Source organism: Sinohyriopsis cumingii, chromosome 8 (assembly GCF_028554795.1).
Source record: "Sinohyriopsis cumingii isolate HCF-2022 chromosome 8, ASM2855479v2, whole genome shotgun sequence".
NCBI classification, from domain to species: Eukaryota; Metazoa; Mollusca; class Bivalvia; order Unionida; family Unionidae; genus Sinohyriopsis; species Sinohyriopsis cumingii.
Genome location: NC_142968.1, coordinates 23792876 through 23864964, shown reverse-complemented (window position 1 = coordinate 23864964; position 72089 = coordinate 23792876). Strand labels below are relative to the sequence as shown.

General features: G+C 37.2%; 1 protein-coding gene across 1 annotated transcript; it reads right to left on the bottom strand.

The window, feature by feature from the left end:
- Nucleotides 1–29176: 29176 nt before the first annotated feature.
- LOC149793146 (uncharacterized) lies at nt 29177–58936 on the bottom strand. Its single transcript, XM_089967069.1, has 7 exons — nt 58879–58936; nt 58521–58708; nt 37668–37742; nt 36930–37262; nt 35732–35948; nt 30932–30958; nt 29177–29559 (listed from the first exon to the last, which is right to left on the bottom strand). The coding sequence occupies exons 2-7, from the start codon at nt 58660–58662 to the stop codon at nt 29523–29525; spliced, it is 831 nt and encodes a 276-aa protein (XP_089823195.1). The 5' UTR covers nt 58663–58708; nt 58879–58936; the 3' UTR covers nt 29177–29522.
- Between the last annotated feature and the right edge of the window lie 13153 nt (nt 58937–72089).

Sequence of the window (72089 nt, the reverse complement as noted above, 5' to 3'; positions counted from 1 at the left end):
ACATACATACATACATACAGACATACAGACATACATACTTACATACAAACATACATACATACATGCATACACACACACACACATACATACATACATACATACATGCATACATACATACAGACAGACTGACATAGTTACATATACATACATGCATACATGCATACATACATACATACAGACATACAGACATACATACAAACATACATACATACATGCATACACACACACACACACACATACATACATACATGCATACATACATACATACATACATACATACATAGCACTAAGCTCACATTCAGAGAATATATTTTTAGAAGACAAAGAAGGTAAAGAGAGACCACGGACAGATAAGAACTAGATGTATCAATAGACAAAATAGATGAATTGATACAGATTACATGAAGGGCTAGTGGTACAAACTGGTTATTTTTGTTAAAGTCCAGCATATGATAACTGAACGTCGGTCCAACTATGACGGTGTGATATGTGACTCGTTTCACTGTTGCTCTGAATGTCTGTCAGCTGTATCAATCCTACCCCAATCCCCCTTTTTGAATTAATAGTTTATGAATACTTGCATCTAGGTCCTGAACTTAAATGAGTCCTCACTCGCAATAAGTGATTCAACTTACAATTCCTTTTTTATTCTCTGTAATAGACATTTTATTTCCATGGCAACAGGCTTCTCTCTCTCTCTCTATATATATATATATAATTACGTGTTTAGGCTCGAATAAACAGTAACATAGAAAGACTGAAAACAACAGGCTTTTTAAAGTTTAACAAATAATTTAATTCCCTGGAAAAATTATGTAAAAATGCAAGAAAGGAGACGAACTTACGGTTTCAAGAATCAAATTCAAAAATAATCCATTAATAATCCACGAATTAAATTGCAAAAGTCCTAGTAATAAATGTTTTAATAATTTCAAGCTCGAACCCTGATGGAAAATCCAAGATGGATAACGATGACTTATGATGTAGTCAGTACTGTGCTTATCTACAGTTCCTTGTAGAAATACAAATAATGGCACTCCGGTGTTGGAAATCGAAATTAAATTTGTAAGCAATGTCTTTCCAAATTTTCTATGTATACACTCCTCAAAATATTTCCAGAATTTTTATTTCTTTTAATCTTTTTGAAGTCCATCTAATCTGAAGAAAATTATAACTCAAAATCTGGATATTACAACATAACTTGACATCAATGTAAAAACCCCAAAACTGAGAAATCGCATCTCTATTAAAACTAACAAATGCTCAGTAATGGAAAAACCGGAATTGCGATCGTGTTTATGTCATATACACCAAAAATGACCCTGACGAAAACCAGTCATTTTAAAATAAAATAGAACTTGTTTACGAAGATTGCTGCAATTTCTGAAACAAGGTCGAGATTTAGATCAACACCTGGTGTCTACGAAAGAATGATTCAGGTCAACTGATTTTCTGGAAAAATATCATCTCCAGTGAATTAAATTAAAATAAATATGAACTAAATCAGATATATGTAACAATATATATAATTCCCTGAAGTCGCAGTGTCACCTGACGCGCGTCAACAAATATGGAAGTCGATGTAACCATGTGTTTTTCTTGTGATGTAATTATTGCCTTATTCTTCATGATTCTTCGTCTATCCTTCTCCTTAGTTCTTTATAGTCACGCACAATATATGTATTGCTTATAGATTTCTCATTGTATATAAAAAATATTACAAGAAGTAATCAAAAAAATCAATATGATGGAGTATCATGACGATAAGGGGTTCCTTTAATGGGCAATTCTTAAAATTCCCATTATTTGTCGTGTTTGTGAGATTGTATGTTATGTTGCAAGATCTACTAACTAAATATATGATAACTCGTATCATTCTAATCAGAACCGCTATTAAAAGATCTCGCTAAAGTTGCCTCTTTGGCTCAGGATGAAGCTGATTGTCTTGTAAATTTGCATCACCACCTCCGGCTCACGTATCAGATACTCGATGTGATTTGCGCATTTGTTTTTAAGCTTCAGTAATAACAATAATAATGATAATAATAATAATAACAATTATAATAGTGTTTTGGGCAAGCTCTGTTCTAAATAAATATCCATTTCATAGCTATGTCAGTAAGAAACATATGGTACATTATGTGATAAAAGTATTAGGTTCGACAAGTGCAATTAAAAATACAAATTATTTTTTAAAGCCCCCCCCCCTTTACTACAATTGAAAAACTTGTGATTTTTCTGCTTTTTATCATTATGATTTAATTATAGGTTTCAGATAACACTGTAAGTGAATCAGTATCTCGGACGTCATCACTTCATGACAGTACTGACAGCCCAGACCAATATCCAATATCCAAATATCCAATACGAAATGTTAAAAGAAGAAGAGGTATTAGAAGAAGTGAGTCAAGTAGAAGAGCAGCAGAGGGGGCGAATCCGACAACTTTTTAGACAAATTTCGATTAAGGCCTCAAAACGACAAATAGAGCCTTCCTTCGAAATCTCACTTTTCGAACAAAAAAAAAATAAAGTCTCCGTTTGGCAAATGGAGCCTTAGCGTTTTTTGCTCGAAAACGCTATATTTCGCCACAACATCTCGTTGGTGTTTTCCCGTGGTAATCATCGGGCGTCCCGCGTCGATGTCTTCGCCCCCTCTGCTGCTAAGTGGTTATTTACAATGAAAATTATTTACAACTAACCGAATATTTGGTCAAGTCCGATACGATATCGTGTGCGAGGATCATGTAAATTTATCGTTACGAATCCATGTGGGGTCGACTGAGCATGACTAAAAAAGTTTCGAAAAACATTAAAGTCCATGTCACCGCCGCACCATGTCTGCCAAATATTTCGTAGCGTGTGTGTATCAACGCCGTTGAACACAGCAAGAATATTACAGTTGTCTCTAATTACTTTTGGAATCTGAGTGTATCGTTGAGTGACATATATCACGTCAGTGTTTTTATGCCTGCCTCTGGAAAATATCCTAGCTGGGTTTTTTTGATTGTCTAACATAACATCATCGTACACGACTAGATTGTTAACGTCGCCATCAATATCATCAATACCCGGTGCATCATTGATATCTGTAATAAACTCAATAACATTTTTTTTAGCGATCGCTGATGCATTCTCGTTGAAATCTTTCAACACCTCGTAGCATCGTTGATCATCTACGCTAGGAGCAACCAAATACAACTTATCCCACTTCATCCATCTCATTATTAAATTGAGTAACAATTGCGTCTTGCCGGATCCAGATGGTCCGATGATAATCATCCGGATCGAGTTTGGTAACGCTGCAACATGCTTAACTGGTTCTCTTGTTTTAGTCGCCGAAAAATCAATTATATTCATATCTCTATACATAAATTATGGATCTATATTGTGTGAAGTGTAGAGTGCGTACTGGCACAAATGATATGACAACCGTTACAACAAGAAATAATAGATCGGCGCTTACTGGTAAGTGTGTACAATGCGGTACAAAGAAATTTAGATTTATTTCTGCTAGACCCGGGGGTGTTTTAAAAAAAAGCGAGGAGGTGACATCGCAGCCAAATTGGCAAAACTCCCCGGAACACCGTGGGCAAAGTATCCAGGAGAAAAGCACCTTCCAGGATATAGCTACTGTGGCCCCGGAACACGATTAGATATCAGACTCGATGATCAAAATCAGCCCAAACCCGGTGAGTATCCAATAAACGCTATCGATAAGGCGTGTCATGCTCATGATGTTGCTTACTACAAAAGTAGCGATCTGCAACAGCGTCATATCGCGGATGTAAAATTAATTCACGCGCTAAATGCTATTCCTGATAAATCCTTCAAAGAAAAATTAGCCTCATGGTTGGTAAAATCGGCTATGAAAGGTAAATTAATGATTGGAAGCGGAGCTTCTCGCGCTGGTAATTGAAAACGATAGCGTTTATAATAACAACATGGATTCCATCTATTATTCTCCGAGAGGATACTGGAAGGGGAAGGCCGCAATTGGTAAGCTTGCAAGCGCTGCAAAGGTAACAAAGACCACTGCAGCTAATTGGTTATCCAAACAGGCTATATGGCAAATCTATCTACCACCGCCTAAACAAATCAACTTCTCGCGCTTTGATGTCAGCGTACCTAATGAAGTTCATCAGGCTGATATACTATTTCTGCCGCATGACAACGGTTACAAATACGCGCTAACCGTAGTTGATGTTGCGAGTCGATACAAACAAGCGGAGCCGTTAAAAACAAAGTCAGCAACTGAAGTAGCCGCTGCGTTTGAAAGAATTTATCGAAGAGGCCCTCTGCGCTGGCCAAATCTATTACAAGTTGATCCCGGTAGTGAATTTCGCGGCGCTGTTTTATCAACGCTAAAACATCATAGCGTCGCGGTACGACGAGGTCATACTGCGCTACATCGTGATCAGGCAATTGTTGAACGATTCAATCGGACTCTCGCTGAACGGTTATTTGGATATCAATACGCGAAGGAATTCATCCAAGAAAAACGATCTCGTGAATGGGTCAAAAGGTTGCCAGGTGTAATTGCAGCGTTAAATAACGAGATTACCCGAGCAATCAACATGAAGCCCAGCGACGCGATTAAATACGAGTATATACCCGGAAAATCAAAAATAGATAGCGTTTCCAAGCCGATTCTCGGCGATGTCACTGTTAGATATCTATATGAACCAGGAGAGCTTGAAGGCGGTAAAAAAAGAGCTACTGATCCTATTTGGAGTGTTACCACACATAACATATCAACGATAACACGATCAACTGGTAGACCACCGATCTATAGACTGGATTCAACTGCTCCTCAGCGTGGATTTACACGCGAGCAACTACAAGTGATACCTGACGATACTCAATTACCCCCGCGTGGTCTTAACTAGCGCCGTTGCGTCTATTGCACTCAAGACAGGTCAACCTCACATTGTTTTTGACATGACCGAGACTGTTATCGATTCTGTCCACGGTAAATTGGCGAGTGTCTTTATCCGAATAACGCCAACTCATTATACAATTGCAACTCGCGCAGTGATTATTCTGTTGTTGTCGTAGCGAGATTATTAATTCGGCATCAATATCAAAACGCCGCTGTTTTTTTTTATCCTGTTGGCGGTAACCCGAGAGTTTTCTATCAATGACGCTTGCATCGATGGTGACTTTGTCGCCGGCTTCGTCAGTGACTCCGTCAATAACAATTCTTCGAAGCTGATTTATCCTCCGTACTCGGGACACTGCAAGATAGACTAGATTTGACCATTCGATGCGATTATCAACCATCCAAACAATTGTGTCCGTGATAGTCAGTCCCTGCGAGGAATGTATTGTCGTTGCGTATCCTAGCGTCCACGGGGATTTATCAGCACGTAGCGCGTCCTCGACGACACCGATATCAACGAGCACAATATCATTCAGCACGAGAATTTGTTTTTCTGTCCCTGACGCTGTCAGGCCTGGAATTTCAACTTCAATGTTCTGCCGCCGTGTGTCCGCGGGTCTATAACATAACGGCACTGGACGCGTTGGAAACTTTTCCTTATGCAACGTAAACAACTTCCGCTGAAGTGTGTCTCTGACTATCTTTCTACTCGCTACAATCAAATCGTTTGGTCTCCATGTTTCCCAGAATTCATTTAACGGCGTTTCCGGAATCACCTCGCGGATTATTTCACACTGAATTCTATCCGGCTGTAATCTGATTAATTTTTTAACCCCGCGCAGTTGTTCATCAAGTGCTCGGTAATCAGTATCGGTTTCTTCATAATAGTCCACAAAACCCTTTAACCAATCATGTGGACCCTCGCCGACAAATGGTGGTGGTTGGCCATGGTCGCCACACATGATCACCGCTGTATTCGCGAGCAGCAACCAATCAAGAAACATTTGTAAAACATCTAACGAAACAGTACATATCTCATCCCAAATGATAACCCCAGGAATAAATTTTTCACCCATTCGATCAGGAGTCCACTCACCGCCGCTGTATCGAAAAAAGCTGTGATAAGTAACGGCGTCAACATTTCGTTGTTTTATTTCTCGCGCTAGTCTATGGGTCGGTGTAAGCACGATTATACTTGCCCGCGTTCGAAATAATTCAATTGCCCGAGTCGTCTTTCCTGACCCGCCACAGCCGCTTAAATAAACTGTTTTATATCTACAAATTGGATCAGAACACGGTGGTGCATTAGACCATTCTGATAATTTATCACAGCGTAAGTAATTGTTTTCAACGGTGACATCTGCTGACGGGGAATAATCGCGTCGTATTTCATTTTTAATTCTCCATGTACCCCAACTCTCGTCCGGACTAGTAAACTCGGCTAAGTTTCCCTTATACGCTACGTCTATATAAAACGAATCAACGGCTACTCTAACCGCGGTGTCGGGAAATCTATTTATCATCGAGAATAAATTGATAGCGGCGTAACCCAGCATAGACGCCCTCAAATGTGGATATGCCGGGCTGTCTCCATCGCTGTAAGTAACAACTGTGCCCAACCTTGTTCCATTGGACAAGAAAGCTGTTTTGCAGTTCACGTATCTATTTTTGGCCACTGCGTCCTTGATTACGAAATCATATTCTGCGTCATCTATAATCAGCCGTGAGCAATATCGTTTGTAGTCGTGGTTTTTTCCACCTTGTGTGAACTTACCAATTATTCTTCTACCGAGATCTTTTGCCTCGCGGTTTCGTTGGTTAAATATCCTCCTGGACCATTCGATGATATATTCCTCGTCGGCATCAATGTTTTTTCTGGACTCGTCAATTATGCTATCTAGACGCTCCGGTTCTGGTAACCAGACTTCAGTCTGTGCCCGGTATGATATAATCGCGTCACTGACAATCAACGAAACTAGCATGCTACAATCAATCATATACCGTAGCAGCGCTATTGGCAGCCACTTCTTTTCAGCCATGTGTCTACCGATCCAAATATAACAACAGCGATGGAGTCCTGCCGCGAATTCAAATGATACTATGCGAGCGAATCCGGTTAAATCAAAATCAGGCAGTGGTCCATTAATAGCAACACGAGTCATTTCATGTCTGGGGTGTCCAAATCGTCTAAAGTACTTAGCGGCGGATCCATACCCGAGAAAACTCGCTGGATAACAGGCAACCATATCAACCGAGATCATAGCGTCGCGGTTGTATTCAGTGTTCCATAGTCCACCGTGATAGTATTCCAAACAACTGGATTGTATATCCGGCAGAAATTCCTTGCGCGTTGGTCTCCACGCATTTTTCCTTGCTGCAACATGAGCTACAACCGATGGAATCGTAAAACAATTTGTTAGCAGTTGTTCATCATGCTCCTCAAATTCCATGGCGGTTTGTTTCATCTTGTTGTGAAACGCTTCAGTGCGATATAATTCACCGTTTGGTCTTACAAACTGATCAAAGGTATCCGCATCGTTTTCAGCGCTGCGAAGTAACCACACTGATACAGGGTCGTTTTTACACAAGTAGGCAATAGCATCAAATAGTTTCCTCTCCGCGAGAAAACCGTTCTCTCCCAGGAATTCTTCGGGTATATACTTTACTGTTCTATCCCGTGGAAATATTGTGATCGCGGGCGTCCATGCGTGTTCGTTATGATCAATAATTTTGATTGGGGCCCCATTTGATTTGTACTTTGATTCGTATAATACTTCGCCGGTTATCGTTGTAACGGTTATTGGAAATCTCAGCGATGTTTCTAATCTCGCTATGTCGCTGATGGTTGCTCCACGCTCTTTTACGGTTAGTTCCCACTGGTTGATTTTGCTACGTCGTAAATCAGTCAATTTGTTTCCTTGACACGCATTTGTAAAATGCTCTATTACTCGTTCTGCTACACAATTTATCCCCGTTGACTGTTTCATTGGTTTCAGTTTTCCGATATCAGGTTTCTTATTTAACGGGTATATTCCATAAACAACTGCTGTTTCAGGATACGCTCGTTCATAGTATGGTCTGTCAATTCCGGTTAACAGCCCCGGCTTGGAGTCGCGGCTGACAGTGACTGTTTTCTTGTCGCTGAGAACTGGTTCAAATTTATCACGTATGATCCAATTACCTGATTCCACCCGGACAATGAATTTTACTCTGAAGAAATACCTTTTACCGTCAAGTTGTGATATTATCGTTGCTGCGCGGTTGTCGTTCATGGTAGCATCAACAACGCCATCAATTCGAAATGTTGACCAACTATGAGATGCGCCATCACGCTTGAATTCATCGATACAATCGCGTATTTTACTCAACAGGGTTCTATCGTTTATTAACGCTTTTGGTGTGTCCTTGAGGACTCTATCAAGATTGAACTTAATATTTTTCCAGGGCTTAATTGCTGCTAATCTCTCGAACTCATCCATATAATTAAAACAAGTATTTAAATGAAAGAATATAGTATAATGAATCACTGCAAATGGTTGATGATTGGGTCGACAACCCCGTGCAATAAATCATGTAGAGGTGAATTCTGCGGGTATCATTTACAAAGCGTTCGTAATGGTTCTCTTGGCCCCCTCCCGTGCTTGGTTTGTCACGTCGGTGTAAGAGGAAAATCGCAGTTGTGTATCAATTGTGGCGGAAAGCGATACAGGGAACTAAAACGCTATTATGACAAGCGAATTAAAAACGCCGTCATTGACCCCACCGCAGACTTCGTCATCAAAACCCCCCAGGACTACGTTGAAAGATTTATAATTAAACCAAATAATAAATTAGACAAGTAGTATTATTATACAAATGGACCAAGAATTTCAGCCGCATCCTGTGCTCGTCAATTACGAGGCATCTCGCGACGGCATTGTTAGAAACCGCAAACTGAAGAAGCCGGTTGGTACCGTAAGTAATCAGGGGTATCTGATGTTTGGTGCCGGAAAGAAGAAGTACCATGTTCACAGGGTGGTATTTGAAGCATTTAACGGATTAATCGAAAATGGACTTGTGATTGATCATATTAATAATAATAAGACTGATAATTCTCTTATAAACTTGCAAGCCATCTCTCAGAGTCAAAATACCAAAAAAGGCCAAACCGGTAAATACCCAAAGAAAGCAAAACCCGTAAAGTCATTTGATACAACAACTCACGAGGAAAAAATATTTCAGTCGATGAATGAAGCCAGTAGATACTTTGACATTTGTATCGCCTCAATACGAAAAGTAGCAGAACGAGTATATCAAACAGCAATCTCAAAAAAGACCGGGCATATAATTCGATTTTCATATGTAGATACGAAGTCACCGGCGCCTATGGCGCTGACGAAGTCGCCGGCGCCCATGGCGCTGACAATAAATTGTCCATTCCGGAAGAAAACGAATTATTAAACACCTTCGGAATTGATACGCGGGTTTTCATTTTTTTTTTATTTAAAAACAAGATGTTCTATAAGAATAATGAATATCGAAGACATCAATAATATATTAGCCGAGATTTCAAAATTAAAAAATCAAGGAATTGAATTATCTGATGGTCTCGACAGTGAAAAAATATTATCCGATTATGAAATTATTAACGAGCAATCAAAACGGGGGCGTTTTACCCTGGCCCGCGAGTATTTTTTTGTAAAACGATTACAACATACGATTAATGAAAACTTGTACCACAATGACGCAAATGCATTCATTGGACTATTTACTGCCGTTGAAATAATACGAAAAAAACTCGGACGTGTTTATGAACGACGCCGGGAGATTTCTAGCAAGATCAAAAACATTAGAAGGATTATAGACGAAAACTCCGGCGAGAAATTAGAAATTGCTTCGCAATTGCAATAATGGTAGGCGAATCACTTACTACTCGGCTAGCCAGAGAGCGGCTAGCGGCGCTTAAAAAGTTCATACCGTTACGAGACAGGGTCCGAGAACAACTTCAAACGCGGCAGCAACTACAAACCGATTTTACTGTTGGAAGCGAACAACTGTTTGCCCCGGTAACTAAAGCGACTAAGGATGTTACAGCTGCAACAGAACGAGCAATATACGGGGATATTCCTAAGGAGGGCGAACGGAAAGAGGTGCCTCTTTTTCCTGTGCTTGAAAAGATAGCAGCAGAGACAGAACAAACACAGCAACGGATAAAACAACTTTCCAGTGATATAAAAACCCAACGAGAGTATGAACGATTAGCTGATATTGATGATTCTGAACAGGGTGATGTTGGTGAACTTCAAAAAATTTCCACTCAAAAAGGAGTCCCCTTTATAGATAAACTCACTGAAGAGGCTATAGCACAAATAAAACAACCTCAATTACTGAAAATCGACAATTATAGGGTTTTTGGTAATTTTGCCGCTCAAAGCTATCATTCAAGAAAAGACTTTTTAAAAGACGAGTATAAAAACAGTAATATAAAACGAGATGACTGGGTTAATTGGTTGTATAAAACGAATAAAGGGTTTGATCGCTTGGATACAAAAGAATTGGGATATAAAGAATTTAGAAGTGGAATTGATGATTATGATATACAACAACAACAACAAAAAGGAGAAGTCCGAGAAAAACGTCAACAAAAAGCTGGTTCTAAAAAAACAAGCGGAGAGGGGTATCCAAGTGGTAGTGGTCTAGTTGAAAACGCTAGTGTTACCTGTCCTGGTAGTGTTCTCAGTGATATATCACGGCTAGAGGTACTAATCGGAGGAAAACGAGCCGGAAATAACTCTACGGAAATAATCAATGAGGCCGCTGATATTTGCAAGCGGTTATTTGCAGGTGGTATCATAGACATTAATTCATATCGAACGCTCATAGACGAACTCGTGGATAATTGATCACTGGTGATCAATCACTAATTGGAAAACTGGTGTTTTTAATAAGGATGATCATACACTACAACCATGATAAACCAGTACTCGTCTACGTGGTAAACTCGCGATTGCCTGTTTACCGCGCGTACTATGGAGATGGTCTCGGTAGCACCATTGCGGGGTTATTTACAAGAATGGCTCCAAAAGTAGCGCCGTTAGCCAAACAATTAGGAATGAAGGCTATTGATGTTATTCGTGATAAGGGTATTAGTGCCATTGGAGATGTTGCCGGAAAGGCGCTTTCTGCAGCAAAGGACAAACTAATGTCGTTGGTGAAATCCAGGAGAAAAAAACAGAAACCACCGGTGATGCCATCAACGACGGTGATGCCTGCAAATGTCAGTAAAGTAATAAATAACGCCGTGGAAGAAAAACTAGAGTCGTTGGCGGCTCAGTCGCCCATGAACACAATAGCGGGGGAGTGGTCTTAAACAGAATTCAAAGAAAATCGCAATTGAAAACATCAACATGATAAATAATAGAATGTTTGCGCGAACCGCTGATCCCGCGTTTGATATGGATGCCCCAGTGCGCAGGGATGATTCTGTCCGTGATTATCAATATTATTCTTATTATGCAGCGCAACCCGACCTACGATCGCGAATTGAACTTCAAGTCCAAGATACCAGTAGATATTTTTTGCCGTGTGAAGCGTTTATCGAAATTGAGGGAGAACTCGTGACAAATGCTGCCGATAATGCACCATACGCAGATAACGATAGTGTTCGAGTTGGCTTCGTTAACAACGGTATCATGGCGTTATTTGAGAGCGCCAGATATCTTATTGACGGGCGAGAAATTGAATCAATAGAACGCGAGGTTGATGTTGCAACGACGATAATTGGGTTAGCGAGATACTCGGATGATTATACAAGATCGGCGGGCCCATCTATAATGTTCGCAAAGGACACCACTAATAACGCCGACCATTTTCAGTACGTTAACGTGCTAGTGGAAAAAGATACCGCAGTTGACCAGGTTGAAGCAAATAACCCAGACCGCAGAGCAAGACCAGACGCTAATTTCACTGTTATAAAAAGTCTTAACGATAATTACAATATGGGATTCGCAGCACGAGTAACAATGTTGCAAAGACCACGCCGACAGTTTTCATGCGCGATTCCACTCCATCACATATTTGGATTCTGCAGAAATGTCAGGAGGGTTATCTATGGGGCTAAGCATACAATCGCGCTGACGCGAAGAGGCGATGATAACAATGCAATATGGCATGCTGCTGGCGTCGCTGCCGGTAAAGTCATTTTAACTAAAATGGCATTGTGGATGCCGGTGCTGACTCCATCAGTTACCACGGAAGCACGATTGTTAGCATTTATGGAACAGGGAGGAAAATCGTTGTTGAGTTGGCTAGCGGTAACAACTGATGCTAAAGAGGATAACGTCGCCGATACGTTTACATGGCACCTGGCATCAAAACAGGGTGTTTCAGCCCCGCGTCATATTTTTATAGCGCTACAGAATAGGGAACGATTGGGCAGTCAAGAACGCAGCCATATGATATTTGATAAATTAGGAGTCAGGGATGTTTCGCTGAGAATAAACGGACAACAGGAACCATCCGAGGATATACAGCTTAATTACGGTGACAACCATGTCGCACGTGTGTATCATCGATTGCTGTCATATATGGGTCGTGATCAAAACGTCGACACCGGTTTGCAAATATCACAACTTGATTTTAAAAAGCTGTATCCGATTTATTATTTTTCGTTGGAACATCTTGATTTAACGAGACAATCCGTCGTTGATATACACTTCCGAGCTCGTATAGACCCGGCTGGTGTTAATTATAGAGCGGTTGCTGTCATTCTCAGCGATAAATCAATGCTGCTAGAAGGCGTTGGTGGACGAATGAGAATCGTTGATGCACCAGTGGAAAACATGTAATTGAAAACATAAACGCGTTTACAATAAAATGTCGTATAGTGTCGTCAGTGTAGAGTTGACTGATGGTCAAGTCAAGAAATTACGATCAAAGTCGGCTAAACAATGCGGGACCACAATAACGCTGAAGCCGTCACAGATGGCAGGTGGTAATCATAAGATATCGTTGACGGCGCGTCAAATAAAACATTTCAATGATGCGATGAAGAATAAAAAGGGTGTTCAGGTAGATTTTTCAGCCGCAGCGATTAAAAACATGGAAAAGACCGGCGGGATATTTCCGTTGTTAGCTGCGATTCCAGCGTTGATTGCCGCGGCCGCACCAGCAGTGGCGAAGGCGGCGGCGTTAGGAGCCGTTGGTACCGCGGCGGGGATGGCATTGAAGAAGGCAACCGGGAAAGGCTATAAAAAAAAACGATCCGTGGCCGGAAAGGGTCTAAGACTACCGGGAACCCCGTATTCATGGTACTCGGGAAAGGGTCTAAGACTACCGGGAACCGTTTATTGACTCGGGGGTCATTGACCCCTATGTCTAATTTTGATTTAATAGACGCCGCAAACGCGCTAGCGATAAAAAACTTCAGAGGTGTTTTTATGAGGGATCAATTACCGGCGGCACCAAGGAATATTGAAACAGGCATAATTAACCTCGATGGGTCCTCTGGAGCGGGAACTCATTGGGTTGCATACGCGATTGATCCGCGTGCAATCGTCTATTTTGATTCATACGGGTTAGCCCCGCCAAACGAGTTCATGCGGTATATCCGGGCGTGTTCAGCCCGGGCGTTTTATTCCACGTTACCAACACAGCAGTTAAGCGACCCGCCGATATGCGGCCGTGAGGTATTAAACGTACTCGCGGCGATTTCATCATCGCGAAAACCACCTCATGTAGTTGTAAACGAATACACTAGTGGGGTCGTAGAGGCCCGGCGGGTTAATTAGAAACGCCGTTTTTTTTTACAATAACGATGATTGATATTTGGGGACGACCGGTTTCGGCGCTGAAGGAATCCACGGAAACGCTCGCCACCGATGACATAAAAAAACTAATCGAGGATGAAATCGCCGATACGTTGAATTTAACCAGTGTTGACCCAGGTGAAATAGTCGTATTTCAAGACCGCCAGGGTAAATTGAAATCCAGTAATGTGTCCCTGGATGATGTTTTAACACGACAGCGTGATGCCGCCGAGGACACTATCGCGTTGTATGCCAGCGACGGACGACTCAAACCGGGTGAACATATATCGGCGGTAACATTAGTCAAAGACGGTTTTATAAGGTTGGATAGATCGGTGACCGAACTCGACGCGCAGGTGAAAAAATCTGCCACCGAGGTGAAAAAATCTATCACCGATATACAGCTCACTACCGCTAGTTTTTTCGGGACCCGACGGTAACCGAACCGAATATTACAACAATAAGGAATACTATTTTGGATTTTGCAACGCTGTCGGGCCAATTTTACACGTTGCGAAAAAATGTTAACAGGATCGATGACAACTTTGATAAATTCTTTGGTAAAAAAAATACCAAGCTGGATGAGATTACAACAACTATAAATGATATCACTGCGTATGGACAGGAAATAAAAACAATCAAAACTGATGTTGCAACAAACAAAAGGAGTGTAGACGTGCATGAACGGGAAATAGAAATAATCGGCGCTAATGTTGCAACGATCATAAATAATGTAGACTCGCATGGACGGAAAATAGAAACAATCAAAACTGATATTGTAGCGAACAAAAAGGGTGTGGACGCGCATACACGGGAAATAGGAACAATCAAAACTGATATTGAAGCGAACAAAAAGGGTGTGGACGCGCATACACGGGAAATAGGAACGATCAAAACTGATGTTGCAACGAGCAAAAGAAATATAGACGTGTATGGACAGGAAATAAAAACAATCAAAACTGATGTTGCATCGAACAAAAGGAATATAGACGCGCATACAGGGGAAATAGAAACAATCGAACTTGATGTTGCAGCGAACAAAAGAAATATAGACGCGCATACAGGGGAAATAGAAACGATCAAAACTGATATTGTAGCGAATAAAAAAAGTATAGACGTGCATGAACAGAGAATAGGAACGATCAAAACTGATATTGTGGCGAACAAGAATAATATAGACGCGCATGAATGGAGAATAGAAACAGTCAAAACTGATGTTGCAGCGAACAAAAAAGATGTGGACGCGCATACACGGGAAATAGATACACTCATTACTAAGGTTGCAGCGAACAAAAAAGATGTGGACGCGCATACACGGGAAATAGATACACTCATTACTAAGGTTGCAGCGAACAAAAAAGATGTGGACGCGCATACACGGGAAATAGATACACTCATTACTAAGGTTGCAGCGAACAAAAAAAATGTGGACGCGCATATACAGGAAATAGATATACTCATTACTAGGGTTGCAGCGAACAAGAATAATATAGACGCGAATTTGCGGAGAATAGAAATAATCGGAACTGATGTTGAAGCGATTAAAGACGGACTACCGAGAGTAGCAGAGCAATTCAAAAAAATAAAAATCCCTCATGAGAACATCATCAACACAGTATACACAATTCGGCATGGATCATTCGATTGGACTCCTACACAGAATACAGTAAATACTACCGCAACTGTTAAGGGCATTTATCGATTGACACTGGTTTCAATGATGCAGTTTAATATATTATCGTCGAGTTCATCCGGGTTTAACAATACAATATCAACAATTATAGACAAGAACGCAACTGAACAGTTTACAATTTATGCCGTTGATGGAAATTTAACCCGGGCAAACATCACATGGTATGTGGAATTTGTAGCGAATCTAAGTAATTAAAAACACTAGCTCTTTTAGAATAAAATGACCACCAGGGTAATTGAATCAGAGGTATCACCGACGTCACATCAATATCGATTCGATACCGCAAAAGAATTCTCCGCGAATTTGAAAACGCTTTCCGAACAATACCGCGCAAAAATAAAAAAATACCGTCGTAAAATAACCGCCATCGACGCGGTCGTGTACTCGGTGTCGGGTATAGTAGCTGGCACCGGTGTTATTTTATCCACGGTGACCACGATAGCCCCGATCGCTGTTCCAATCGCTGTCTCCGCGATGACAACAGTTGCTGGAGTCGCCAACGCAATCACTAGAAAGATATCATCGTGTTTTCAGAAAAACTCAACGAGTATACAGTAAAACATCAAATAGTATCCGACGCGTACTCGAAATTATCCGGGTTGATCTCATTATCGATTGATAATTTGTTCATATCCGATGTTGAATTCTCCACGATGGTCCAGTTGTATAGCTCCGCGATGTCAAAAATCGAGGATTTTTAACTGGAAGCCGGAACCACCTGGTTGCTGAAATTAGACACTAAAGACAACGAATAATAATAATGTCGCTGAACCCCGAAGGGTTTCAGTTGCTTCAACGGATCGCGGAGAACACCACTCCGGTACAAACAAATATGATATCGATAACGTCAACGAAACCCGAATTCAGTGTGAACTTCCCATCGCCGGTTCCAGTAAAGGAAATAGCACTGGCAAAATTGCGAATATATCACAGTTGGCCTAATATTCGAGCGGACGCATTTAACGGACAACAACCTAATAACTCGCTGGTTTTTGCACGGACAAATAAACCCGATGGGACCCCAGACTGGGAGGAGGTTACAATACCAACTGGGTCATACCAAATAGAGCAAATCAATAAAGAATTTCAACGCAGGATAAAATCGATCACAGGAAAAGAATCAAAAATCGCTATTACGGTTCATGAACCGACGTTATCGTCGACGATTGAAATAAGCACACCGGGGTATATGGTTAATATTTATAACAGTTCAATAAGAACCATACTAGGATGGCCTAAGAATCCACCCGCGGACGCCCCCCCCCCCATCAACTATCCTCAGATACGATAACGGAGATGGTGGTAGGCATATTGCTCCATACAACGTAAATATTGCATCGGTGATAGCAATCAATCTAGTATGTGATGTTATCGAAGGGAGTTACCAGGTGGATACCAAGCAATCAAATCAGGCTCAACAGGGATATATCCTTTATTCATTTTCACCAACAGCCCCTCCGGGATTTTTGATCGTTGAGAGTCCGATTAATCCGGTCTATATGCGATGCCATGATCGGTTTTTAACGAGAATTAATTTTAGAATTACCGATCAGTCAAATAACCTAATTGACCTACAAGAGGAGGAGTTAGTGATCACTCTGTTTGTAAGATCATAGCAGCAGAGGGGGCGATGACATCGACGCGGGACGCCCGATGATTACCACGGGAAAACACCAACGAGATGTTGTGGCGAAATATAGCGTTTTCGAGCAAAAAACGCTAAGGCTCCATTTGCCAAACGGAGACTTTATTTTTTTTTTGTTCGAAAAGTGAGATTTCGAAGGAAGGCTCTATTTGTCGTTTTGAGGCCTTAATCGAAATTTGTCTAAAAAGTTGTCGGATTCCCCCCCTCTGCTGCTAGAAGGGGTACAGGAAGGGAGTCAGGTAGTAGGGGTAGAGGAAGAGTTACAAGGCAAAGGAGAGGAAGAGTAAATCAAAGACCATTACCTAGCAGGACAAAAGTGGCTTCTACAGCTGAAGCCAGAGATCATCAGTTGAAGGTTAACATGATTTTTGTTACTCATTACAGTCAGCTTTTGTATTAAGGCTTATAAATTTATGATTTATTTTTTGTCAGATTTTTTCTTAATGTTGAATTCATTTCTTATAGGAACGCATAGCCAATATGTCAAAGGAAGGAAAATATAACCTGTTGGCTGGAATATGCCAAAAACACCCCAACATGGTCTTTGAAGTAATAATGGCTCATCAAAGGAGCAACAAGGATACCATCCAAGACCAGGAGGTGAATCACCAGGTTAGTGTATGTGTAGTAACTGCCGTGAAATGCCATCTGATGAGGAAAAACAGTGATGCAGACAAATAAAGCCAAACTGCTATTCAAGTCTTCCTGTAAGTAATTTTTTTTATTAAATTGTAACTTTCTTATTCTCCTTTCCATAAGTCCGTGACTGTAATCTGCCTCATTTGCCCAAACAGAGTTAATATCTTTGTTTTTTTTATTATTTAGTATTAGTGAATTAAGCAGATGACTGAAACACTTGTTTATCATTATATGTTTTCTTCATTGCATAACACAAGAATCAAGATTTTCCCACAGAACATTTAATGTTTTTGTCTTTCTGAAATATTTTTTACTATTTATATATATATTTCTGCAGAATATCGACCTGGTTGTTTTGGACGAAGGCGTGATTCTTGTTGCACAGAGGTATAGGCAAGATGTCCTGGCAGCAGGAGAAGATAACGATTACAACCGGGGGAAAAGGCATGCTGCTTATAGGCAGTTTTTTTATATAGACTAACCGACACCTTGGTGCTGGCAACAGACGTGTCATTCCAAGCTGTTGTGTATGGCGTATAAGACATAAATACCCAGATAGGTTTTGGCCTGCGCCGTTGCTTTACTCAAGGGAGACTTGGGTGATCTTTCCAGTGATATGATATGTGAATAATAGAATCTATGTTGGGGTTTGCACCCACACAAATCAAAGGTTGGAATTTCATTGACTTGGTACAAACACTGACATAGATTATATTTCTGACTCCAATTTAAAAAAAAACTGCAATTTTGCAATATTGCTAGCAGACTCAACACATATTAAGCAAGTACTATCACTTTATATAAAGTCATCAGGTCTTCTACTCTTGTACGAAATAAAGAATAATTACCTAAATAGATATATATGCTGCTCTTAGAAAAGGAAATAATGAAAAATGTTATAATTGTTACATGTTGAAAGCACTGCAAAATAAGCATCTGGAACAATGTGTTATTGTGTATAAATACTGCACAATAAGCATCTGGAACAATGTGCTATTGTGTATAAATACTGCACAATAAGCATCTGGAACAATGTGCTATTGTGTATAAATACTGCACAATAACCATCTGCAACAATGTGTTACTGTGTATAAATGCATCTGGAACAATGTGCTACTGTGTATAAATGCTGCACAATAAGCATCTGGAACATTGTGCTACTGTGTATAAATGCTGTACAATAAGCATATGGAACAATGTGCTACTGTGTATAAATGCTGCACAATAAGCATCTGGAACAATGTGCTACTGTGTATAAATGCTGCACAATAAGCATCAGGAACAATGTGCTACTGTGTATAAATACAGCACAATAAGCATCTGGAACAATGTGCTACTGTGCATAAATGCTGCACAATAAGGATCTGGAACAATGTGTTACTGTGTATAAATACAGCACAATAAGCATCTGGAACAATGTGCTACTGTCTATAAATACAGCACAATAAGGATCTGGAACAATGTGCTGCTGTGTATAAACGCAGCACAATAAGCATCTGGAACAATCTGTATAAATGATGCACAATAAGCATCCGGAACAATGTGCTACTGTGTATAAATGCTACACAATAAGCATCTGGAACAATGTACTGCTGTGTATAAATACAGCACAATAAGCATCTGGAACAATGTGCTGCTGTGTATAAACGCAGCACAATAAGCATCTGGAACAATGTGCTACTGTGTATAAATGCTGCACAATAAGCATATGGAACAATGTGCTACTGTGTATAAATGCTGCACAATAAGCATCTGGAACAATGTGCTACTGTGTATAAATGCTGCACAATAAGCATCAGGAACAATGTGCAACTGTGTATAAATACAGCACAATAAGCATCTGGAACAATGTGCTACTGTGTATAAATGCTGCACAATAAGGATCTGGAACAATGTGCTACTGTGTATAAATGCTGCACAATAAGCATCTGGAACAATGTGCTACTGTGTATAAATGCTGCACAATAAGCATCTGGAACAATGTGCTACTGTGTATAAATGCTGCACAATAAGCATCAGGAACAATGTGCTACTGTCTATAAATACAGCACAATAAGCATCTGGAACAATGTGCTACTCTGTATAAATACAGCACAATAAGCATCTGGAACAATGTGCTACTGTGTATAAATACAGCAAAATAAGCATCTGGAACAATGTGCTACTGTGTATAAATGCTGCACAATAAGCACCTAGAACAATGTACTACTGTGTATAAATGCTGCACAATAAGCATCTGGAACAATGTGCTACTGTGTATAAATGCTGCACAATAAGCATCAGGAACAATGTGCAACTGTGTATAAATACAGCACAATAAGCATCTGGAACAATGTGCTACTGTGTATAAATGCTGCACAATAAGGATCTGGAACAATGTGTTACTGTGTATAAATACAGCACGATAAGCATCTGGAACAATGTGCTACTGTGTATAAATACAGTACAATAAGCATCTGGAACAATGTGCTGCTGTGTATAAACGCAGCACAATAAGCATCTGGAACAATCTGTATAAATGACGCACAATAAGCATCTGGAACAATGTGCTACTGTGTATAAATACTGCACAATAAGCATCTGGAACAATGTGCTGCTGTGTATAAATACAGCACAATAAGCATCTGGAACAATGTGCTACTGTGTATAAATGCTGCACAATAAGCATCTGGAACAATGTGCTACTGTGTATAAATGCTGCACATTAAGCATCTGGAACAATGTGCTACTGTGTATAAATACAGCACAATAAGCATCTGGAACAATATGCAACTCTGTATAAATACAGCACAATAAGCATCTGGAACAATGTGCTACTGTGTATAAATACAGCAAAATAAGCATCTGGAACAATGTGCTACTGTGTATAAATGCTGCACAATAAGCATCTGGAACAATGTACTACTGTGTATAAATGCTGCACAATAAGCATCTGGAACAATGTGCTACTGTGTATAAATGCTGCACAATAAGCATCTGGAACAATGTGCTACTGTGTATAAATGCTGCACAATAAGCATCAGGTACAATGTGCAACTGTGTATAAATACAGCATAATAAGCATCTGGAACAATGTGCAACTGTGTATAAATGCTGCACAATAAGGATCTGGAACAATGTGTTACTGTGTATAAATACAGCACGATAAGCATCTGGAACAATGTGCAGCTGTGTATAAATACAGTACAATAAGCATCTGGAACAATGTGCTGCTGTGTATAAACGCAGCACAATAAGCATCTGGAACAATCTGTATAAATGATGCACAATAAGCATCTGGAACAATGTGCTACTGTGTATAAATGCTACACAATAAGCATCTGGAACAATGTGCTACTTTGTATAAATACTACACAATAAGCATCTGGAACAATGTGCTGCTGTGTATAAATACAGCACAATAAGCATCTGGAACAATGTGCTGCTGTGTATAAACACAGCACAATAAGCATCTGGAACAATGTGCTACTGTGTATAAATGCTGCACAATAAGCATCTGGAACAATGTGCTACTGTGTATAAATGCTGCACAATAAGCATCTGGAACAATGTGCTACTGTGTATAAATACAGCACAATAAGCATCTGGAACAATATGCAACTCTGTATAAATACAGCACAATAAGCATCTGGAACAATGTGCTACTGTGTATAAATACAGCACAATAAGCATCTGGAACAATATGCAACACTGTATAAATACAGCACAATAAGCATCTGGAATAATGTGCTGCTGTGTATACATACAGCACAATAAGCATCTGGAACAATGTGCTGCTGTGTATAAATGCTGCACAATAAGCATCTGGAACAATGTACTACTGTGTATAAATGCTGCACAATAAGCATCAGGAACAATGTGCTACTGTGTATAAATACAGCACAATAAGCATCTGGAACAATGTGCTACTGTGTATAAATGCTGCACAATAAGGATCTGGAATAATGTGCAGATGTGTATAAACGCAGCACAATAAGCACCTGGAACAATGTGCAGCTGTGTATAAATACAGCAAAATAAGCATCTGGAACAATGTGCTGCTGTGTATAAACGCAGCACAATAAGCATCTAGAACAATGTGCTACTGTGTATAAATGCTGCACAATAAGCATCTGGAACAATGTGCTACTGCGTATAAATGCTGCACAATAAGCATCTGGAACAATGTGCTACTGTGTATAAATGCTGCACAATAAGCATCTGGAACAATGTGCTGCTGTGTATAAACGCAGCACAATAAGCATCTAGAACAATGTGCTACTGTGTATAAATGCTGCACAATAAGGATCTGGAACAGTGTGCTGCTGTGTATAAACGCAGCACAATAAGCATCTAGAACAATGTGCTACTGTGTATAAATGCTGCACAATAAGGATCTGGAACAGTGTGCTGCTGTGTATAAACGCTGCACAATTAGCATGTGGAACAATGTGTATAAATGCTGCACAATAAGCATCTGGAACAATGTGCTACTGTGTATAAATGCTGTACAATAAGGATCTGGAATAATGTGTATAAATGCTGCACAATAAGCATCTGGAACAATGTGCTATTGTGTATAAATACTGCACAATAACCGTCTGGAACAATGTGCTGCTGTGTATAAATAGAGCACAATAAGCATCTGGAACAATGTGCTACTGTGTACAAATGCTGCACAATAAGGATCTGGAACAATGTGCTACTGTGTATAAATGCTGCACAATAAGCATCTGGAACAATGTGCTACTGTGTATAAATGCTGCACAATAAGCATCTGGAACAATGTGCTACTGTGTATAAATGCTGCACAATAAGCATATGGAACAATGTGCTACTTTGTATAAATGCAACACAATAAGCATCAGGAACAATGTCCTACTGTGTATAAATGCTGCACAATAAGCATCTGGAACAATGTCCTAATGTGTATAAATGCTGCACAATAAGCATATGGAACAATGTGCTACTGTGTATAAATGCAACACAATAAGCATCTGGAACAATGTGCTACTGTGGATAAATGCTGCACAGTAAGCATCTGGAACAATGTGCTACTTTGTATGAATACAGCACAATAAGCGTCTGGAACAATGTGTTACTGTGTATAAATACAGCACAATAAGCATCTGGAACAATGTGTTATTGTGTATAAATACAGCACATTGATACAAATGTGTTAATGAGGCAATTGGTTGGCCTGTCAACATTAATTACTCAAGTTTACGCATTAGAAAAATAGAAGAAGAAACGAACATTTGATATATATTGCTGCATTATGTAATTTAATTGAAGGATGTCATATAAAAATAACATTAAGTAATTAATAGCTTATATACTCCTAACTGTTAACTTTCATCAATTTGTAAAACATTCTATGGTATGCAGCAACATGATACCGTGCAGTACAATACTGGGTGCACAGTTCTTACTAGGTATGATTTTGAGGAGATTTTGAATTCTTGATTTACTTAGAAATTTATATTTTCTGTCCTGGAAATATGGCAAGTATTGCTATTACTAGTGTAGTGGTACGCTACATGAAAATCTTGTGAAATAGCAAGTGCATGAGTTTCCATTTGCAATCTCATTATGATGTTTGATTCAACTGGGGCAGATTCAGATGTCTGAGAAGTTTTAAAGACCGAGAAAAAACAAAAAAACAAATATGACACAACACGTGTGTGGTTGTAGTTTCTGGCTTTGCAGTAGTTCTTGAGATAATTTAGTTAGTTTAACCAGTGACATGCATTGACTGTGGGTCTGAAATTCTACCAAATAGATCAACCTCTATGTATGTGAGTCTGCCTGAAAATATTTTGTATGGTGTGTTAACGAAGTTGGAGCGAAGTTCTTATATATATATATATATATATATATATATATATATATATATATATATATATATATATATATATAAGAAAAAGTTGCTGAAAATTTGAAGTGGCCAAGGGAGCATTGGACTCAATTATTACAATGTTTACTCATTGGTAAAGCTAGTGATATTTACCGTTCACTGTCAGTTCAACAAAGTGGTGACTATGATACGGTCAAAGAATGCATCTTAAGGGGTTATGAGTTAGTCCCTGAAGCTTATCGGCAATAATTCAGAAACTATAGAAAAGAAGCTGGATAAACTAATGTCGAATTTGCTAGAGAAAAAGGGCAATTATTTGATAGATGATGCTTAGCCAAGAAAGCAGAACAAGATTATGAAAGTCTTAAACAACTTATATTACTTGAAGAGTTCAACAACTGTGTACATAGTGACATTAAGTCTTATCAGCCTAATACAAGCCCTTCTAAAACTCAAACTGGCACAACTTCTAAAAATCAAACTTCGGATAAGCTTGATTCAAGATCCTTGTCTCTTCCTACGTGTACCTATTGCAAGAAAAAAAGACACGTTATTTCTCATTGCTACAAATTGAAAAATAGGCATTAGAATCAAGACAGACCTGTTCCAAATGCTCTTATTTGAAAGAGGTCAAGGTCACGGTCATGTATTGAAAGCAATACATTTGTTGGGTCTAACAAATTCCAGTCTGATTTGATTATGGAGAATTATGAACCATTCATATCGAAGGGTTCTATAACAATCTTGGGTGAGTATGCCAATACTATCACTATTAAAATTTTAAGAGACACAGGAGCTTCTTTTATTGTCGGGTACTTTGCCTTTTTCTGAGAAGTCTTCTTCTAATGAGAGTGTTCTTATTCAGGGAGTTCAGTGCGGCTTTGTTAATGTTCCTCTCCATAGTGTAAGGAACAGTCTCTGTTTTACCCGTTGAGGGCATTCATTTATTACTAGGCAACGACCTAGGTGGAGACAAGGTTGTGGTTAATCAAGTTGTAACTGGCAAGCCTTGCTTGGATCAGAAAGTTGATCCAACTGAAAAAGAATTCCCTGATGTATTTACAGCTTGTGCGGTTACCACACCTATGGCAGAGAAAGCTCTTGAGAATGATGTTGATAAGGAAAGTATTTCTATAGCTGACACAAGTACTGGTCAGGCTTTTGATGAGGTCACTTTCATTCCTTGTTTGGATTAATATGAAGGTATTAATCACAGTGATCCTCTTTTAATGACTCATTCTCTTTATTCGAATCAGGGTGATAAACAACAATCACTTGGCCTTGAACAGGAAAAAGATCATGAGATCTCCTGTTTGTTTCAAAAGACCAATAGTGAAACTGAAACTACTGAAGTTCCTGTCTGTGATTTCATTAAAAATGGAATTCTTATGAGAAAATGGAGACCTGCCGAGGTACCTACTGATGACGAATAGCCAGTGAACTATCAAATTGTAGTTCGAAAACCTTACAGACAGGAAATACTTAGTCTGGCCCATGAAACTACATAGGTTGGTCATTTAGGGATCAATAAACCTTATCACCAGATCTTAACTCACTTCTATTGGCCAAAAATCAAAAGTGATGTTGGTAAATACTGTAGATCTTGTCCTACCTGTCAAATGGTAGGAAAACCAAATTAGAAAATTCCCAAGGCTCATCTACAACCTATTCCTGCCTTTGACGAACCATTCTGTAGAATGATGGTAGATTGTGTTGGTCCCTTACCTAAGACCAAGTCAGGTAACCACTACCTATTGACCAGTATGTGTGCATCAACAAGGTTTCCAGAGGCAATGCCCTTGAGGAATATAAAATCTAAAATAATAGTAAAAGCTTTGATAAGGTCTTTTACTCAATTTGGCCATTCTAACTATATCCAATCGGTCAAGGTTTAAATGTTAGGTCTGGAACATTCCAGCCTATATTGCTTGAATTTGGCATTCAGCAATTCAAGTCAGAAGTAAAGCAATGGTTCGACAGAACTATAGTGGAGAGAAATTTTGAGTTTAGTAATAATGGGGTTATGTCTCTCTTGCTCATTCTTCAAATTTTTATTTAGTTGAAATATTACGACCCGTACAAGGTTAAGAAGAAAATTAATGAGTTTAATTATAATATTAGTGCTCCTGGGATCTAAATAAATTATAGGAGTACCATTATATTAAAAGAAATAGCCAGGTTAAACATGCAATTAATTTAGTTGAACCTGTCTCACTCATTGAAGAGATAAGTGAAGGAATATTATCGGATTCTACTGACATTGGATTGACAAATCTTCGGAATTCAGAAATTATGAAAGATCTGGACCAGAAACGTTCACATTTGCAAGAGCAAGAAAGAAATTAACTTAAACAGTTATTATTCGAATATGAGCACTCATTTCCAGATGTTCCTACAAGGACATATACAATTTTCCATGACGTTGTAAATTCCAAAACTGTCAAATAACACTCGTAGAGGATGAATCCTCTCAAACAGGAATACTTGAAAAAAGAACATCAATATTTGCTGGATAATGATTTCATAGAGCCCAGCAAAAGTGACTGGAGTTCACCATGCACACTTATTCCAAAACCAGATAAAACTTTCCGTATGTGTACTGATAATAGGAAAGTGAATAGTGTAGAAAAAACAGATTCATTCCCATTACCAAGAATCGATGACTCTATTTATAAGACCGGGAATGCCAAGTATGTCACCAAATTTGACCTTCTGGAAGGCTTTTGGCAGATTCCACTAACGGAACAAGAAAAGGAAATTTCGGCATTCGTGACTCAAGGTGGACTTTACCAACATAAAGTAATGCAGTTTGGGATGAAAGGGTTGCCAAGTACATTTCAACGCCTCATGAATATGATTACCACTGGTCTAGAGAACTGTGATGCTTACATCGATGATGTCATCATCTACAACGACACCTGGAAAGAACATTTAGCAACAATTTGGAAAAAAATTGATAGTCTCACGGATGCATATTTAGCAATCAATTTATCTGAAAGTGAGTTCTGCCGTGCTAGTGTTACATTTATAGGACCCATCGTGGGACATGGACAAGTTAAACCTATAGATGCTACGGTCAGGGCTATCTCTGAATTTTCCGTGACTGTTAATAAAAAGCAACTGATGCGATTTTTGGGTATAGCTGGATACTATCGAAAATGTTGTTTCAATTGTTCTAACATTGATGAACCCCTGGCAAATTTATTGAGTAAGTAAAACAAGTTCCTTCGGACTGAAAAATCTCAGGAGGCTTTTGACAAGTTGAAAGCCGTACTTAAAAGCTCGCCAGTTCTTACAGCTCCAAATTTCAGCCAATCATTTAAATTGTCTGTTGACGCAAGTGATGTTGGGGTTGGAGCAGTTTGGATTCAAGAAGATGAAAGTGGTATTGATCATCCAGTGTACTATTTTTCCAAGGAATTAAGTAAGCACCAAAGTAATTATTCAACAATCGAGGAGGAATGTTTGGTTTTGATATTGGCATTACAACATTTTGAACTTTACATAAGTTCAGCTCCTTCTTCAAATTTTGTATTCAGTGACCACAACCCCTTACTTTCATCGACAAGATGAAAAATAAAAATCAAAGACTATTAAAGTAGAGTTTGTTGTTACAGGAATATAATCTTGATATCAGGCACATCAAGGGAAAATATAATTTAATAGCAGCTGCACTTTCCCGTGTATAGAAATGCATTATTTCATGTACACCGTTTGTAATTCATAAGAATACTTCTTATGTTTTTCTTAAAACTCATGTATAAAAAGAAATCTTTATCATATAAATCTTTCTTTTTATGGGGGAAGGTATTACATATATCAGATTTAATTCATATTTACTTTAATTTAATTGTTTGTCTGTTTTAAATTTTTTATTCTTTTGTATTATATGCTCTTATAATGTAAATTTATTCACTGGAGATGGTATTTTTCTAGAAAATCGGTTGACCTGAATCATTCTTTTTATAAACATCAGGTGTTGATCTAAATCTTGACCTTGTTTCAGAATTTGTAGCAACCTTCGTAAACAAGTTCTATTTTATTTTAAAATGACTGGTTTTCGTCAGGGACATTGTTGGTGTACGTGACATAAACACGATCACGTTACATCCAGCCCCCTTTCGATTTCGCAATTCCGGTTTTTCCATTACTGCGCATTTGTTAGTTTTGATAGAGATGCATAGAGAGATATTTCTCAGTTTTGGGCTATTTACACTGATGTAAAGTTATTTTGTTGTAGCCAGATTTTGAGTTATAATTTTCTTCAGATCAATGTCCAAAGGATTAATTCTTTTTTCTCTGGAAATATTTTGAGGAGTGCTCACACAGAAATTTTGAAAGACATTGCTCACATTTAATTTGGATTTCCAAAACCGGAGTGTCATTATTTGTATTTCTACAAGGAACTGTAAAAGACATCACAGAATAGACTACATCACACGTCATCGTCATCCCTCTTGGATTTTTCATCAGGATTCGAACTTGAAATTATTAGAACATTTATTACTAGTACTTTTGCAATTTAATTCGTGGATTATTCTTGGATTATTTTTGGATTTGATTCTTGAAACCGTAAGTTCTTCTCCTTTTTTGCATTTTTACAGAATTTTTCCAGGGAAATAAATTATTTGTTAAATTTTAAAAAGCTTGTTGTGTTCACTCTTTCTGTGTTTCTGTTTATTCGAGCCTAAACACGTAACAATGTATGTAGCTGTACAAGGTAGATAGGTAGGTAAGGGAGTTTGTTTTTCTATATGTATGAATTGTCATTACAATCTTGGTACAGTGGACAATGCGAAAGCTAATTTAATTTTAAAACTTGTGATACAAAAATGTGGGTGCCAGCAGAGTTAGACTGGATGACACAAGGCACGTATTCAATGTTATCAAACCAGAATCAACTGATTTAAAGTAAGTGTGCTCTGGTTTGTAAGTACTGACTTGGATAGCTGTATGAGGAGAAAGACGATGGATTAGGTAAGGACTGAGGCATATTGACGGCAGTAGGTTGTCCTTTTTTGTGACATGATTTAAAGCCTAATCCTTTGTTCTACTATTTCACACTATATTTCTCCGGGCGACATATGACAAATAACGAAATTATGAAGAATGCAGTTCTGAGTCTGACACAAAATACTAGATGAATGACGCTTTACTAGGCGAAAAGTCGATTGCTAACTATGCAATACAGGATGTTTAATGCAATATAGGATGTTTAATGCTAAATAACGAATACAATAGCTGGAGGAATGTAGTAACTTTAGAAATGCTGATTGTACGGTAATAAGCTCCGATACCGTGCAATTCTCTGATTGTAAGTAACACAAGACAAATGCAAATGCCCATTATTATGTTTCAGTCTGGATAAAACGTGCAAGTTTCTAATATCGTGTCACTTCAGACTAAAATATAGTACAAAACGATATTGTCCATCGAGAATCGGTGTCATATTCATGTTAATAGAATGAGGAGGGAAAAGCCTAGTGTTTGTTACCCAGTCATGTTGCATTTGGTTTTACGCTCACTGACATATCTTCTGCACTTGGCTAATAGCTGATTCTCGTTGATCGCCAGTAAACTGACCAATCGTGTGAATAGCCTTGACATTTCCCAACTTACATCTTTCATCTTGAAACAAATACTAAGTAAAAAGTACGAATCTCATGGGTATGTACTAACATCGAAAATAACACAGCGCTTCCAAGTAACATATTTTAATGACAACATGAAATAATAATCACATTTAAATGATGCTGAATACTTTTACAAACTGTATACACATCTAGTTTTAGATTTAACAGCTCGTCCACAATAACATATGCACATAACATACAAATGATTCTATGCGCCTCCTTTAGGACTGCAAAACGATGACATTTACTCGAAGAATATGTGTTCAGATTTTATCCATGACAGTTATCCCACCTGGCAACTGTTAGGGTTTTGTGTGTGTAGACTATGTAGGATTTCGATGGGACCCACAAGATAAACAATTGTGATCATTACAGCAGAAAGCAGGCTCTTCACTGAGGAGGTAGAAAAGTTCACCAATATGGAGCTTGGAACGTCACCGTTGGTCGTCTGAAATGAAAATAGTCTTCACGATACATAAAGGCTAGCGACATATAGTTTTGCTTTCATTTGTATGCGCAAACACAGTATCAAAAAGTTTTGTTTTCATGCGACAAGTCTCACCTCTTGTAGTAAATTTCACCCCAAATTACCATTAGGAAACTCTTCTGGCGTAGGAATGTTTTTCTATTTGACTTTTACTGTCTTTCTTCTTACGTATCTTGGATTGCATTTGACACAGACTTTACTGCCAGAATTATTTGAAAATGTACGATCAGACGGTGTGTGTGTGTGTGTGTGTGTGTGTGTGTGTGTGTGTGAAAGATAGAGAGAGAGAGAGAGAGAGAGAGAAAGTGTGTGCGTGTGTGTGTGTGTGTGAGAGAGAGAGAGAGAGAGAGAGGGACAGTGTGTGTGTGATTTGGATTTTTAACGTAGCATTAACAATTTTTCAGTCATATCGCTACGGCGTCTGCAGTGTAACGGTTTATAATAATTCTAGCCCTGGGGCATCATGTCCCACCCAGTCACATTATCCTGACACCAGGCCGACCAGTCATAACACTAAACTCTTAATGCTGAGCGCCAAGCGAGCGAGAGAGAGAGAGAGAGAGAGAGAGATGCCATGTGTGGGATTTTCTTAATGGCACGGGTTCGAGTCCTGCTCAGGACGAATTATAACTGTCTAACCTGTCTGATTATATTGGTATTATTATATATACATTTCTCTCATGCAATCATGTGTGGGTAAGGGAGCGACTTATCGGTACCGAATTAACTTTCAGTCTTTCTTTACAATCTAGTTAGGAAAAAAATGAACGAAATAAACTTTGAAAATTTTATTCTCTTCCTTTAGGCGCTAATGGGGAAATTATTTCAGTGTCGAACTTTATGAAATGTTGTCTCCAGTTATCTCCCTTTACCTATACCCGTGCAAATTTATTAACCATTAAAAGTTTAAGGAAAACTTATATTGTTAGAAATTTTACTTTTTCAACAATACAAGTAGAATTGGATTTCATTACACGGCAAATATAACGATCTAGATTCCGGCCTTGTGACACCCAGCTGTCTATACAAAGGTAGTACAACTTTCCATTGACTCACTAATAACCATTTTAACTGTATAAATACTTTCCTGCAATATTTTCTTCATTTTTATCCTTGAACTTTTCTTACATGACTGTATTACTGCTTATTTTATAACGTTTGATACATACATTTTAAAACATGCTTTATATTTATCGATGAAAAGCAACAAGTTCTAAATGAACATGCACAGTTCTTTGCTACGCTAAATAACGGAAGATAAACGTGCGTGTAACATATACACATCACAAAAATGTAGAAGCGTGTTGAATCAAAGAATACTTTACATACTTACCGAAGCTGGGGATTCATTCTAATGATTCTGAAAAGAAAAGAAAAGAAAAGCATTTAAAACACAATGCTTGACAGTGATACCTTTTAAATTCATATGGTTTTTACTGTCATTCTGAAAGTCAAGGTCTGAGCGGTGTTTGTGTGTGTGTGTGTGTGTGTGTGTGTGTGATTAGGATTTTTATCGTAGCTTTAAAAGAAATCAGTCATATCTCTACGATGTCTGCAGTGTGACCGTTCACAGTGATGTCTAGCTCTATGGCATCATGCCGCAGACATCTAGCATGAGTCCCACCCCAGTCGCAATATCCTGACACCAGGCCGACAAGTCCTAACACTAACTTCCTAATGCTGAGCGTCTTGCGATGCAGCTGTATCATTTTTACAAGTCTTTGGTTTGACTCGGCCGGGGTTCGAATCGGCGACCTCTCGCATCCCAGGCGGACGCTCTAACCAATAGGCCACCGGAGCTGTCATGGTTTGAGCGGAAAATATATTTTCAACTGACTTGACTCTTAGTGAGGAGCATCCGACAGACGGAATGAAATTGCAAGTTTAGAGACACATGAAGTTAGTTGTTTGATGCAAAAAGTATCTTTCTGGTAATATATATATATATATATATATATATATATATATATATATATATATATATATATATATATATATATATATATATATATATATATATATATATATATATATATATATATATATATATATTAAATTTCAGTATTTAAAGATAATGTTTCTATTTTTCTGTTTGAAAAATCATTTAATGACACTTTTCTTGATAGAATCATTTTAACGCACCAAGAGAAGGATGGGAGTTCCAACACAAGGCATGGACGCTGGTGCATGAGGGATAGACTATACGTGCCGCCTTTACCAGGGCATATGTTTAGTTCCCACTTCGGGCGAAATGACACCTGTATTTGTCTGAACAAAATCGGAAACGTTTATGACCTGTTCTTCCATGACATACAAACTAGATTAAAAGGTATGGTTCTTAGTCAATATTATAGATGTATTCTATGTATTATTCTATTTTGTTTTTGTTTTGGGGGTGAAATATTTTAGGGTAAACGCGGACGTTTACCTTTGTATAACGAAGCCGTTATTATTCATCCCTTTATTACAGTCCGCTAATGTAATTGTCACATAAGTTTGTACCTACATGATAATATAGGTAAATGAAAAGTAATATACGGCGACAATTATCGGACGCAGGACTGTAGAGAAGTCATACTCAAAATGGACTTTCTTGGGAAGGGACTTCATTGAATTACCTCGTACACCTTTTTAGAGCAACTCGCCATACCAAAGCTGGCGGCGGATAGCTAAGCCAGTCGCCACTGCGGTGTCCTCTTACACCTGTGTTGGATTTTCATATTAGGAAGTCATAACAGTTTATGATTTTATGAGTGATTAGATTGTTACGAATGTAAGTGTGGTACAAAATTACAGTTACGCCATTGAGAATTTTCCTTGCAACACTGGTTCCATATAGGCTCATGACGAATTATAAATATCTAACTTGTAGGTTTATATAGGTGTCATTCTATACAAATATGTTTCATATGCTCGTGTATTGGTGCATTCAATATAGGATCGAGTGTTGAACGCTTTCGTTTCTGTTTGGAGGCAAGGGTCAATTTATAGCTATAGTTTCACGTATATACCTTGCATTTCTAAAATGAAATTTCGTTGGGTTTATGCATTCCATTTGACTAACCTCAGAGTTATCGTGCACGTCGAGCACTTTCCGTTCACCGTTCTTTTTTTAATAATCTTTTTTTCTTACCATACGAACCACATAAACTTATGGTTATACGTCAGTAGTATACATACATTATTTATTGTGGGAGTAAAAAGCAAAATAATTTAGGGTCAACACGCTGATTATAAAAGCGATGAGACGTTGCCCTTTGTGTAACTGGGTTGTTGTCTGGCATTCATTTATTACGGGCTGCTAATGTAAGTGCCATATTGGTATGTACCAACATGGAAATACAATTCAGTGAAATGCAATGATCCGAAAGTGACATTTATCAAGAGTAGGACTGTATATACGTCATGTTGCCCATTACGACTTTCCGCTAATGAGTATTTATGGAATTACACCAGAGAGCAGGGGATAGATTGCTAAATTGGCTCTCGTCCACATGTTTAACTTAATGCTATTGTTCAGCTGTTCAAGTTTAATTATGAAAGATAAGAACACATTTGAGAATTATGTGTTTTGGGTTTGTGTTGTTCTTTTGATTGGTGTGAGGAATGTACAGAAATACCTAAAGTGGTTAGAAAGTATAGCTAGCTACAGTAGCAGTAGTCATACTGGGTTCTAGATAGGTGGAATACAAGTATCTTAAAAAGTGCCTCCATGTCAACTACTTGGATTGGTTTAGTTAGGTGACCATTGTTTTCAGCACAGGCTATACGTGGTGAACAGTATATTTGGTAAATGATGAACAAAAAAAAGCCCTGGAAAATGGCACCGGCACACGGGAAGCTTCTGCTAAGCTTTCTAACATACCCACGTTGACCTCCCGGAAACTCGAACCCACTCTGGTAAGATGTCAGGGATCTGTAAAAGCCAGCGCCTACGACCACTCGACCACCTGGGAATTCAAGCAACTCTTTTAAATTGATTCAAGCTGTTTGGTACACAAGGCTTTTTCAATATCATGAGGGGGGAAGAGGCATGTATTTTTGCATCAACGTTATTCTGCCTCAAGACGGCGTGAAATTGGTGCCTGTATGGATAACCCTTATAAAGACTTGTCAAACCAAATGAATGACATATTGATTCTCTAATTTACCATTACTATCCATAAATATGGAGCTATATTTTCAACAATAGGCAGGTTGATGCGACATCAAATTTGTGCTTAGAATTTTTTCCTTGCACTGTATTTTTATTTTCATTTACTTGTTATAACACAAGTAATTATCATGTCAAATAAACAGCTTTTGTGCCTTCAAGTTTGGCTTGAGTTTAGATATATACTATGTTTCATGTTAGGTAATTCAACGTATGTATCTTGTTTTGTTGGCCGTAATGACTTTTGTAAGGCATTAGTGTGCATAAACCGCTATAGCATGCCGAGTAAATGGGAAATGAGTGCCTTTCCCCAAACAGACACCGAAGCATCCGGGGACCCCGAGTGGCCGAGTGGTCTAAAGCGCTCTCTGTTACGGATCACTGCCATCTCACCTCTGTCTGCGTGGGTTCGAGTCCAAGGCTTGGCTAGCGTGGGTACGTGGGAAAGCCTGCCAGTAGCTTCTCGTGGGTCGGTGGTTCTTCCCTGGGTTTTTCAGGGTTCTTCCTCCACCATTAATACTGGCCGCCATGTATAGCCTATCGTGTGCTGAAAAATGGCGTTAAACACTACAACAACAACAACAACCGAAGCATCCGATGCGAAATAACGAAATATTTTCTTTTATTTATTTTGATTTTCGAGTAATATCTTAAAGATGCACACTGTTTTGAGTTTGTATTGGGTTCGGCTCAGATTGTTGTTGGGTTTATCGACATTTTTCAGCACAATATAGGCTATACATGACGGCCAGTATAACTGGTGGAGGAAGAATCATGGAAAACCCCGGGAAGAACCACCGACCCACGAGTAGCTACTGGCAAGCTTTTTCGCGTACCCATGTTAGCCGAGCCTGAGACTCGAACTCACGCGGACAGAGGTGACATGGCAGTGGTCCGGAACAGTAAGCGCTTTCGACCACTCGGACATTCGGGGCCCCTTGGCTCAGATAAATCACACCTCACTGTAAAGAGCAGGTTAGAGACACCGCTCGAATATCATGGTAATCTTCGACAGTAACACTCCCTGAGTTAGTGTACTGGATTTGCGACCAGAGTTCGAATCTTACAATTGAACCAGTCTGGATCAACTACCGTTGTGTGTTCCTAGACAAGGCACTCCATTTGCCTCAGCACTAAATAATTCTACTTGTGTTGATGTGCAGCAAAGTACCAAACTGAACCAAGAATAGTACAGTAACTTCTGGTTCTGTAGTCATGCATCTTAGTATAAAATTAAACAAAGACTTGAAACTCCACAATTCATAATCATGATTAAAGTATATTAATATCATTACCATCAGGCATGTTTGTAGACATAAAAAAAAAACAATTTGATGCTGTCGAATTTTGTTGTGATTCAAATCTGGCTAAGAACAAAGTTACAGAACATCTTCTTGTTTTTTATTTGGTTGGTTTCTCAAGAGAGGACTAGTCCCCGGATATCAGAACTGGAACATTAACCTGAATCACTGCATCTAAGGCCTTGTAAAGCAATAATAATAATAATAATAATAATAATAATAATAATAATAATAATAATGATGATGGTGATGATGATCATGAAAATAATAATAATGATGATGAAAATAATAATAATAATAATGATAATAATGATGATGATAATAATAATAATAATAATAATAAAAATTATAATAATGATGATAATAATAATAATGACGATGATGATGATGATGATGATGATCATGAAAATAATAATAATGATGATGAAAATAATAATAATAATAATAATAATAATAATAATAACGATAATGATGATGATGAAAATAAAAATGATGATGAAAATAATAATAATAATAATAATAATAATAATAATAATAATAATAACAAAAGGGATTACCTTCTACCTTCCCTCCTCTGCATCGTCATCTAAACATTTATTTATTACAAATATTTGTATATTAATCATTAGGTTGCAACCAAGCGTTTGCACATGTCATATCCAGAATACTTCTTACTTACATGGCACAATTACTGTCATATATAACAACTTCATTTTCCCAGGTCGCAACATCCATTTTGGGGCATGTATGGCCACTGGTTAGCATGTTTCTTATGGACGGATCATGAGTTCGTGATGTTATTTTAACCACTGGCCTTGGGGTTGTGGTTGTTGATGATGTAACAGGTTGTGTTGTCAGTACTGTGTCAGGTACTTTTGTGGTAGATAATGATTCAGCTGGAAATCAATCAATGAATCAATTAGTTATGAATAATTTAATGTACGTATTGCTTATGGACATGACGGTTTTGTCTATCTTAAAACGAAAACAAAAAGTGACATATCGCTCTTCAAATAAGTAGCTGACACCTTTTTTAAAATTTACGAACTCATTGTGATTCTCTCGTCCTTTTCCCAAAAATCACTGAAATTTTAATTTCTACGTTTACACATTATTGTTTCAAACATGTATGTGTAATCACACAAACTTATTACCAAGAACGCAATGCTATTTTACAAACAGTCTTTCATTTGTAAACCATACAAATAACAAGATATTGGAATCACCCGGGTTTGCTTCACTAAGTTATGTCCCTTGTGCTTCCTTAACAGTGTTAAAACTCTATGTGCCGCATAGCTCAATCATACTTGCTTTGGTGGTTAGGTAGGGTAAAATGGTTTGCAAAATGTTAAAAAAAAAAATGTAATTTATTGTAATAGATTAGCCCATGCCATACGTACTACTCTTTCAAATCGGCAATGTTTCTTTTTTTTTCAAGCACAGTCAATAATTGCGATCGACATTGAAGTGAACTTATGAAAAGGGGGCATGTGGTGGTGCTGGCGGTGATAGTGTGCTAAAGAGTGAGTTTAATCTTCAAAGCTTTGGTTCAAAAGCAAGTTTAGAAAATAATACAAAGAAATTTTTCTCTTGCGTAAATACCAGATATATTTTTCATCTTGTGGTACATAAAAAATCCAAAACATAAACTCATACAAGCGGTGTCGCCACTCAGTAATATCCATCCATCCATCCATACATCCATACGCACGCACGCACTCACACACACACACACACACACACACACACATACATACATACATACATACATACATACATACATACATACATACATACAAACAAAATATTTACTTTGAGGTAATGCATACATTACATGGAATAGTATTTTAGTATTTTAGAATTTGTTCTAGACATACCTTGTTTTGTGACAGCCTTACTATCGTTACTTGGTGCTACAGTCGATTCTTGCCCTGTGGTGTTGGCAGTCGTAGCATTGGCTACTTTTACTGTCGTTGGGGACGCCAAGGGTTTAACAGTGGCACGGGCGGTCGTTGTCTTCACAACTCGAACCGTCGTTTTCTTTTTCGGCTTAGGTAATGGTTTCGCAGTTGTCGATACAACCCCTTCAAGTTCCACTTCGACTTCTCCACCTACCGTGGTCGCTACTCCTACCGTGGTTGGTGCCTCTACTCCGTTTCCATGGCTATGACCCCCATAAACTCCGTAATCGGTCGTTGTTGTCATGCCTTCTAGGATGAAGCAGCAGAAAATAATTGACAGTACTTTACAATAACTAGCTTCGGGACAGAAAATGAGGCCCGTCGCCATCCGAATTACGACCAATGAAGTGTTTATATTCCAATACTGATATTGCAACGTGACTAATAATTGTTCCATTGTTTCAGCTACTAGACATTCCGATAGACTAGTCATTCGTATGTCGACTCTTAACCTGAAACAGTATATACCATCTTAAAATAGTCAAGACTGGTGCTGTCAAAAAGAAGTTTCATCTCCTTTATAATTATGTTCCTGCCCTTTTTAATAGATTCTGCACATTGTTCGACTAATATAGATAAACAGATATTCTTGATTAATTTAGTTCGGACAGACAGACAAAGAAACGAACGGACGGAAAGAGATAGAGAGGTTACCACCGGCTTCATATTCTACGGGTTCCACATCGACACCTGTTGTTTGGCTGAAAGCGGGATCCACAACGAAATTACCTGAAAGTGTTGAAGTCACCCATTAAATAATTGCGTGTATGGCATGACTGGTAACAGTAACTGCAAAGTCAATAGCACGTTTTGCACGTTTATGCTAAGAATGTTGTTCCTTTGATTTTTAAACACTGAAATCAACTTTGTAATCTTAATTTCGTTGATAATAACCGCTTGCTGATAACACTAGTGTTAAACTTGTCGGAGATATCGTCTATATTCACTTAATAACCGCTTGCTGATAACACTCGTGATAAACTTGTCGGAGATACCGTCTATATTCACATATAAGTATGGTCCAGCTGCAAACAACATAGACCCTGATGTGCCGTCGCATAATGCGCCAAAAAGATCATGGCCTAAAATGTTTGTTCCACTGATTGCAAATTTGGGTCTATGTAGTTTACAGTTACGTAAGTATATATGGTATTTCGTTTACTCTTCTGATCGCTTCTCTATTATGTGTGCCAATTAAACATTGTTCCAACTGATTGACCTTGTCATTTTTATATTGCCATAGACATCTTAAGTTTTTTAATGTATGACCCTCCTATGACTTTGACCATTTCGAGACTTTATTATTATTAGTAGTAGTAGTTGTAGTAGTAGTAGTAGTAGCAGTAGTATTGATGTTGATGTTGTTGACTGTTAGGTACTCGCCGCGAAGAACCGTGGATCATTGAATGCACGTTCCTTATTCCTTAAAGAATTATGCTTTTCTTAGAATGTGTTACTATTTTCAAGTGGCCGAGTGGTCTAAAGCGCTCTCCGTTACGGATCACTGCCATCTCACCTGTGTCTGCTTGGGTTCGAGTCTCGGATTCGGATTATGTGAGTATGTGAGAAAGCTTGCCAGTAGCTTCTCGTGGGTAGGTGGTTCTTCCCGCGGCTTTCCCGGGTTCTTCCTCCACCATTATTACTGGCCGCAATGCATAGCCTATCTTGTGATGAAAAATGGCGTTAAAACCAACAACAACAACAACCAAATGAAACAACAATCACATTGTGACAGACAGGGGCCCGAGTGGCCGAGTTATCTGAAACGCTCGTCTTTACCAACCACTGCCATCTCACCTCTCTGCGCGTGGGTTAGAGTCTCAGGTTGGTTGGTATTGACCAAAGTTTACCTGTAGCTTCCCTTGGGTCGATGGATCTAACCAGTGTTTTCCCGGTTTATTACTCTCCTAGTTATACTGGCAACCATATATTACCTTTCATGAGCTGAAAAATGGCGTTAAGCCAACAACATCATCAACACTAGCATTTACTACGGTAAATTTTGCCTAACACTACAGCATTTGTGTGTGTGTATGTATGTATGTATGTATGTATGTGTGTTTGTGTGTGTGTGTGTGTGTGTGTGTGTGTTGTTGTTGTTGTTGTTGTTGTTGTTGCTGTTGTTGTTGTTGTTATAGGGTTTAACGTCATTTTTTTGGCACAAGATAGGTTATACATGCGGCCAGTATTAATGGTGGAGGAAGAACCCGGGAAAACCCCGGAAAGAACCACCGACGCACAAGAAGCTACCGGCAAGTTTTCTCACATATCCACATTGGCCGAGCCCGAGACTCGAACGCACGCAGACAGAGGTGAGATGGCAGTGATCCGTGACGGAGAACGCTTTAGACCACTCGGCCACTCGGGGCCCTGTGTGTGTGTGTGTGTGTGTGTGTGTGTGCGCGCGCGCCGCCGCGCAACACAAAATTGAAATGTAATCAAATGTTTGAAAATATAGAGGAATACTAACAAAAAAATTGTTTGTGTGAAGGTTTTATAACCTTGGATTCAGGTGACACTAAAAAGTACAATTTCCTAAGATATTCCAACACTACTTCTCATATTTTTTATCATAAAGAATTTGCAAATTCAAATATGCATTGTTGATTTAACTTGAAAAATTTTTAAAAGTAAAACAGTATCAAAATCAACGATTTCATTTGCTTGTAACTCTCGTTCATCTGCTAAAATTCAAAACTCATCGACACATATTGCTTTGATATGAACCCGTTTTTTACATGGAAATATGTATGTATCTTTCCAAACATGCGTAGCGTTTATATGTGTATGTTTATTCTACAGTTGTATTCACGTCTATGCCTTTGTCATTCGACATGTATGTACGTGCGACCGATTATCTGCATACCTCTGTACGGCTACATGCACATGTCTGTCAGTCGATCAACTAGTCATTCTTTCAGGATGTATGTATGTATGTATGTATGTATGAATGGATGGATGGATGGATGGATTTTCAAGCGTTAATATGTCTTTTTGACTATGTATATGTTTCTCCGTCATTCAGTCCGTCTGCTTGTCTGTTTATATGTGTGTATGTTTGTACATATATACGGTTTTATGTATATATGTATTTAAATAGCCAGTAACACCATTGTAAAGTTTCAAAACATTGATACAAATTCATTTTAGTTTTGAAACAATTATTCGATTTTGAATATTTCATTTGAAATTATCTTACAAATTTGACAATTTACTTTTCCATTTACTACTTGATCCCTTCTTTAAATGCTTCATTTCTAAACAGTCAGTCTTATAAATAAGGCTTCTTAATCAGATTCTCAGTTATAGCATCTGTTGTGTTGTAGTATCTATTGCTAATTGTAACTCTTAAAGTTGTTTCGGTGTTGTGGCATCTATTACTAAATCTAACTGCTAAGCGTTAGTTACGGTGTTGTGGCATCTATTGCTAAATCTAACTGCTAAACGTTAGTTACGGTGTTGTGGCATCTATTGTTAAATATAACTCGTAAGCGTTGTTACGGTGTTTTAGTACATATTGCTAAATGTTCCTGTTAAAACGTTGTTCCAGTGTTGTATCTATTGATAAAGGTAGCTGGTACGCTTTGTTACGGTGTTGTTGTATCTATGGATACATGTACCTGTAAAATTTTGTGACAGTGTTGTATTGTTTATTGACGGATTGGGATTTACATAAATATAGCTGTTAAACTTTGTGACAGTGCTGTATTGTTTATTGACAGCTTGTATTTACAGCTGAGCACGTACCCAATGTATATGATATGTTTATCCTGTTGCTAGTGCCCTGTTGGCACGTGTCAGATAACCGTGGCTAAATATCCAAACTTTGCATGTTTTCCATTTTCCTGAGAATCGGAGAACTTGATTTATAGTCGACAGAAGACAAACGCCCAACATGGTTTGCGACGTATTAGTTGCATTTCAAATCAGTAAGCACATTAATAACTGTATGAATGTGTTACGCTCTGACTTAATTAGACGTGTACGAGACAGAAGACAAAACATCCACTGACATAATTATGCGATAAAACCATATGCTTTGACACTTACACGGGAACAAAAACTTGTCTTTGTTCAAATTTACATTACATGAAATGCCAGTCCCCATAATTTAGCATCTTGATTCTCACTGAAGCGTTACACGACCTATGGAGTGAATCATTTTTGTTTTCATTTCAATCCAACACTTGTGTCAACACTTCTAAGCGTCTTAAATGGGGAAATAATAATTTTTGGCAATGCTTAAAAATAATAATGCGTGCGAACAATACAAACACTGAAACGGCATAGTAACTAAAAGAATATCACTATACCATATGAGTGAATTTCAAGAGTGACTGTTTAAACACATTAGGAAAAACAAAACAACAGCATCAACACCACCAACAACACCGACGAAAACAACGAGAAACTACAAGATACGAACTATACCACTATATATAACATAGAAGCTAAACGTACGAAAAGAATATCCTCGCATCACCTGTCACCGTGAGAGATATTCATATCATTAAATTCCCTAGTAATTACATATTTTTCGCAATGTACCGTCTCTACTCGCTTATAGATCCAGTCCAACAACAAACACTATAGACCCTGCTCTGCCGTCGCATAATGCTGCTGCATATCAAAATCTGTGCTGTTTGTTCTCATGATTACTGCAAACAAACTGCATAGAGCTAGATCTGCCCACCCTGCAATTTGTGCCGACAGATTTGGGTCTTTGCAGTGTGTACTTGAAACCCTATAAGCTACTTCAGACGGTTTTTCATATTAAGTTTATTGGTGTTTCCCTATGGGCAGGCACATTGTGGAGAATAAAAACATTAACGCAAAAAGGCGAATTGATTCTTATTTAATACCACCGCTCCATTGGCCTATTGGTTAGAGTGTCCGCCTCAGAAGCAGGAGGTCGAAGGTTCGAACCCCGGCCGAGTCATACAAAGACTTACAAAAAATGGTACTAACAGGTTAGTGTTATGACTGGTCGGCCTGGTGTCAGGATAATGTGACTGGGTGGGACATCATACTACATGTCTGCAGTATGATGACCCAGTGCTAGACATCACTATATACTGCAACACTGCAGACATTCCAGCGATATGACTGAAAAATTGTTAAAGCTAAGTTAAAAATCCAAATCACACACACACACACACACACACACACACACACACTTATCCAGTTTTCTGGATCTTTATATCTATATTTATCCGAATGAATCAGTTTTCCAGGACATGTTAACTACTGTTTGGGATATTTGCTACTTGCTATTTGTTCAAGTCCTTTTATAAAACATAGTTAAGTAAAATTGTAAAATACAATTACTATCGAATATGTATGTATGTATGTATGTATGTATGTATGTATGTATGTATGTATGTATGTATGTATGTATGTATGTATGCTAAATGCATCAGACTATTTGTGTGTCACGAAACATCTTTAACATGGAGATCATTCGCTTTCAAGGGCTTTGATCATGTAATTGTATAAACCTTGTATGATGTGACCATCATCATTCCATTATATAATATGAATACGTATAACGGGAACTGTATTGTACATTCAGCAGGAAAAGAAAAATTCATAAGAGAAACATACGAATAAATTGTCACGGCACTCAATTTAAATAACGACTTTTTTTAGCATATACGATGCACGAATGCTTAAGATCAGTCGAAAACGGTCACTTACTTTTGCCAAAACCTGAAACATTATGATTAAGAAACGGTATAACGGATCACGTAACTTTCAACAAGATGATAATTTATCAGTTACATTATTCTTCGTAATGGCTAGACTTTAAAGTATTTGTTCCCGTACAGACAGGTCTGTCTTACACCACAAACACCTGCCTGATATGTTTGAAATTAAGTTCCCTTTCTCGGCCACGAACTTTCAAGTTTGTTTGCTGCACCTTGACGCACATAAAATCGAAATGTGTCTAAAGAACATACCTAATCTAACACTTCTACTGCTTTCTTACGTATAACTGATAAGCACGAACTCATATATGCGCATTTTATATTTTGTTTTCTTTAAACTTCAAATTTAAAATATGTGTTTACTGATATCGTCATCAATCAGGGAAAATCTATCAATAAACAAACTTCTAGAAATATCGCAATAAATTGCACACCTTTATTCATTAATTTGGCAGACTTTTAAATCACATGATAAAAAAAAGAACAAGTTTTCGATTCGCAAAAAAATGTCAAACCATTCCAGAAAGGGATTAGTCAAAATGTTGTAAAAAGGAGATATTGTAGCGCCGGCCTCAGTCCGATTGGACCGATTTGGCCCAATCGGGTCAGGCGCTCACTGGGGTCCCCGCGCGTTAGTAATTTTTAAAAATATATTTATAGAGAGAAAATAATTTTAAAACGAAGGAAGAAAATGTTAAGTTCAATATCATATAAAACTTTAAGAGTTTATTTCCAAATGTCGTACTCACAAGGGGGCCCCCCGCGTAAATGCGGGGGGGGGGGGGGGGGGCTCCACCAAAATGATTGAAATCGGGCCCCTCGTTTGTTAAGGCCGTTTCAGGGAGAAGTAGTGGAGTAATAGTTGATAACTTATTTTAAAATACTATATTGAAGGCACACCTTTCTTGATGGGTCAGGAAAAATGCTAAATACTCTGCGTTTATATTTTTTTAAATATTGACACCGCTGTATACCAGAAACAAATTTTCAAGCAAGAAGTTTGATAGTTTCATGATGTTTCCGAATTTGATGCCAAGGTCTTGTGGCATGAAGCATCATATTGTCTTTAGGACTCCAAGTTGACATCTGACTGACATTAAATAATATTAACATAAAATTTACAAAAATCTTTATAATAAATACTTTTTAAATATGATAAAAAATGGGTGAGGAACGCTGTTGAACGCGTAGAATTAAATAAATCTACATGCATCATAGTGCTTGAATGTGGACGAGATAAACATTGGTCATTTTAAATAACGTTTATCCTGTATAGGAGGAAATATACAGTTTTAACATAAATCCCACGAAATGAGTCATAAATTTAATGTATAGGAGGAAATATACAGCTTAAAATAAATCCCACGAAATGAGTCATAAATTTAATGTATAAGAGGAAATATACAGTTTTAACATAAATCCCACGAAATGAGTCAAAAATTTAATGTATAAGAGGAAATATACAGTTTTAATATAAATCCCACGAAATGAGTCATAAATTTAATGTACATGTATAGGAGGAAATATACAGTTTTAACATAAATCCCACGAAATGAGTCATAAATTTAATGTATAGGAGGAAATATAGTTTTTCACATAAATCCGATGAAATGAGTCGTAAATTTACTGAAGTATTAATTGATATATTCAAACATGAACTGGACAAAGCTATATCACTCATAAGACTCAAAATATATACGACAAATTTGTATCACTGATATACTCAAATCCTAATGAGACAGATTTTTATTAGTGATATACTCAAACCTTAATGTGACAGATTTTTATTAGTAATATACTTAAACCATAATGAGACATGTTTTATTAGTGATATACGTAAACCATAATGGGACAGATTTTATTAGTGATATACCCAAACCATAATGGGACAGATTTTTATTAGTAATATACTCGAACCATAATGGGACATATTTTATTAGTGATATACTCAAACCTTATTGTGACAGATTTGTTTTAGTAATATACTCAAACCATAATGGGACAGATTTTATTAGTGATATACTTAAACCATAATGGGACAGATTTTTATTAGTAATATACTCAAACCATAATGGGACATGTTTTATTAGTGATATACTCAAACCATAATGGGACTGATTTTTATTAGTGTAAAAGCTTCCATTCGCAGCTTAAAGACTTAAAAATTCATTACTCAGACGTTGACTTAGGAATTAATTATAATAATTAATAAGTCCACCGAAGGTAAGTCTTTCCAAATGTGCTGGAACAGAGCTAAATCGGAGTTACCAATACAAGCAAAATTTGGGCTAGAGGTTTTGAGCAAATGTCAGTCCCAGTACTGTCCAGCTGAGTTCGAGATTAGCCAGAACTTTAACGCAAACTGATGCAGGAAACTCCAGTGGGAACGTGAAAACCAACAATAACGATAGCAGGTTCTTTATTTCCCTAAAGGATAACATCTATCCAAGCTAAACAGCTGACCAAATCGAGGAAATTAGAAATACAGCGAAATGCTCACCAGCACCTATACAAAGCTATAGAGCTCATATCCCTTGAATATAAACCAGACAAACAAAATGCCGTGATTCTTTATACAAGAAGGTAATTCACTCACTTTCTTCACGCTGAGTCTTTTAGCAGTCACTCAAGCTTGCCACAAGCTACAAACGATAAAAGGAGCCCTACGGATTATCGCAACCGCTCTGGTGGCCTAAGTACTTAGAGCGTCCACCTCTGATGCGGGAGGTTGCGAGTTCGATCCCCGGCTGAGTCGTACAAAAGATTTTAGAACAATGGTGCTAGATGCTGCCTCGCTTGGCGCTCAGCATTAAGATTTTATTGTAGGGAGGTCGGCCTGGTGTCAGGATAATGTGATTGGGTGGGACAGTGCAAGACATCACTGTAAACTGCCCACTGCAGACATCGTAGCGATATGACTGAAAAGTGATTAAAACCACATTCAAAATCTAAATCACACACACACGTGCGCGCGCGGATCGAGCAGTGTTGAAACTAATTTTGGGATGATATAAACGCATATATTTTTCTCACACGCGGTATTGGTCTATGTATTCTTTACACTGGAAGAGTTAGCTAAACGCAGTATTGTCTTTATAAAGTAATATATGCCTTGGAAGAGTTATTTGCACGCAGTATTGGTCTTTATAATGTAATATATGCCTTGGAAGAGTTATTTGCACGCAGTATTGGTCTTTATAAAGTAATATATGCCTTGGAAGAGTTATTTGCACGCAGTATTGGTCTTTATAAAGTAATGTATGCCTTGGAAGAGTTATTTGCACGCAGTATTGTCTTTATAAAGTAATATATGCCTTGGAAGAGTTATTTGCACGCAGTATTGGTCTTTATAAAGTAATATATGCCTTGGAAGAGTTATTTACACGCAGTATTCGTCTTTGTAACATCTTTTTTTTGTATTCGTAAGGATATGAAGCAAATAACTGATAAGGAAATTTTTCACTTCACAATAATGGTATTGTGAACTATAATAATAATAATAATAATAATAATAATTAATATCACCACCACCACTACCATCAACAACAACAGTAATAATAATAATAATAATATGTAGCTAACAGTAATAAACCAAATTGAACATATTACAGGACTAAAATTACATCAAGAACACAAAGGTCTAGTTTTCAAATTTTCTGTTATTGTGATATCAGAGGAATTTTCCATATGGCAATCGAAATTACTGGTCGTCCCTCTAACGAAATAGAATTATTTTAAAAACAATAATCATTGATAAAGTTTTATGTTTCCCTTTTTTATTTTTTTGGCCGTATCCTTGGGTCTTCACTCGTTTCCTTTCATTTGACTCCAACAGGGTAGTCACCAAGCGGACGATGAATGTGCCACATTTTGACAGTAACCTCTAGAATAAGAGTTTGTCCTTATCTGTATGCCATAAGGTCGTCAAGTTTTCCTCAGATACCAAAAATAGAAACTGAGAACCAAACGCTAGAGATAAAAATAGTGTATTGTTAACTATGCGACAAATCGCTGTCAACTTTGGTGTCTTTTTTCCTGCATTTTCTTTGGGCCAGGGCATTAATGTATCCAAGTGTCACAAACTTTGACGTATTTATACCACAAAAAGAGTCGATATAGCTTTTTTTTAAAAACGGCGGCGGACTATTTTATTTACTGTCAGTGACCATTTGTTGGGGGAACAGTAAGTCGTAAAACCAAACAGACATTTCACTTTTGTTTTTTAAATTAGTAGACGATGATATTCTTCTGAAAGAGACATTACTTAACCGTAATGTATGTAAATATGCCCATAAAACTATACCATATATATATATATATATATATATATATATATATATATATATATATATATATATATATATATATATATATATATATATATCACAACAGAAGCCTAATAAAATACATGATAGCATAATATTAGCAGCTAAAAATAGAGAACAAACTACGGATCTATCCATTCATCGATCTAACTCAAAGTGCCGATTTTATTTCATTTTATGTTATTTTGGCTTAACAGTCCTTACAACACATACTTGACTTTATCATGTCGACGAAATGGGACCCAGGCATCTTTCACAAGGACACACCGAAACAACTGACACAAGCTGACATGGGTAAGTATCTAACCCAAGACCCATGGACTACGAGTCCGACGCAATGTCAGCTAAGCTACCACGACACCCTCTTTAGAGAGTCGAATCTTCACTAAGAAACCATGAGTTAAACCAACCTTACACGTCAGCAAGGAGTCTGTTGATTATAAACGAATTTTAAAGATAATCACACAGAATGGTATCCTCGTTGTAAAGTGACAACTCCAACAAATAGGCAAAATACACTTGCAGAAATAGAGAAAGTTAAAAATAATAAAACCTGAAAAATCACAGAAAATCATTGTTAAATAGTGTTGATGCGAATTATTGGGAACATTTTCGTTTGCTTGAGATTATATTTTCGATTACCGAATGAAACATTTGCAAACAAAAGTATTTGCAACCTTCAGAATAAGGAATACGAAATTTAAAATAAAATTTATAAATGTAATTGCTACACATATTGATGATAGGTGGAATATGACAAGGCATGAAAACGCTGACATCAGCTGGATACTTTAAGTTGTTACTTAATGTTACATCTAAATTAAACAAAAATATTTCCATTTATGTTATTTAAAAGCATCATCGTTGACTCTTTTATTCTAAATAGCCGTATTTAAAACACAATTCCGTAAATGATTATATATACTCCTGCATGTTTGATAAATGAGGTACCATTCATTTTTAAGCAAGGGGTAATCAAAACGTATTCTAGAATATTTTAAACATAACTGTGCTTTTTGTCAGTCGACATTATATAATCATTGGATTGTATGACCTAATAAAAACAAACTATTTGTTACAATGTCTCATATAATTATGCTCTAGTCAAGAGGTTGACGTTTCGATTCATTTCGGCATAGATTTTTGCAATATTCCTAAGAATTCGGAGCAGGGTTGCTAAGTACTCAATGTCCTCAGTTGCAAACAACGTATTTTTCCAAATTTGTTCTAATCTCCGGCAGCAATTATTTAATAAGAAACACTTTCCCAATGAATCCAGCAGTGTTATATTGATAAGATGAGCTAAAAGACAGAAAACTTCAAAATGTGCGAAAAAGGAAAGCAGTCGTTTGTGAGATATTTTGGCTCAAACTTTTGGTTTAGTCATATTTTAGTTCAGATTGCGGGACCATTTCCAGCACGTTGACCGACAATATTTTATGCGATTGAGGTACAAACACCAGGGCCATGTCGACAGCCCTTCGATTTGGCCATAGTCAGTTAGGCAAGTGTTAGGCAAGATTGGTTGACGTGTCGGAAGGATCCATTTTTATGGAGCCGAATACTTCAAAAGTCAGACAGAAATACGTTTACAAGGTGAGAAATAATGGAGGCCACCTTTTCGCTTATTTCAGCGTGTAGGTCAAGTGGTACACATATCTATAATGGAACAATTGGTTAAGTGGCTAAGTGCAACATATGAGTGATGTGTATTTCTTTTGGTAATCCGCCAAGGTAAAATCTTCATGGTAGTGTCGGTGTGTGTGTGTGTGTGTGTGTGTGTGTGTGTGTGTGTGTACATACGCATCGTATTTACAAGTTACAGAGTTCATATCACTGGAGCTCACAGACAGGCAGAAAGACACACACACACACACACACACACACACACACACACACACACACATATATATATATATATATATACGGGGGGGGGGGCAATTTATTATCATTTAGTTATTTTTTTCAATCTGTTTGGGGATGTTTAATTCCAACGCCTGATTATTTATGTTGCATGAGTAACAATATTTCCAGATAATGCCGCTCAATCCTAGACTTATATTATGCCCCAAATAGCAAAAGCGGGCATGCTGTTTTGAACTTCACCCTCCGTACGTACATAAGAAGTCTACGTATTCATATATACATACATCAAACACAAATGTGTATTGGTGCGAATTACAGTAACAGCTTCAGGAAATCGAGTTCGATACACACGTTTGTCTCCATATGAAGATGACCTATATGACTTTTCAAACGAATAAAGTCCAAATGTGTATCAAGCCATCTGAATAATATGCGCAAATGTTTTTCTTAATATTTTTGCAAGTCTAGTTAGTGAAAACATTGTTATTACCATTACTCAGAAACCAGCTGAACTTGGAAAATGAAAATTGTTAGGCCTTTTCTGTGTCAGTACATATGACCTGACAAGGTATTTCAGCCTCGGACGTTTAACATAATTATGTATAAATAGTTTGACCTATTTCAATGGAATTCTTTTAGACCTCTGAATGTGGGTATATTGATGACCTGATTGAGTTTATGTGTCACATGAATTTATTATGTAAGTTGTATTACTTTACAAATGCAAGTTCAACTGTTTTAAGATTGTGTCCCAAAATATTCTAACTATAAGATCATTGTTGAAGTTATTTCATATTAATTTTTTTGCTTAACTTTACAAGATAACAATAATTAATAAAAAGTCATGTTTGGTGGTGTAGGTACGTCAAAGAGTGACCGCGAGAAAATGTAATTTTCCGGTCTAACTGGCCTGTACGTGGACAAGTGAGCACACGAGATGCTGATCAGGCCAAATGACTCTATGTACAATATGTGGCACAATGCAGTTCCAAGCTTTAGGTTGCTCGACCTTCTGCACTGTCTGTTATTTTCTTCAACTTATAGTCTGTAGCTCCAATATGGACAAGACTGTGTCAAATGGAACGATCACGTGCGAGATCTTCCCAAGACTTAGGGTGAATGTTGAAGTGTTTTAGAGATGACTTGAAGGAGTTTTGAAGCGTTTCTTCTGAACTCGTTTTTGTTTGTTTGCCCTCCTTCATCTTGCCGTAGAAGATCTTTGATAGTCTGTCCTATGACATCCCTAAAATGTTGCCTGCCCATCTCATCTGTGATTTCGTGGTTTTGATGGCTTTGTCCTGCCATCTTATTCTAATCACATTTCTTAAGCCGCCCGTGATAAAATGGCCCAGCTTCTCGGTATGGCGTCGGCACACAATTCATGATTCGCATGCATATAGCAGAGCTGGCAAACAATCGCTTGTGGACCTTCAGGTTTGCTTACAGACTGATACCTCTGCGCTTACACATATTGGTGAATGGTCTGATGAAGACCACGCTTGCTTTGGTAAATCTGGCGTTGGTTCTACTGCGCCTGAGCTAATGTCATACGCTGTTTATACAGCTCTTGCCGTCCGCCTTGCCCGCCGGGGGTAGGGGTGGGGTGGGGGTGAACATATGCCACTCCATTTGATTCAACACAGAGGACTTTCCAGAAGGAGAAAAGCGTTGCTATCTACTCTGGGTCAACAGCCACGGGGAGTAACTCTGGGTCAACAGCCACGGGGAATACCGTTTCCTGTTACTTACGAAATAAACCATGTTTACAATTTTGAGGAATATATGTAGAACAATTAAAACATATGTTTAGGTAAGTCACAGAAGACAATGTGACTGTGACCCATTATAAGCACTCGTATTGAACGATGAAAAGCGATGCTTATCGAATGTATTATTCATGCCAAAAAAACCCACTTCCTCACACTCTTGATGCTACCTATAAAGCTATAACAACAAGGAAAATCATCAAGGACACATAAAGGAAATACACTATAGTCCTTGCCTACGTATAATATCTAACTTATGACATCCTATGAGCAAGAGTTCGATACGCCTTTCCATTGAACTCGCATATATGTATCTAGAGATACTACCGACTGCGTGGGTAGGCTGATGTAGATCGTTCACTCATGGGAAATTTGGACCAAGAGAAAGAGAGACAGAGACAGAGAGACAAAGAGAGATGTGTGGTGTAAATCTTGTATTGGCATTTTTAAAAATCCAGACAAAGTAAGAAAGACTCATGAGACATGTCAAGATTCAAAGCTTGGATAGAAATGGCCTCCACAGAGAAAATGTTACTCCTGTTTAACTGGACAATAAATTGATGCATAAATGAGTGCTTTAATTAAACCGGATGGTTCGTACCTGGAACCAAATCATCTTAAAAGATACAACACAGCTATATACATATAATTAAGGGACAGTAACTACGACTTCAGCATTTGATCTCAGACGAGCTTGATAATTGTAACAAGTCCTGAATTCTGGGCGCAACTACCTTAAATATTTTAAGAAATCGGAGAAACAAAAAGAAAAAAAATTTCTAACCGTGCACCTTTTTTATGTCGCCCCCAAGCTAAACATTGACGACGCAGAGAAGAAATATTCCACAACGTGAATCATCTTAGAAACGAAAATCCACCTAACACAAAATCATTTCAGCTTCAGAGTTTCAAAACTTTGGTCTGCAGAACGTTTTTTTTTTAAACAGCAAGTTTATGTTGAGGAAAGTTTAATATGACCTTTAATATTAAAGAGGAATCGAATTTGTTAAAGTAAATCTGAAAATAAACTTACAAACATTTGCAACATAAAGTTAGACGTATCACAGGGAGCAGCAACTGATTTCAATATGACGCAAAGTTAGAAGAATTATATCTTGTTCCAACAGTATTGTTGAGAGTTTTTCATTCCTGGAACACGCACTAGGAAGGGTATGCTTGTTTACATTTTAAATTATCGCTGTTATTCAATTAGAAAAAAAACAGAGGAAAATAGAACAAAATTATATAGATTTTCTTGTTAAAAATATCCAAATGATTTTTAAAACTCTAGTCCGCATGTTTGAAAGTGACTGAATCTTCGTTTTGTTTAAAATACAAGCTTAAATTGTAACATCTAAGTTTAATACAATAATCATGTCTTGTAATGAAAATATAAAAATAGAGAGTTTGAAAGTCTTGTAAATTAACGAGTTTTCGGTAAATTGAATGTTTTAAGTACTTTTTTTCTGTGAAATTTATCTTGAAATTTGCTTGAAAGTTAACTGTGTGTATTCTATAAGTATAGTGTATAAAGAACGAGTCACTAACTGGTACAAAACCGTATGTTCCTTTAGAGAAATAAGGAAAACTCAACGTGCCTATGACTGCAGTTTAAATTAATTCATATATATATATATATATATATATATATATATATATATATATATATATAAAATTTTCAAAACATTTCAAGCTAAAGAGTAAATGATCGTCTCGGCAACGCAGACTGGTCGATGTCATAACTGCACAGTACATATCTAGGCCTAGCCCCGGTTACGTACGTCACATGGGATTTTTCAGATGTTGTACAGTATCTTTCATAAAACGTCAAATGCCTAATTGATATTTGTAAAAGAATATATTACAAAAATTTAAAAGAATGTGTGACTACAAATAGGATATGCAATAAATATAAAATCACAAAGTGTTTTTATCAGAGTTAGGGAAAGATTGTGTTTGATACGTCGAAGGAACATACGGCCTAGACATTTTCCTACACCGCATCCAACGCTTTCTTTCCGCCCACTCGGAACATAACACATATGTAGTTGTGTATGTATGTTTAATTACATATTTCACTCGTGTAACATATGTCAGGTATGTCAACGCGCTGGCCAAATGGAATGATGCCAAACACAGTCAAGCCAAATGCAACTTTCGGGAAAATTTCGGATTAAAAACACAACAACAAAAAAAAAAACACGTCATGTTTTAGTTACTTACTAGCGTATGTGAATTTGTTAAGTACACGTATTCCTTAGTAAGGCTGCCAATCATTTTACGATTTTCAGAAGCGAACTTGTTTTCTGTCTGAACTTTACGTAATTTTCTGAAGACCACTAAATATGTTCTTGTTTGTTGAGTAAGTGTGTTTTATGTTTACTATTTTCTCATTATTATACTAATGGTGTAGCTAGTAAATTCTTGGCTTCGGTCTCAACACTTTCGATTTGTATCCATAGACTCTCTAATTTCAGCACGATGTCTTTAATAGCATTAGCTATAGTGTAAGCTTAATCACTTCACTTAAGTTACAGCGTTTAGACTGCAACACGTTCAACAGTTAATATGCACATAGCAAATTCATCTACGATAATATGTTGGCCATTTATTTTTCGGGGTGGAGGTTGGGACCACGATTTTCTTTTGAATTGAAATATTATCTTTTCTGTCAAGATAATTAATAATTTTGTAAAAAAATATTATGGTATTATTTTGATATAAATCAGATCAAATTATTTTTCCACCTATTGACGGACAAAATTAGACGAAAAGTGTCAAGCCCTAAAATAATCTACATCTTTGAAGAGTTATTTACACGACATATTCATGTTCGTACTCTGTACATTGGAAGAGTTATGTACACGAAGCTTTGGTTCTCGTAATTTACACTTAGTTTTCTTTTTCTGCCCTTTGAAAGAGTTATTTACACTCAACATTATTGTCCGTTTTCTACTACTTGGAATAGTTATTTATACGCAGTGTCTGTGTTCGTAAACCTTGGAAGAGGTATTTACACAACATGATGGTGTTCGTAATCAACATCTTTGAAGAATTATTTACACGAAATATTGGTGTTCCTAATCTGCTCCTCTGAAGAGTTATGTACACGAAATACTGGAGCTCGTAATCAACATCTTTGAAGAGTTATGTAAACGAAACACTGGTGCTCGTAATCAACATCTTTGAAGTGTTATGTACACGAAACACTGGTGCTCGTAATCAACATCTATGAAGAGTTATGTACACGAAACACTGGTGCTCGTAATCAACATCTTTGAAGAGTTATGTACACGAAACACTGGTGCTCGTAATCAACATCTATGAAGAGTTATGTACACGAAACACTGGTGCTCGTAATCAACATCTTTGAAGAGTTATGTACACGAAACACTGGTGCTCGTAATCAACATCTTTGAAGAGTTATGTACACGAAATACTGGAGCTCGTAATCATGTTTTCTAAAGATCCCAGAAATGGAAAATAAGAATCCAGCATGAGAGAGATAAAACAAAACATGTATATTAAAACTATGCGAGAAATCACAGTCAACACTGTGGCTTTTTTTTATTTATTTTTTTTTTATTCTTTTTTGCATTGAGTTAGGGTAAGGGCATTAATGTATCCAGCTGTCAACACCTTTTGGCGTGTTAGTTGAACAGAAAGAGGACAGACAGCTTTTAACAACGTCGGCTGTCGGTTTCATTTACCTTCAGTGAACATTTGCAGGGAGGAACTGTAAGTCGTAAGATCAAAGGGTCACTTTCTTAAAGTGACTGATTGTACATTGTACATACGTAAACATTCCCTTACAGCCACACCCTTCACATATCAAAAGTCGTGCCTAAAAGAACTCATGCTACTAAGATATTTTTATTTGCTTTGTTACTACTTTTAGGATGCACAGTGAAAATATACATCAACCTGCAGAAATCCACTTATCTATCCTTTCAACCATTCAACTCAATGGAGTTTATTTTAATTTATTTTCTCTTTTTCATATTTTTCGTTGGCTTCGACGGCACATTAAACACATGATTGGACTATACGATGCTGAGGAAGTGGGAGTTAAGTGACTTTCCTCACGTAGACAACTGACCCAGGCTGGCCGGGTAGATATCGAACCCGAGACCCTTGGGTTGCCATTCCGCCATTCTACCCAGAAGGCGACCACGGCTCCCTTTCAAGGACGTTAAATCTTTACTAACAAACACAACGGTTGATTATAAACACAAGCACTTCATGATTTACATATAAATACTGGGAATTTTATACTCTTTGTTAATTAGCGACAGAAACGAGCAGGCACGGATTCTTAAGTCTTTACAATATGAATCATTAATATTTTCTGCCAGATTTGTTATTTAGAATAAAATAATACAACCTGGCCCCGGTTTCACAAACGCTCTCAGATGTTCTTCATAAAAGGAGATCCTATATTATCTTACTATTAAAGCAATATCATATTTTTTGTCAGAATCAGAAATGGTGGAAAGGATACATACATGATACAACACCAATACTTACATACAACAATCACAAATTTATTTTTGCGCAACTATACAGTAACAGCTTAAAAAGAGAAATGGAGTTCAATACGCACATATATATGTATGCATATCAAAATAATCAAATATATTTCAACCATTAAAGTCTAAAAGAGTAACTGAACACATTTTTTAACTTTTCAATTAAAACTTTTTCCGTAAAAATTTATTTTTTATTTTAACACGATTCACAGCAACTGAGGTGGCGAACAACTTAAGTTATTTCATGTTTCGTTGCAAATGTAGGGCATCTAATCCGATTTTCAAGACATTTAAACTATTTAAGCAAATTCGCGTTTTTTCTTGAAATTTTTTCAAGTCAACTGAAAACATGTTAGCACCATTTTTCTTACTGAACTTGGCAAATGAAAAGCCGGTTGAACATGGCAGATGAAAAATCCGGTTGAACTAGACAAATGAAATACCCGGATGAACTGGGCAAATGAAAAACCCGGATGAGCCATGCAATTGAGATGAGGTTAGTCTTTTATATGCGAGCGTAGATAACCTGATTAAATGGAGCAGGCTTAGATAATCTGGGGCATTAAATATGTTTATCTCAAAGCTAATTAGCATAATTACAGAAAAAAGTTCTGGACCTGTGTCAGTGGAATATTTTATGCATAATAACGTGCATATACAGATGATCTATTTGAACTGATGTGTCACATAAATTAATTAAGCACGTTTTCTTGGTTTATTTGGTTTGCTTTTATTTGGCTACCTGAATCTCAGCATGTTCGTTTCAGAAGGCGTCATACGTGTTTTACAAATTCAAATATAGAATTTTTCAAGACTGTTTCTCTAAATGTGCTTAATACATAATCATTGTTAAGGCCGTCTCACGTTTTTTTAATTTGTATTCTTATGTTTTTAAAAATAAAATCAATATATCATGTTTGCTTGTCAGCGAACTGTGTTGGTCCAACTGATCCAGTACGTCCATTATGTACCTCTATATCATTAGTCTGGTTACTTTTCTTCATTACATTACGAATGTAGCTAAGAAGCCAAGGTACCATCCTATAAACTTATAATGAAATCCATGGGATGGGGGTGGCAGTCGTGGTTTAGGGGAGGGTTGGGGTGGCAGTCGTGGTTTAGGGGAGGGTTGGAGTGGCAGTCGTGGTTTAGGGGAGGATTGGGGTGGCACGGCTCATGCATTCCACATAAAGGATCAATAAAGCAAAAGATTTACAGTTCTTGCCAAAGGTCAATGATAATTAACAAATACTGTCGACAGAAAAGCACAGATGCAAATTTTTCCCTTATTGGAGACTTGAAATATTTGTAAAGACAGCTTTAAAAAAAAACAGAAAAGAAATAATAAACCTCTCCTTGCTGAAAGTTATCAGTAGTGCATTTGGTCATGTAGCAATGATCAAGCAATTATACGTAGAATGTCAAGAAAATACTATGCATTACTAGGTGTCAATGACGATTAATAAAGGAAACAATAGTGCTGTTGTTTCGTTCCCTATTACAGGTCATAAGAATAGATCACAAAAACAATGATGAAACTGTGGTAAAGAAAACAAATCAGTAAGTGTCAGCATAATGCTAACTTGACGTGTCCTTTTCCAATATCAGTAAACATGATTCCAGAATAAGGTATAAATTAAAATTAATGTAGTTAGTCTAGGTGAAGGTCATACATAGAGGACGGTATAACATATATTTGAGATTTTCCCGGCACAAATTATGACAATCATGCACGTGCTGAGTAGGCATAACATAGAAGTAACATATTCCTGATACATATCAAGATAATTATGCACGTGCTGAATTGGTACAACGTACATGTAACATCTTCCCAAAACAAGCCAGGACTATGAAACACGTGCTGAATCGGTACATCGTACATGTAACATCTTCCCAAAACAACACAGGACTATGAAACACGTGCTGAATCGGTAAAGAAAAAGGGAAATGCTACATGGAAACGCCATTATGACATTTTTCTCTACAGAAAATCAGGTTTAAATTATAATGAACATATTTAAAAATTACGTCTTATATCATTAATATGACGTAGGTAACAGTATACAATACATGAAGCGAATTTCACGCAGGTCATATGACTTGCTCCGTATATTCTTAGTGAAAGTCATAATCTCATTATATGACATTAATAACAAAGAACAAAGGTAGTAATCTTTTGCCCTTGAAAGAAAACAGGTAAACATAATTGATAAAACTCGTCATCCTTGTAAAAAAAAAAAAAAAAAAAAACTTAATGTACACAAAATCGTATATACTCGTGTGCAAGTCCGGTCCAAGTGCAAACTGAGTAGACCCAGATATGAGTCTATGCAATTTGTTAAGAGTAATTATTAGAACAAAAAACATAGAGATTGATCTAACGGCGCATTATGCAAAGGCAGATCATGGTGTCTGGTGTTTTCAGTTTGACCCAAGTTGCAAGGGAGCACAGAGAGTAAAAACGGATGTGTGTGTTAATATTTTTTGTATCATGGAAATATATGGTTCTCAGTGGCGTCGCTAGGGATTCTGTATGGTCTGTTACTAAAGGAGGACCATGGGGGTGACACCATGAGCTACCACACTGGGTGACACCAACCCGAGTGACGCCACTGATGGTTCTGATATGTAGAACATAGATACGACGAGGGTCCTTTCTGTTTAACATCACTAATGATAGGGTGAATAACGATGACGTTATACCTTTATAGTTAGAAAATATGTGGGCCTCTGATGGCCGAGTGGTCAAAGGAAGAGAAGAATAATAATGTTATATTCTTCAATAAGTAAATTCATTGTAAATTGCACGAATTCCAATTTGGTAATCCCCGTTCTATCACGTAAAATTTTACATGATAGATAGATAGATAGATAGACGGACGGACAGACATACAGACATACAGATAGATAGATAGATAGATAGATAGAAAGTCACAACTTTATTTAATATTTATAGTTCCTTGCATTATAGTTCCTTGCAATAGAGTTTAAACCTTCTAAACAACATTTCTAGATGTGACACGTTTAATGTCTATTTTCCTAAAAGAAAGATGAAATGCTTGAAATATATTCAGCTTAATTTTTTTAATAATATATTTACAATATTCACGCTCGAAAATTTATCATTTTTGAATGATTAATCGACTTATTAAAAATTCAAAATCCTTAATAGCTTTTTTCTGTCCTTAAATAAACAACATTCAAATGTCGACTGTGTAGTTGAATATGTTAAATTATGCTAATGTTAAAGCTATACCAGGTCGATACACTAAATCTTGGATCCAAGATTAAAATCTCAAATTGAAGTACTTACATAATAGGAGAACCACGATAGCGAAATCCTTGTGTAGTACGACCATCTCTGCTGCTACTTTAAAAGAAATCCTACAGACACCCTCTAGAAGCTCCTCTTTTTTGTTCCGAAGCCAAATTTCAGCGGTGTGGTCGTTCCGCATCAGTACACGTGGTGCATGCTTAATAGACCTGTCCCTTGTCACTCCACTGTCAAGAACGAGGATATTAAAACGGTAAAAATATTGCGGCCAACTGACGTTTAACCTAAAATATACACAATGAATTATTGTTCTTGTTCGAATAAAAAAATGTGGCTGAATTGAGGTTCAAGTTCATAGAAAGGGATATAAAGACATGCTCATAAAGAATAGTCTTACGTTGTGTATAGAATTATTCCTATATCCGGGCACTTCCCGTGTACTATGACGTATGATTCATTTCTATATGTCCGTTATATGTATATATTTTGTGAGATGAGTAATGTACACATGCGTTGCTACATTCTATGTCTACGCTATGTATTATTGTGAATGCTTCATATGTGTTGTTGGAAAAATGGTATGTTGTTACATCTTGGATAATTTATATTTCATAATTAGGTAGAAAAGAGACCATAAGTGCTTGTGTTTTAAATTTACATGAGGATACAATTGATCCTTTGTTAAGGAGTTTTAGACCCGTTTTGCTAGATTTACTCTTGAAAATGTATGTGATAGAATTATCGGTGACAAGATGATTGCAATTTTCATATATGTACGATAGCGTCTGTTCTTGAATGGTATTTGCGTTTGCCCCAACAGTTTTTAAAGTGTGTGTGATTTGGAATTTTAACGTAGCTTTAAAACAAATTCAGTCACATCGCTATGATGTCTGAAGTGTGGTAGTTTAGAGAGATGTCTAGCACTGGGCATCATGGCGCAGACATGTAGCATAATATCCCACCCAGTCAAATTATCCTGACACCAGGCCGAACAGTCCTAACACTAACCTATTAATGCTGAGCGCAAGCGAGACAATTGTTAGTACCATTTTTTATAAGTCTTTGGTATGACTCGACCTGAATTCAAAACCACGACCTCCCGCATCCGAGACGGACTCGAAACACTCGGCCACCAGAAGTCAAGTTTTTAAAGATATAGTTATCATTTTATTTTGATTTTTGTTCCAACGAGCTATCATAACAGTTGTATGCTTTATACCCGGAGGAAAGATGTTTATGAAAATGTATTAAAATTAACATTTAAATAAATAAATTAATTAAATAAATAATAGAAAATAAAACAAATTCTGATTTCGCAACTAGTTCGTCGTGGCTTAGTTCGCCCCGAGCTGTTGCTATTAACTGCTGCTTAAGATGTACAAACATTATCACTTCAAACGTAGGTATAAGCAGCAGATAAATTTCAATATTAAAAAAAATAACCAGCGCTAGCCAATGAAAGATTATATATGTACGGCATGAAAATCCCTTAAGGATATTATTTTAATGATCAACATCTTGTTGATACGATTTCAGTTATCTTTAACCATCAAGTGGGCCAAACACTCGACAAGACATGCAGATTTATTACCATCCACCCTCTGTTTCTAAAAAGATTTTTTTCTTCTCCCGGCGACAAAAAAGGTTGTCCATACAATTTTCACCAAGCTGCTTTTTTGGTTTGACGTATAGACCTTGCTACAACAAAACACATCATCAGCAGCCACAACAACAATAAACGATTCTTCAGGAATTTTAGATACATATCGATCTGAACGAATGGTTCGATTTATTGTTTATGTACTCAAATGTTGTTGAGTGCAACGTGCTGGGAAACACAGTGATTCCTTCTAAAGTAAATTTTCCAACCGCTGCTTATGATGAAGGAGAAAACATGTATAACGCACACCAAGGAGCGACCCAATTATTTTCCTGTCTGCAAATGGTATTTTGACAGCGTCAATATAGGTATGCAATGCGATTTTGGACTAAATGTTATATTCACCAAAGGAAAAGTCAGTGTAGAACTACATTTTTCAAAACGATTCTTTGCTGAGTTGTAACAGAGAACAATAAACAATGATTTAAAAGAATCACATTCCTAAGAAGAGAACGTGTTATGGTTGCCAAATTGACAATCCTAGTCAAGTATAACGCGTCAAATGTACAATGATGTGTAAAAAAGAAAAGCTGGAAGATTAATAAATATACTAAACATATCCACAGCGTAAATACCAAGAAAGACTTTTAATTGTCTTCGAACGAAAAGGTGTTTTGTTACAATAAAACTTTAGCAGTATCCGAGATCGAAACCAACCGGCATGATATACATGTAAGAATACAAGTCAATCGTTTCTTCTTTCAGAGGATTGAAGTAATCACTCGTTTCTCTTTTCAGAGGATTAAAGTGATCACTCGTTTCTTCTTTCAGAGGATTAAAGTAATCATTCGTTCCTTCTTTCAGAGGATTAAAGTAATCACTCGTTTCTCCTTACAGAGGATTAAAGTAATCACTCGTTCTTTCTTTCAGAAGATTAACCACTCGCTTCTCCTTCCAAAGGATTAAAGTAATGACTTGTTCCTTCTTTCAGAGGATTAAAGTACTCACTCGTTTCTTCTTTCAGAGGATTAAAGTAATTACTCGTCCCTTCTTTCAGAGGATTAAAGTAATCACTCGTTCCTTCTTTCAGAGGTTTAAAGTAATCACTCGTTTCTCCTTTCAGAGGATTAAAGTAATCACTCATTCCATCTTTCAGAGGATAAAGTAGTTACTCATTTCTTCTTTCAGAGGATTAAAATAATCGTTTGATGTATGCAACTTGTAGATATTGTGTTCAGGGTTTTAGAAACAAAAGTTCAATTAATGAACAGGTATTTTGTTTGATGGGTTTCTATGATGAATGAAAAGGAGTAGTTAACAGTCAACATGTTACACTACTGACATTATCTGGCAAACGAGATCGAAAAGTAAGCTGAACACCTGCGAGATACACCCTTTAATGCTGAAACAAATACGCAAACAGGTTTGAAATATACTGAAAGATGCCACACGATTATAATTCTTTCTCAAAACAGTGTAAAAGATGCCCCTCCCGCTAGTGGCTTTCTAAAGGTAAATGGCACCCGTGGCGACGATGATACAATAAAGGGGTTTAGATGCCACAAGATCTCTGGCGCACGTGGTTTGGGCGCCTCAAGACCTCTAATGTGGCTGTATCGTCTGTGTATAAATGTCTCACCGTAAGACTAAATCATCACATTACGGAACGTCTTGTTAGTGAGCAGTCTACTCATTGTTGATTACGGAATAAAATACAAATGGATTACACCATAAACAGGCAATTTGCCAGAATAAAATGAGTCACCAATTCACCAAAAGGAACGAATACGGATTCTTATTTAAGACAACGGACTTAATACCTTACTTAATCATGAAATGGAACAAATACGGACTTCAGATTCAAGACAATACTTAACCACTAGAACTTACGGAAAATATAGACTAATGGACTACAAATCGTATGATTAAGAAATGGATTACAAAATTGTTTGATTACAAAATGGACTACAAATGGACATTTTTATTACGGAATACAAAACAAATCGACTACACCACAAACAGGCAATTTGCCAGAATTCTTACTATTTCTCTACTAATCACAAACATGCAAACACCAAACAAACATACACGTACAAAACCCTAATCCAAATTAATAAATCTGTCAAAATTCTGTTTGAATATACACGCAATGCATATACTATGGGGAAAACAAAACACATAAAATCATTCAAATTTCGGCACTAAGGGTCCTCTCTATGATGGAGTCGGAGAGGGACCACACCAATAAATTAAGGACTTGCACATCATTAGCTGTAGAGGTATGTGAGTTATTTATCACTTTCTTGTGTATAAGTTATAACTATTCTACTTCCACGTTTATTTTTGTATATTTTCTATGTAGCTTCGGCTTACGGCGTATAATGCAAATATTTTTTATTCGTGTTTGTGACTTAGCAAGAGATTTATATTAACAGTATAGAGCTGCATTTTTAAGAAACGTTTAGTACCGTAGGATTTTTATCTGCACGGGTAGGTTCACTTCTGAACCTGTGTATTGTTTTGTAATTATTGTGCCGATAATGTAATCTGCATCGCTTACCATATATAACGTCATTACTTTTTATCGTATATGCCCGTGTAATGCATTGTGCACGGTCTTAGATTATTTTTAGCCGATCGGAGTCAACGTGGTACCAGCTGTAGAGCTAACCATAGAGAAACGGTGACCATATTAGCTGTAAAGCTGAACCATAGCAGCCCTAGAGCTGAGTTAACAGTGTTCCTGGTCTAGTAGCAGGTGATCGGGGGTTGCTGAACGATTGGTGGACGCTGATTGCTTGATTGACTAAGGAATTTAATTGTGGTCGGTGACTACATGGGATACCGATTGCTATATTGACCAGTGTGAGTGGTAGCCAAGTGCGTTGGTGACGGAGTGTGTAACTCCATGCATGTAATCTTTTAGCCGTGGGCTAATTTCGAGTTTGCAATAACCAGTGTTTTGGGGTTTGTAAATATATTTTGTATATCTGTCCCTTTGTTTTCATCATTTTACTATTTGAGTAAAATACCTCATGTTTCACTATTTGAATGAATACATTTTACTATCAGTAAAATACCACATTTTTTTTACTATTTGAGTAAAACACATAATTCATTTCGTCGTGTGAAAAAAATGTGAATCATTTGCCCTTTTCCTTATACTGTGTAAAGTTGCTTTTTGTATTTCCATTTGTTGCATTATTAGGTTCGTGCGGATTATGTTAATTTGTCCAAATCTGGATCTTTTAAGTGCACGTAATAATTATAATTCCTTTCTCATTCAAGTCGTTCATCATTAAACATTGTATTTGTATCACCATCAAAAGTGTTCTGTTATAAATCCGAAATCCAACCCGGTTATCTTTTTAAACTGACCTTGTCCAATATTGAGTTAATTTCTGCTTGACTTTTTTAAAAGTTTATCCATTGTAAACAACTTATATATAGCTAAATTATTCCCTGTGTATAGGCTGAATATCATGATCTTTATTAAGAGAAAAAGTAAATATGTTTATTTGGGTCAGGGTTTTGGACTTTCCATTAGGTAATGTTTTTTTAATAGAAAATACTAATTGTGATATGAGGTCAAGTAGAGAATTATATAATCCTGTAATTGTGCACTTTCGTCTTGTATATTAAATGTTGTGACCATTAGCTTTGGGCTGGAATCTTTTTTTGTTCAAATGTTTTAATTCAAGTGAATTTTTGCTCTGGAAATGAAAAAGTGCTTTGATAACATTCCTGAATAAAGACATTTACTGAAATTTATGCTGAATTCAAACCTGAAATTATTTTACTGTGATTAACAAAAGACTGTTGACACATCAACACGTCAATAACCACCACAGACACGTCATCGTCTTCAGTTTTTTTATTTTTTCTTCACTTTAACTGAATTTTATTCAGGACTTTAAATTGCTTGGACTTGTGTATGTAATTCTTGGATTATTTTGGGATCTAGTTCGCAATACCGTAAGTTCTTTTTCTCATTTCATTTTGTATTCATAGCAAATAAATTATGTGTTACATTTTACAAAGCTTGTTGTCTTTCACTCTTTTCTGTTACTTATTTTAAGAGCATAGTCTGGTAACAGCTTTCTTAAGCTAGATTTTTAAGGGGGGGGGGGCAAACTTCGTTTAAAAGGAATATATTTACACTATCTTGTTTTATTTTGTTTGTTTGTTTGTTTGTTCATTCGTTCGGTACTTTATATTTGTACAAAACTGATTTGATTCGATCTTCGTATGACAATCACACATGCTTATAGGTCCAGCTCAACTTGAATAGCATTTTGTGGTTTATCATTTAATAAAAGAACAATAGAGTTATTATGTCCTAAATCTGCTGACCTAAATAGCGTTTGGTACATTTTATAAAATAAATTACTGTATCTGTGCGGGGGCAAATTTATGTCGATCTACGAAAAGCACTTTAGTTTGGGCCAGAGAACAACTAATTAGATTTATGGAGACAGGCGCTTGTTAAATCGCTATACTACAATGATTCTAATATCTGGTCGGTAGAGGTAGAGCTTTTTAAATTAAGCATTCGTTTCCTTAACCACGAGACGGACTATTAGGGACACGGCTAACTTCGATTTCATAGTGGAAAGGTCAAACTTGAAACAATTCCAGAAACAGTTATTCGAAGACCTAGGGCAAGCTGACCCCAATTTTGGCGCCTAACTATAAAAGGCGTTAAATAGATTTCATCCCGATTGGTTACGCTAAATAGGAGCGTGTTTCCCACACAAACTTTCCTAGCTGAAAATATTGCCCGCATCGAAAAATCTAATTAGTCTAAGCTTTGCTGCAAGAGTAAATTAACAGGGGACTTTGAGAGTCATTTTGAAATAAATTCTCTCGTACAACATTTATCCAAGAGACCGGATGTCTGGAAGGTCGACGGACACAATTTTGGCGGTAGAAGCGAGAAACGCTTGAAAGCACAAAAGGTATTTGCGTCAATATATATATATTTCTACAATAATCTTCTTTATATAAGGTTGTCGAATTGTTTGAATTAGTCGTCTTGCTTTATAGGAATTAGGTTCTAGAATTTCATGTTGTATTACTTTAGTTAATATAAGTTACGAGAAGCCATGTGAATTCACCGATCTTAGGTAATTTCATGTATGCTAAAGACTTGAATGCGTGTGTTTGCGGACCATAACGTTAAGCGATGTAGTGAATTTCATGCATTCATTTTTGTAATTGATACGAGAGCGGAACTATTATATGTTGTGTGTGTTAATGCGAAGTGATGAATTAGCCATTAGGAAGTACATTAATCTTATGAAACTAGGTTTGTTTTGGTCTGTCATGTTTGGGCCGACTAATAGCTTTGGAATCTGTTTCAATATTGATAGTAAGATCTGATAACGGGAGGGGAGTAATGTTCTATTCCCAGTAGGATAACCGACAGAAAGTGAAGGTAGTTCTCTGTTTTCAAAAGGGAAATCAGCTCTTCAGACGTATTCTCAGAATTATCCTCAGAGGTACCTACGTACTGACGTATCTAAGTATCTGTGTATCTACTCGCTTACATATCCACCTACCCACACAAAGTTCGAGGGCCGAAGGGAGGCGAAACAGTAGGAAAATTGGAGAGAGAAAGGAAAAGAAAGGAAAAAAGCGAAAGGACAGAGAACAGCTACATTGAAATTGGAGTGAACCAGAGCTAAGCAGGTTATGCAATTGTACAAGGCAATGGCTTCAACTGTTCACTTGACCGTATGATGGACTAATTCTATCAGTAAAACAGATCGGTTATTTTTATAAATATATTTGTGTTTTGAAATTCGGTGAAAGATGTATTCCAAAAAGAAGCGTAGCTTCCTAACGTATTATAATATTATCACCATTGTTTATGTAATTGATTAAATTTTGATTTTTAATGTACGGGGGCTTGAGTCGTTCTGTACTATATATCTGCTCAGACCTTTATTTATTCTACCTATAAGTTTACTCGATCCAGGCAATACTACCGAGGGCGATCATCTCCTAGAAAACGAGAACCGAATAAAGCGGACACCTTGAAAGAAGGTACAACCCGACAATCAACCCACACCCTTTACAACGAGTGGGGGCGTTACAGTATCCCACTTTATGAGATTGTTGGAAAGGTGGCCTCAGATTACAATTGCCCTCCCCCCTCCCCCTTTCCCACGAGGTTGACCATACTCGGGAAGATATTCCAAAGAAACAGTGTATATGTTTGTATGGTCCATTTGCCACTGACTTATGTGTTAAAGTTATTTTTGTCTTAGATTATAGTAAGATAGACCTCAGGCTTTACGGAATCTGCATTTCCTTGTTGCTTAATGAAAATAGTAAGATGTAAAATGTTTTCGGGGTCGTGAAGACCCTTTTTGGCTACTTCTTCCACGTCAGTTTGTATACATTACTAATGCACAAAACAAGTGGGTCAACCTATGATTTATTGAACTAAAGTGGATTAATGTGTAGCAAAAACGATAAAGTCTATCAGTTATGGTAAGAACGTGGTTTAAGACCAGGTAGTACCGGATACATAAATTAGTAGAAAAGCTAATGAGTCAAATATCAGTCAAAAAATGATGTCCGACATGCATTATAATTTTCACCAAAATGATACGCTTTATTGACTTTTTTATGTTTTTCTTTTTCTTCTTTTTCTGCCAGTATAAATTAACCCCTCTCTCTCTCTGTCTCTCTCTCCCTACCTACCTACCTACTACCTACCTAGATAGATAGATAGATCGACCGATATATATATATATATATATATATATATATAGATAGATAGATAGATAGATAGATAGATAGATAGATAGACAGACAGACAGACAGACAGACAGACAGATAGATAGATAGATAGATAGATAGATAGATAGATAGATAGATAGATTGATATAGATAAATATATATAGATAAAACTCTCTAACCTATATGATAGTATTATTTGTACTAAAATACCAATTCTGCCTACTATTATCAAGCATTCTTCTTTAGGAATCCAGAGATAGCACATTCCGTTCTGTCTAGTGTACATTTATAATTCTCGATAATTAGTTATATATACACCTTGATTTCTTTCATAGGAATCCGGAACTTTTGTAGATACATGAAAATTAATTACTAGGTCGTCATGCGAGTGTGTCTGCTACACACGAGTGCATATAACACCGATTGAATAACATCATTTAGTCGTGAGGGGATATGGGATCGTGTGTGGCGATGGGTGCCGTTTGCCCGCGGACATGGGTTCGAATCTCCGTAGAGCACGAATTAAAATTCTCTAACCTGTATGATAGTATTATATATATACATAATATACAGCACTGAGGAGTTAGTGTTAGGACTGGTCGGCCTGGTGTCAGGATAATGTGACTGGGTGGGACATCATGCTACATTTCTGCGGCATGATGCCCCAGTGCTAGACATCACTATAAACTGCCACACTGCAGACATCGTAACAATATGACTGAAAAATTGTTAAAGCTACGTTAAAAATCCAACACACACACACACACACATGAATATATAAATTTCAGCTCGTAAAGTAACTTTTTTAATTGATCTTTTTCCATGATCGGATTGCAAGTTAAGTAAAAGTAGAAAAGAGATCAGTATTCTGCATCGACCAAGTCCTGAAAGTAAAAAAATTTGAAACTTTGTTATTTGTTTGTTTATTGTGCTTTCTATTTTTTACTTTATCAAAATCGACAGTATTAAAATGTTTTGCATAAAAGGACGGACAATAATATTATATTTGATAGGAGCTTTCTGCAGATCAGCTAAATAGAAGAAAAAAATGCACAGGACGATGCTCGACAATAGCCTCAAAGAAAAAGCCGGAGTTCCAATATCTCAATGGAATCGTGTCTGGAAGTACTTTAATATATTACGACATTCCATCTATAATCGCACAGCACAGTCTGACGAGAAAGATATTAAAATACGTAGGTGATTAATACGCCAAAGGAAGCGACAGGAGTGACACTTGTAACATTTTTGATGCATTAGATGCTAACGTTGTCTCTTTTTAAACGTTGATATTCTAAAATTATTCGGGCGATACAATGCCAGGATATACGCCTCTAAAACTAGAATGAAAAATACTATTCATCTACCTGTCTGTTACTTTATTAATATAAAATATTATTTAGTTTGGAGTCAAAGTTGAAAACATTTATATACAGTGACAAGCTTTTAATGAGAAGATATTTTATAGACGCATAATCAGATCTGTTTATGTATGAGAAGTATCTTAATATATTATGCCCATCTTTATGTATTTTGCAGATTTATTCCGAAGCGAGGCTGAATGCTTATCGAACGGTAACGCATATAACGGACAAACTATCTAACTGACCCCAAAACTCGAACCAATAAAACATCTAGAGACATAACATAGAGTAATGGCCATAAACGTGCGCGACTAAATATTCGAAATTTTCGACCTGCTTGTATTTACTGACAACTCGTCAATGCTTGTTAATATTTCGTGTTCAACGCATTGTGGTTCTCACCTTACTTGCATCCACGCATGACTACCATTCGGAATAAGCAGTACTGCAGCTGAATTTATGGGACAAGTTTACCAATGCCAGACTATCCTTACGCGCATGTTATTAGTATAACGTGTTTCAGAGATCACCTGATTCTCGTAGCTCACAACTGATCGCAACAATTAGTACATATGTTGCACACACTTAATAGTTTGCATGCATATACAAGTTCTGCTACTGATAAACAACTACTACATGGGAAAGTGCTGTATACTTCATAGTGCAGATTTGACTGGAATCAGCAGAAGTAGTGCAAAGGCCGTCCTTGAAAGATGAGTGACTCTAGTCGTTGTTTATTTCAGCATATTTCTGAAAAAGACTATAGTCTACGAGAGACTGGTTGCTACTGTAAGAAGATAATATTTTATGCTCATTTGGAAAGCTCGATTAGAAATGATATAAATTTCTTATGAATTTGATGAAATTCACAGAAGAAAATCAGTAATGGCTTTGAAACTGACACAGTTTTGGAGTCAAAAACAATAACTCCGCTGATTTATTCATTTCAAGTTTGTGTGCTTACACCTCTAAAACGTATTTCCGTCGACTAGGTACGTTATTGTTATGCCCTGAGGGTAGCCGTGTTGGCTCAGTGGTTAGTGTGCTGAACTCACGACCGAAAGGGTGCGGGTTCGAATCCTTATATCGGATTAGCCTGCGTCGGCTACCGTGGTGTACGCTTGACAGAGAATAACATACTTTCGTTGCTGTGCCATAAAACACCAAATCAATATAAGTACTACGTGATTTAGTATGAAATATTACAGAGTCCGAATAATCTGCTAAGTACACGTATATTGAGGAAAGAATATCTCGGATGAAACAACCTGTCTGCAGTCGAAGAAAAAAAATTGCTTTCGACACGGTAATACTTTGAAGTTTATAAAGTAAAGTGCCTTGCCCAAGAACTCGCCAATCTAGGCGATTTGGGTTTGTCGGATGGTGAGAATCGAACCAACGCTCGTCGGGGCAGCTGTTTGGCAGTTGAAAATGGACCGCAAATGAAATCAATTTGGACAGATCCGGGATTTCCGTGCACATATCATCAGACGATGAATTTATTAAGGGCAGAGACCCGAAAACTAACAAGTTTTTGACCGATATAATTGAAGGGTAAATTATTTGTCTGTGATTTAGATATACAATCAGAAGATTGAATTATTCTGTTTAAAATAAAAATAACCATTGACCTCGATTCATTTTGCAAAGGGCATATCCTGTAACATTTTTATATTGACCCATTACTTGGGAAGCAAAACAAGCATGATCTCTTAAATTTTCCAAAATGAATGGGATACAATAAAGTCAAAACTGACACTCGTTACCATTATTTAGTGTAATGGCATAACAATAATTAAAATATTGAAACGTCCGCGACTTTTTCGATTTTTAATATTTGTCGACATCTTTCGATATTTTCGATGTTAATGTTACTTTGATGTTTTGTCGCTTCATTATTTTGTTGTGCCGATGTTTCTTTGTGTGGAGATTTTGATATTTGATATTCCGCAAGAGGCTAATTTTATCGACATATAAAGTATGCTTGTCGATCAATTTTGTCTTCTTAAGGTTGAAGAACTACTTTTACATTTTCTATCGTTAAACATGAAAGATATTACACTGTTTGATTTCCGGGCTTAGCTGAATATGACCATCATATATATTACGTATCTCCGAAACTATTATGGTAAATCCGCCTTAGTCATTTTAACGTTGTAGTCTGGTACCCCGGCTTTTTCAACAGTATTTTTAAGAAGACATGGTATAAAACTATTGATACATGGATAGAAAACAAAATTTTTGAAACACAGCATTAGAAACTGTGTAACTAAATTATTGCATTGGTAGTAGACATGTCCGACTTATTTACGATGTTAATGACAGTCTTCAGAAAAAAAAAACAAACAAAGTTCAACAAAACTAACGAAAAATAATTTTTTTTTTTTAAAAATCCGGGCACGGATTCCTGAGAGGTGCTCATATCACGGAAGCCGCACAGATTACGGGGAGAGAAAACCAGACAGGCGCACCGGTAACAATACTGTATTCGAGAAGAACAGGTCACTGTGTCAACTGCGAGGAAGGAAATAACATATAGGTTTAAATTATAAATGATACATACGAAATAGTTTCAACCAAGTTTAATGACGGAAAAAACTGATGATGGCTTCATAATTTATGTGACATATGCCCCTTTGAAAGAACTGTTGGCAGGTCTGACGTAACACAATGTTGAATACATCTACAGTGATGTTTTTCATATCTTGAGTTAGATCTTAAGACAATCAAATATAAGAAGAGGTAAACAATCCAGGCAAACCCCCACACCTAATCTATATACGTTTCTCTTGTCAAGAAAAGACAGAATAAATCGAGCAAACACAGTCGAGGAATGAATTTAATGAATTAATCACCCCTTGATTAATTCATTTACAAGGCACCGTCCGTACTCGTTTGGAAGTCGGATCCAACAGCAAATTTCACAGACTCAAATATACCGTCGGATAATGCGCCAGCAGATCTGGGTCTCTGTGGTAGTAGAACAGGCAACATAGACTCTTATTTGCCGGCGCGTTATGCGATGCAGATCAAGGAACATGTTATTCTCAGATGGACTCTACCTTTACGCGACTATAGATCGTGAGTATAAAATAGTCATTAATGTTAATTTTTATATCATGTAGGACAGCTTTTACAGAGAAACAGGAAATCAGATTTTACTGTGACATCTGAAGCAATTCAGTTCGTGCGAAAGCTAATGTTGCCACATATTAACATTAAATAGGGATCAAATATGTAACCAATAGTTAATTGTGCTGATACGGAATGGCCTCAGCAGCAGAGAGGGCGAACAGACTCTAATTGAATCACTCTCTATTCGCAAAAATAAGCCTCCCTGGAAATCTTTAAAAAAGGGATTGCGGTGACTGAGTGCCGAGTAGGAGACTTCACCCTCGTTGCTGCTATCAATTGAAAAAAAAGGTTATATCAAATAATGGCAAACCTCGGAGAAGCTTACACAACAAGATTAGCTCGGGAGCGAGAGGAAGTAATAAAAAGTATATACCAATATTGTTGTTGTTGTTGTAGGGTTTAACGCCATTTTTCAGCACACGATAGGCTATACATGGCGGCCAGTATTAATGGTGGAGGAAGAACCCGGGAAATCCCCAGAAAGAACCACCGACCCTCGAGAAGCTATTGGCAAGCTTTCTCACATACCCACATTAGCCGAATCCGAGACTCGAACCCACGCAGACAGAGGTGAGATGGCAGTGATCCGTAACGGAGAGCGCTTTAGACCACTCGGCCACTCGGGGCCCCCTTATATACCAATAAGAGATGCTGTTAAAGAAAAGTTACAAGCGGGACAAGAATCCCAAGTTGAATTTGCAGAAGGTGCAGAACAGTTATTTAGACCTGTTACAAAAGTTACTGAAAGAGATGCAACAG

Coding starts and splice junctions, on each gene's coding strand:
- LOC149793146 (XM_089967069.1), bottom strand. CDS start 58,662: ATGCGGAACGACCACACCGCTGAAATTTGGCTTCGGAACAAAAAAGAG. Junction 35,949..36,929: donor TAAGGCTGTCACAAAACAAG/GTATGTCTAGAA, acceptor ATTGATTTCCAG/CTGAATCATTATCTACCACA. Junction 30,959..35,731: donor TATGACAGTAATTGTGCCAT/GTAAGTAAGAAG, acceptor TTTTCTTTTCAG/AATCATTAGAATGAATCCCC.